Source organism: Triticum dicoccoides, chromosome 6A (genome assembly GCF_002162155.2).
Source record: "Triticum dicoccoides isolate Atlit2015 ecotype Zavitan chromosome 6A, WEW_v2.0, whole genome shotgun sequence".
Lineage (NCBI taxonomy): Eukaryota > Viridiplantae > Streptophyta > Magnoliopsida > Poales > Poaceae > Triticum > Triticum dicoccoides.
The window spans coordinates 111,494,206-111,566,294 of NC_041390.1; positions in this window are offsets into that span (position 1 = coordinate 111,494,206).

Genomic DNA, 72,089 nt, shown 5'->3' on the forward strand with positions numbered 1-72,089 from the left:
AGACAGATGACCAGTCCTATTCCCACACTGAGGTGTATGCTCTAACTTGGCACGGTTATACTGCTCATATCACGCATACGGTGTCTTGAATTGCATAGTTTAGACATCATATACACAATATTCAACACCATGTTCTTAGTTCAGACATCATATCGAATGCCCTCTGTTTAGCATATAAATCATATATGTGAATTAAATGATGCGATCATGATTACTTAGATAACATGTAGGTGAATTATGTTATCCTGTTTAGTTATTCATCATATCTTTGAATTATGTTATGCTATGCTATCCAGTTTAGATAGACATCATATATGTGAAATTATGTCATGCTATCTGTTTTAGTTAAACAATATACATGTCAACTATTTCATGCCCTCTTTTTTCCGCACTATCTATTGCATCTGCCTCTCATACAATGTCTGTACATTCAACTATGTTTCCTGTTTATCAGCCATTTGAATTGGAGCGGGTGATGCCAGTATCTAGCGGACTAAAAACACGGTCTTCAAATAAAACAGTGCTACCTCTTGGTGGAGATAGCACCTCGGTTGTACATGCACAAGAACCAGCCCTACCACACATAACCCAAACTCTCGCAGATTGTACCCCTACTACGATGGACAGAGAACCAGCTTCACCCAATCTAACCTCAACCCCAGCCGATAGTAACCCAGTTCCTGTTGACACAACACCATCTCCACCACAGAGCTCCCAAACAAGAGCAGTTAGTAAGGCAGCTCCTGTGCCCAAAGGGCCAGTACTATCACGGCGAACCCCAACTCCACCAGTTAGTACGCCTATTCCTGTGGAGGAAGCACAACCAACTAGTCGTAGTTTAGCATCTATCACATTTGATGTTGTTAAATCGTATGTGCGTATCTTCCCATCTTGGAAATATTATACTGAAGATGAAGGAAAATGTCAGTTGCAGGTGTTTGTCCAGGAGTTATGTGTAAGTAATGTTATTCATGACAATTACTTTGCTTTGTCCCATACATCCTACCTCCATGATGGTTATATTACAACAAATTTTCCCATTTTTCTCTATAGAGAAGGACCGATTTGGAAACTCATATTGAGGTAACCTGTGCTAATACCTCTGCTATCTTCAAGAATGCTTGGTGGTAGTATTGGAATTACCTGAAGAAAACGTACTTCACCGGCAAAAAAACTCATCAAATTCCCTTACGTTCTCCTGAGACACATTTACTGGACGATGACTGGGAACGCCTTGTTCTGTGTTGGTCCCGAACCAAGAATTTGGTAAGGTCTATGAGCTCATTTTCTATTTTTAAGTATTATATTCTTGCGTCTTACTGTACTGTGTTCATGTAGAACAAGTGCCTAAACCTGAAGAACAACTGTTCTAATTTAAGATTCCATTGCTACCATAGGACATAGATATATGTTTGTTTGATGCTTTTATTATGTACTAGTACTTGGCAATAGAAGACTTGGTAGTTTAATCCTATCCACCTTACTAATGAACCGGTTCACCGAAATGAGTTTCATATACTAATACATGCTAAACTTGTTATGTGTCTGCTTGTTTCTTCTTTTAGAATGCTGACAGAATATTGGGGAAGAGTGCCTTATTAAGCAACGGTAAAGGAAGTAATGCAGATAAGGTTTAGGATAGTGGCACATCCTGTCTTGGTTTAGTGTTGGAGTTACTGGCCATAACCGCTTGCACAAGCTATTCAAACTCACTGTCTGAATCAGTTCGGTTTGTTGAGTCTCAACTATAAGCTGAAAGACATCGATCAGCTGTGCTGCGACAAGAAGCGGAAGGACTGCAGAAGTCCTTGGAGCATTCAGATGCATACTTTCTGGTGCAACAACAACGTTGGAGGATTTTAGCGCCAAACAGGACAAAGCTAATCAGCTTGCTAAGCTTATTGCCAGCATGGTGGATACCCAGGATAACGTTTCTTGAGCTCTTCTGAAGTTGTTTCAGTTATGCTCTTGTTTTGCTGCCGCGTTTATTTGCACCGGTGGCCAATTTTGACGGCCAGTGTATATGATATGCTGCTTTGTTCCCTATATTTGCGCTGGTGGCGAACTTTGATGCCCAGTGGATGTAATATGTGTAATAGCCATGATAGCCTAGCGTTAGTTGCTTGCTTATTTATTTCCTTGTTGTCTTGTTTATTTGTTTGCTTGTAGTCATTGCAGTTCTTTTTCCGCGATTAACTAGTGGCTGCAATAACCTATTTTTTAAAACTAGGCCACAATAACCATGGGCTAATATTTACTATAGTGACACTGGGCCTCCTACGGGCCGTAGAAACAGTGGGCCTTTTACGGGCCGTAGAAATAGTAGGCCTTCTACGGGCCGTAGAAACAATTGGCCTTCTACGGGCCGTATCATCAATGGGCCTTATACGGGCCGTATGATCGATTGGCCAAACATGGGCCAATAACAGGCCGCATTATGGCCATAAACGGTCTAGAGTTGGAATCGTCCGTTCATGGGCCGATCGTAACGAGCCATCGTTAATAGGCCGTATTTGATGACGCTATGAAAACAACCCAACGTATTAACGGACCACAAACGGGACGACTATAACCACGGGCTGAATTTGGCCCACAAGCAGAAAATGACAGTAACGGGCCGTAAGTAAACGAATGCTGGAAATGGTCCCAAGAATAAATGGGCTCTGAGAAGGCCGAAAGATAACATGGGCTGGAAATGGCCCAATGGAATAACGGGCCGTTAATGGGTATAAAGTGATACATTGTTCATTACGGACCAGTTTCACCACGGGTTGTTAATGGGTGTAAAGTGATACACTGTTTATTACGGGCCAGTTTCACCACGGACCGTTAATAGGCCAAGAGTTACATAGGGCCTCATATGGGCCGAAAGACGTCATGGGCCAGAAGTGAAAATGGGCTGGAATCATATTGGATGGCCCAGATGACGCTACTGGGCCTAATTCGGATAGGGTGTAACGGGCCTTGGGTCAGCGTGCTGTAAATGGGCTATATGCGAATAGGCCGTTAACAGGCTTTCCATGGGCCGGCCCGCCAGCTTTTGACCAAGTCAAACGGGCCGGCCTTTTCACAGGAATGGGCCTCTGTTGGGCCGTGCCACGTGTTGATGTATCATAGGCGCCTATCTGACCAACTGACGAGCTGACACGTGTTTCGTCCGGCCAATAAGAATTTTACACATGGAAATTTCCCATTGGTCGGGGCTGTTAACGGGTTATCGGATCCAAAACCCAACCTGATAGCTTAACGGCGTTCCGTTATAGTGGATGCCATGTGTCGATCACCCTTGACGAAAGCACTTCTATGACGCGCGATTTATCATCATGGAAGTGGACACTTCCGTGATGATAATTTTGGTAATGTCATGGAACACTTCTACGACAGCACAGGTATGACTATCTTGGTTCTGTCATAAATTTGTCATGGATGTACATGCATGACAAAAAAAGCAACCTACTGTGACAAACACGTATCATCACAGAAGTGTATTTTTTTGTAGTGATGATTAGACGCTTGGGTGATTATATGGCTGATATTAAAGGTGAACTTAAACTTGTTAGCAAACATGCTTCTATGGTTAGCACTCAAGTAGAACAAGTACTTAAGGCTCAAAAAGAAGTGCTTGATGAAATGAATAGAAAGAAAAATGATTATGCTGTTAGAGTGGCTACTAGAACTGGTAGAATGACTCAGGAACCTTTGTATCCTAAAGGCCACCCTAAGAGAATCGAGCAAGATTCTCAAAGAAATAATACTGATGTTCCTAGTTCTTCTAAAAAGAAGAAAAAGAAAAATGATAGAACTGTGCAAACTTCTAGTGAACCTATTGCTGAACCACCTGATAATCCAAATGATATTTCTATGTCTGATGCTGAAACACAATCTGGTAATGAACATGAACCTAGTAAAAATATTAATGATGATGTTCATGATGATGCTCAACCTAGTAATGATAATGATGTAGAAGTTGAACCTGCTGTTGATCTTTATAACCCACAATCAAAGAATCAACATTATAAAGAGACTTTGTTGCTAGGAAACATTGTAAAGAAAGGGAACCTTGGGTTCAGAAACCCATGCCTTTTCCTCCAAAACCATCCAAGAAAAAGGATGATGAGGATTTAGAGTGTTTTGCTGAAATGATTAGGCCTATCTTTTTGTGTATGCGATTAACTGATGTGCTCAAAACAAATCCTTATGCTAAATATATGAAGGATATCATTACTAATAAAAGAAAGATACCGGAAGCTGAGATTTCCACCATGCTTGCTAATTATACTTTTAAGGGTGGAATACCAAAGAAACTTGGAGACCCCGGAGTACCTACTATACCTTGCTCCATTAAAAGAAATTATATTAGAACTGCTTTATGTGATCTTGGAGCCGGTGTTAGTGGTATGCCTCTCTCTTTATATCGTAGACTTGACTTGAATAAGTTGACACCTACCGAAATATCTTTGCAAATGGCTGATAAATCAATGCTATACCTGTCGGTATTTGCGAGGATGTGCCTGTTGTGGTTGCAAACGTTACTATTTTAATGGACTTTGTTATTCTTGATATTCCCAAGGATGATAGTATGTCTATTATTCTTGGAAAACCTTTTCTTAATACTGCAGGGGCTGTTATTGATTGCAACAAAGGCAATGTCACTTTTCATGTTAATGGTAATGAGCATACGGTACACTTTCCGAGGAAACAACCTCAAGTTCATAGCATCAATTCTATTGGAAAAATTCCATCGGTTATATTTGGAGGTTTTGAATTTCCTCTTCCTACTGTCAAGAAGAAATATGATATTCTTATTATTGGGGATGTGCATATCCCCGTTGAGGTAACTTAGTGTTATTCGAAATTTCTCCAGTTTCATGATTATCGGAATGAGTTTGTTAACAAGACTTGATCAACCTTGTTAGTGGATTCTTTTTGATGAGCATGAGATGGATGAAACTAGAAGCACAAACTCCTGTACCCCACTTTTACTTTTTGTTATTTATATTAAACAAAGTAAAAATAGTATTTTCTGTTTGTTTCCTGACTTATCCGTGCAACATAAAAATATCCCGAAAATAAATGTCCTAAGAATGACATGCCAATTTAATATGATTTTTCGGGAATATTCCAGGATTTACTATGCAAAAATTACTGTGGGAGGAGCTGCCACCTGGTCACGAGGGTGGTGGGCGCCCCCCCTATAGGGCGCGCCCCCCTGCCTCGTGGGCCCACGGTGGCCCTCCTCCACTTATCCCAGCACCCATCTTCTTCCTCTATCTCACACAAACCCGAAAAACCAACTCAAGCACGAGTTCCAGCCACTTTTGCTGTGATTTTCGATCTCCTTGCTCAAAGCACCTCTCGCAAAACTGCTTGGGAGATTGTTCCTTGGTATGTGACTCCTCCATTGGTCCAATTAGTTTTTGTTCTAGTGCTTTATTCTTTGCAAATTTGTGCTGCATAGGTGACCATGTTCTTGAGCTTGCATGTCAAATTTATATGGTTCCAAGTAGTTCTAATGCTTGATATAAGCTCTAGGCACTTGTAGGAGTAGTTGCTATCAGTTTTATTGAGTTTGGTTCACTTTTATTTTGAAGTTACTAAAAATTTCAGAATTTTTCAGAAAATGATGAGGATATTATTGAGGGGCTCATCGAGCCAAAGCCCGGAGGAAAAGGCACCGAAGCCTAAGTATAATTTGCCACACACCACGGAGATTCGGGCGTGTGAATGGCCTTCTGATGATTTCTTGAGAGCAGCTGGTATCTATGAAGATTTTCATGAATTGGCTCACAATGCAGGCCTTACCACTTTCCTCCACGACCAATGCGATCAGTATCTCTTACTCACAAATACCTTTGTGAAAAACTTTCATTTTCATTGTAGGAACTCACCACCTACGGTGGAGTTTCATTTATATGATGAGCATAAGGAGATGTCACTTTATGATTTCTGTCAGATTTGTTTAGTCCCTTTTGAGGGCAAGACAGAAGAACCACATCATGATGATGTGGCTGGGTTTATTGATAATATCACTGTAGGAGAAACCAGGAAGGTTTCCGACGCACGAATCACTAGCATCATTTTCCTGTTTTGCGTTACTTTGCATTATTTGCTGGTCGTTGTTTAATTGGACGTGGAAATTCTGGAAACCTTAGTATCCCTAATTTAATTATTCTGCTCCAAGGTTTATACAGTGATAACACTTTTAGTTTGGGCGGTATTATTGCTAGACGGTTAAATATGAACCGTACTAAGGGCCCCATCTTTGGAGGCATCTATGCCACACGCCTAGCCGCACATTTTAACATACCTATTAGGCATGCTAAGAAGGAAGAAAAGGTGTTGCCCCGTGTTTATCTAGATCATAAAAGTATGGTGGCACATGATTTTATTGTTAAAAATAGGGCAGGGGAGCTTAAATATCAATTGTTCTTTAATAAACATCATACTAAGACTATTACCTTGCCTGCTCCTTCTTTGTTTGATTTGACTGCAGGCACATACCTTGTTCCGTTGACGGCTATTCACGCCTACCAGAACCCTGCACCAGTCGAGGAGCCAGAACAGGAACCACAAGATGAGCCTCCACGACAATCTGTTTATTCTTGGGATCCAGAGATGACTGTCAGCCAGTGGCAGTCAGAGTCTTCTTCCTGATCACAGTACGACCCCAACAACTATTATTATGGATATCCGCCAGGCCAGCCGTGGCCATAGACCAACTTAGGCCAAAAGCCTAAGCTTGGGGGAGTACGTATTTCTCACCGACATTATATTTATGCTCACACACACTCCCTGTTCAAGAATTCATCCGATTAACCAGTTAACTTGCCGATGAATCGCTACTCATAGGGTCACTGAGTAGCCGATAAACTGATAAATTGTCCGATTAATTGATTAAATGGCCGATTAACTTGCCGATTAGCCTATTAATCCCCTACTCGCGAGCCAACCGAGCAGTTACCAGTTAACGATTTCCTCAACAATGCACACACTCATTGCTAGATGTTGGTGCTCATACTTTTTCACTGTAATATCCATGCTAGTTTAATTTCTCTTTCCTGCTTTCTTCTTGTGTGTTTGTTAAACCTTAAGAAAAAACCCAAAAAATCAGTAGTAGTTTATTTTTTTGCTGTAGTAGTAATAATTAAAAAGAAAACCCAAAAATATTTCCCGATCTTCTTTTGCTTGTTGGGAGCTTTCCCGTGTAAATAGTTTTATTTCTTTTCCTTTCTTTGGGGTTCAGTAGGAGAAGACCATAATTAAATTGTTGAAGTGGCTCTTATATGCATTATTGTTGATTTAACCAAGAGCCCATATTGCCTTGTCTCCTGTTTATTGAATGCTCACAGATTCCAGCTTAGTCCAATGCACGTACACTCTTATTATTATTCACACCGTTCGGTCGTGCAAGTGAAAGGCAATTATGATGATATATGATGGACTGACTGAGATGAGAAAAGCTGGTATGAACTCGACCTCTTTTGTTTTTGTAAATATGATGAGCCCGTCGTTCTTGATTCAGCTTATTATGAATAAACATGTTTGCAATAACAATTAGAGATCAGAGTTGCTTGTGCCATGCTTGATTAGCTATGAGTTATAATGATTTACCTTGTGTGCCAACATGCTATTGAGATGATTATGATGTGGTATGATGGGGTGGTATCCTCTTTTGAATGATTTAAGTGACTTGACATGGCACATGTTCACGCATGTAGTTGAAACAAATCAACATGGCCTTCATGATATTTATGTTCATGGTAGATTATATCCTACTCATGCTTGCATCTAATGTTTATTAATTTTAATGCATGTACATGGCTGTTGTCGCTCTCTAGTTGGTCGCTTCCCAGTCTTTTGCTAGCCTTCACTTGTACTAAGCGGGAATACTGCTTGTGCATCCAATCCCTTAAACCCCAAAGTTATTCCAGATGAGTCCACTATACCTTCCTATATGCGGTATCTACCTGCCGTTCCAAGTAAATTTGTATGTGCCAAACTGTAAACCTTCAAATAAACATTCTGTTTTGTATGCTCGAATAGCTCATGTATCAACAAAGGCTGTCCTTATCTTCCGTGTTAGGCGGGTTATTCTCAAGAGGAGTGGACTCCGCTCCTCACTCACGAGAAAATGGCTGGTCACCGGGATGCCCAGTCCCATGCTTTATGCAAACTAAATCAAAATTAATTGCAAACAAAACTCCCCCTGGGACCTGATGTATGTTGGAGGCACTCGTTGTTTCGAGCAAGCCATGGATTGATGCTTGTTGGTGGAGGGGGAGTATAAACTTTACCATTCTGTTTGGGAACCGCATATAATGTGTTTAGCATGGAAGATATCGCCATCTCTTAGTTGTTACATTGACAATGAGAGTATACCGCTCAAAATACAATTTATCTCTATTTCAAAACTGAGCTCTGGCACCTCTACAAATCCCTGCTTCCCTCTGCGAAGGGCCTATCTATTTACTTTTATGTTGAGTCATCACCCTCTTATTAAAAAGCACTAGCTGGAGAGCACATCCGTCATTGCATTCATCACTGTTAATTTATATTGGGTATGACTATGATCGGATCTCTTTTACCATGAATTACAATGTCTAGTCAGCCCTTGATCTTTAAAGGTGCTCTGCATTTATGTTTTGCGGTCTCAGAAAGGGCTAGCGAGATTCCATCTTGTTATATCATATTATGATTGTTTTGAGAAAGTGTTGTCATCCGAGATTTATTATTATGGCTTGCTAGTTGATTATGCTATTGATATGAGTAATGTGAGACCTAAGAATTATTGCAAATGTGGTTAGTTATGATCTATGCTGAAAACTTGAATGCTGGCTTGACATAGTTACAACAACAAGAGCAAACAGAGTTTGTAAAAGTTTTTCTTTCTTTCTTTCAGTTTGTCAACTGAATTTCTTGAGGACAAGCAAGGGTTTAAGCTTGGGGGAGTTGATACGTCTCCATCGTATCTACTTTTCTAAACACTTTTGCCCTTGTTTTGGACTCTAACTTGTATGATTTGAATGGAACTAACCCGGACTGACGCTGTTTTCAGCAGAATTACCATGGTGTTGTTTTATGTGCAGAAAACAAATATTCTCGGAATGACCTGAAACTCCACGGAACATCTTAGAAAAACAATAAAAAAATCCTCGCCAAATATGAAGACCGGGGGGCCCACACCCTTCTCACGAGGGTGGGGGCGCGCCCCCCTACCTCGTGGGCCCCCTGTTGCGTCTCCGACTCCAACTCCACCTCCATATATTGTGTTTCGATGAGAAAAAAATCAAAGAGAAGAAATCATCACGTTTTACGATACGAAGCCGCCGCCAAGCCCTAAAACCTCTCGGGAGGGCTGATCTGGAGTCCGTTTGGGGCTCCAGAGAGGGGGATTCGTCGCCGTCGTCATCATCAACCATCCTCCATCACCAACTTCATGATGCTCACCGCCGTGCGTGAGTAATTCCATCGTAGGCTTGCTGGACGGTGATGGGTTGGATGAGATTTATCATGTAATCGAGTTAGTTTTGTTAGGGTTTGATCCCTAGTATCCATTATGTTCTGAGATTGATGTTGCTATGACTTTGCTATGCTTAATGCTTGTCACTAGGGCCCGAGTGCCATGATTTCAGATCTGAACCTATTATGTTTTCATGAATATATGTGAGTTCTTGATCCTATCTTGCAAGTCTATAGTCACCTACTATGTGTTATGATCCGGCAACCCCGAAGTGACAATAATCGGGACCACTCCCGGTGATGACCATAGTTTGAGGAGTTCATGTATTCACTATGTGCTAATGCTTTGTTCCGGTTCTCTATTAAAAGGAGGCCTTAATATCCCTTAGTTTCCAATAGGACCCCGCTGCCACGGGAGGGTAGGACAAAAGATGTCATGCAAGTTCTTTTCCATAAGCTCATATGACTATATATGGAATACATGCCTACATTACATTGATGAATTGGAGCTAATTCTGTGTCACCCTATGTTATGACTGTTACATGATGAACCGCATCCAGCATAATTATCCATCACTGATCCGGTGCCTACGAGTTTTCCATATACTGGTTTACGCTTATTTACTTTTCCGTTGCTACTGTTACAATCACTACAAAATACAAAAAACATTACTTTTGCTGTCTTTACTTTTGTTGCCGCTACCACCACTATCATATTACTTTGCTACTAAACACTTTGCTGCATATACTAAGTTTCCAGGTGTGGTTGAATTGACAACTCAGCTGCTAATACTTGAGAATATTCTTTGGCTCCCCTTGTGTCGAATCAATAAATTTGGGTTGAATACTCTACCCTCGAAAGCTGTTGCGATCCCCTATACTTGTGGGTTATCACCGAGCTCTTCGCAATGCTAAAGGCTGCGGAGGTAGAAATCAAGAAGGAGCATCAAGTGTTGATGGTCAACAAGACCACCGGTTTCAAGAAAAAGGGTAAAGGGAAGAAGGGGAACTTCAAGAAGAACAGCAAGCCAGTTGCTGCTCAAGTGAAGAAACCCAAGTCTAGACCTAAGCCTAAGACTAAGTGCTTCTACTGCAAAGGAACTGGTCACTCGAAGCGAAACTGCCCCAAGTATTTGGCGGAGAAGAAGGATGGCAAAGTGAAAGGTATATTTGATATACATGTTATTGATGTGTACCTTACTAATGCTCGCAGTAGCGCCTGGGTATTTGATACTAGTTCAGTTGCTAACATTTGCAACTCGAAACAGGGGCTACGGATTAAGCGAAGATTGGTTAAGGACGAGGTGAGGATGTGCATGGAAAATGGTTCCAAAGTCGATGTGATCGCCGTCGGCACGCTACCTCTACATCTACCTTCGGGATTAGTTTTAGACCTAAATAATTGTTATTTGGTGCCAGCGTTGAGCATGAACATTATATCTGGATCTTGTTTGATGCGAGACGATTATTCATTTAAATCAGAGAATAATGGTTGTTCTATTATACGAGTAATATCTTTTATGGTCATGCACCCTTGATGAGTGGTCTATTTTTACTAAATCTTGATAGTAGTGATACACATGTTCATAGTATTGAAGCCAAAAGATGCAGAGTTGATAATGATAGTGCAACTTATTTGCGGCACTGCCGTTTAGGTCATATTGGTGTAAATCACATGAAGAAACTCCATTCTGATGGACTTCTGGAATCACTTGATTATGAATCACTTGGTACTTGCGAACCATGCCTCATGGGCAAGATGACTAAAACTCCATTCTCCGGAACAATGGAGCGAGCAATAGAGTTATTGGAAATCATACATACTGATGTATGTGGTCCAATGAACATTGAAGCTCGCGGTGGATATCGTTATTTTCTCACCTTCACAGATGATTTGAGCAGATATGGGTATATCTACTTAACGAAACATTTGAAAAGTTCAAAGAATTTCAGAGTGAAGTGGAAAATAATCGTAACAAGAAAATCAAGTTTCTACCATCTGATCGTGGAGGTGAATATTTGAATTATGAGTTTGGACTTCATTTGAAACAATGCGGAATAGTTTCGCAACTTACGCCACCTGGAACACCACAACGTAATGGTGTGTCCGGACGTCGTAACCGCACTTTATTAGATATGGTGCAATCTATGATGTCTCTCATTGATTTACCACTATCATTTTGGGGTTATGCTTTAGTGTGACGCCCCGAGACCGATGTGCCAGGTGTCCTCTAGTTATTCGCTGTTATTGCTTTGTCATTTGCTTGTGTGTCGCATCTTGTCATGTCATCATGTGCATTGGATCATCATGTTTTCGAAACTTGCACATGTCCCGGCCTCCCCATTCCTTCCGTTGTCCGTTATGAGTCCAACCACACTTGCACGCGCCCGCGGCACGTCCGGAATAGTATTTTATAAGTGGTCGGGAAATGTTCTCGAAATGGGATGAAGGTTGGCGTGTGGTGTTGTTTTGTTGTCAGTAGACCGCCCGCCAAGTTTCATCGCGTTCGGAGTTCGTTTGATAGCCTAACCGTTAAACTATAGCGGCATTATAGCCGGTCTAACGTTGGACGTTTTTGGTCTCCGGAAACAGTCGCCGGGCCTCCCTCTCTTCTCTTCTCTCAGCTCGAGACCGTCTACACAACTCACTACCTACCGCCAGGCCTAACCTAGGCTCTCTCGTCTGTCTGCTATCAACCACCAGGCCCCGAAACCCTCTCTACATAGTGCATCGAACCTCTCGCGCGAGTCCGAAAATTGTCCTGAACCCGACCCGGACAGTCGTTACCGCTGGGTCCGGAACATCCCCAAACATCTACAAAACATCACCGTTTCCTTATTTGGAATCCCTACCTATTTTATTCTCGTCCGTCGGATTTTGATCCGATGATCCAAATCCCACTCCTTTAATCCTTTTGCTATATATATCAGACAAAACCCTAAAATCTAGGTCTTTTGTCCCCCCTCAGCCGCCGCCACACTCCACCGAATCCACATCGGGATCCTCCCTGATCCCCTTGTCCACCTCCTCCAATCCCGCAGCCTCCTTCCGATCCACCAGCCAGTCACCGCCAAATCCTCCTCCCTGCCTCGATCTGGGCCGAGCGCCCGCGCCCCTGTTTGTTTGCAACTTCTAGTCCCGCACCAGCCTCTGCATCGAGCAGAGACGGACCACGCCGCCCCGATCCCCTTCGGCAGTAGTCGTCGCCGCCGGCCTGCTACCTCGCCACGCCAGACGCCGCTCGCCTTCGACCGCTTTCCCCGCGCCAAGTCCATCACCGCACCCCGCTGCATCACTGCCCACGCCGGCCCTCCTCTGTTTTCCCGTGGACGCCCGAACCGGCTGGAATCACCGTCTTCTACAGCTGCTGCTCTGCTGCCTTGACCGCTGGTGGTCGGCACCCCTACCAGGCCCCTGCCTCTCCTCTTTCCTTCCATGCGCGACTCCCTCTAACTCACCCTCTCTCTCTCTCTCTCTCTCTCTCTCTCTCTCTCTCTCTCTCTCTCTCTCCCGCAGGTACCCAACCTCCGCCATGGCGCTGCCCCGTCCACCTCCAGACGCCGGCCATGTGAGGCCCAGCACCTCGCCCGTCGCCGGATCCGGGGACCCCGCGCCTGGATCCCTCCATCCCCGGCGAGCTCCGCCTTCCTCCATCGCCGGAGCTCCGCCGGATTCCTCGCCGTTGACCCCCGCACTCTGCTTCGATCGCCTGGGTCAGCGCCCAGTCTCTGCTTTGCTCGCATTGAGCGAGCCACTTCATGTTGGAAATATGCCCTAGAAGCAATAATAAATTGATTATTATTATATTTCCTTGTTCATGATAATCGTTTATTATCCATGCTAGAATTGTATTGATAGGAAACTCAGATACATGTGTGGATACATAGACAACATCATGTCCCTAGTAAGCCTCTAGTTAACTAGCTCGTTGATCAACAGATGGTTACGGTTTCCTGACCATGGACATTGGATGTCGTTGATAACGGGATCACATCATTAGGAGAATGATGTGATGGACAAGACCCAATCCTAAGCATAGCACTAGATCGTGTAGTTCGTATGCTAAAGCTTTTCTAATGTCAAGTATCATTTCCTTAGACCATGAGATTGTGCAACTCCCGGATACCGTAGGAGTGCTTTGGGTGTGCCAAACATCACAACGTAACTGGGTGGCTATAAAGGTACACTACAGGTATCTCCGAAAGTGTCTGTTGGGTTGGCACGAATCGAGACTGGGATTTGTCACTCCGTGTAAACGGAGAGGTATCTCTAGGCCCACTCGGTAGAACATCATCATAATGTGCACAATGTGATCAAGGAGTTGATCACGGGATGATGTGTTACGGAATGAGTAAAGAGACTTGCCGGTAACGAGATTGAACAAGGTATCGGGATACCGACGATCGAATCTCGGGCAAGTATCGTACTGCTAGACAAAGGGAATTGTATACGGGATTGATTAAGTCCTTGACATCGTGGTTCATCCGATGAGATCATCGAGGAGCATGTGGGAGCCAACATGGGTATCCAGATCCCGCTGTTGGTTATTGACCGGAGAGTCATCTCGGTCATGTCTGCATGGTTCCCGAACCCGTAGGGTCTACACACTTAAGGTTCAGTGACGCTAGGGTTATACAGATATTAGTATGCGGTAACCAGAAAGTTGTTCGGAGTCCCGGATGAGATCCCGGACGTCACGAGGAGTTCCGGAATGGTCCGGAGGTAAAGAATTATATATAGGAAGTGCTATTTCGGCCATCGGGACAAGTTTCGGGGTCACCGGTATTGTACCGGGACCACCGGAAGGGTCCCGGGGGTCCACCGGGTGGGGCCACCTGCCTCGGGGGCCACATGGGCTGTAGGGGGTGCGCCTTGGCCTATATGGGCCAAGGGCACCAACCCCAAGAAGCTCATGCGCCAAGAGAAGGGGAAAAGGAAGAGTCCTAAAGGGGGAAGGCACTTCCGAGGTGCCTTGGGGAGGAGGGACTCCTCCCTTGGCCGCACCCTTCCTTGGAGGAAGGGCCAAGGCTGCGCCCCCCCTCTCCCTTGGCCCTATATGTAGTGGGGGGGAAGGGAGGGAAACGATACCTAAGCCCTGGCGCCTCCCTCTCCCTCCCATGACACACCTTCCTCCTCCCGCAGCGCTTGGCGAAGCCCTGTTGGAATCCCTCTACTTCCACCACCACACCGTCGTGCTGCTGGATCTCCATCAACCTCTCCTTCCCCCTTGCTGGATCAAGAAGGAGGAGACATCGCTGCTCCGTACGTGTGTTGAACGTGGAGGTGCCGTCCGTTCGGCGCTAGGATCATCGGTGATTTGGATCACGACGAGTACGACTCCATCAACCCCGTTCTCTTGAACGCTTCCGCGCGCGATCTACAAGGGTATGTAGATCCACTCCTCCCTCGTTGCTAGATGACTCCATAGATAGATCTTGGTGACACGTAGGAAAGTTTTGAATTTGTGCTACGTTCCCCAACAGTGGCATCATGAGCTAGGTCTATGCGTAGATTCTATGCACGAGTAGAACACAAAGTTGTTGTGGGCGTTGATTTTGTTCAATATGCTTGCTGTTACTAGTCTTATCTTGATTCGGCGGCATTGTGGGATGAAGCGGCCCGGACCAACCTTACACGTATGCTTACGTGAGACCGGTTCCATCGACAAACATGCACTAGTTGCATAAGGTGGCTGGCGGGTGTCTGTCTCTCCCGCTTTAGTCGGGTCGGATTCGATGAAAAGGGTCCTTATGAAGGGTAAATAGCAATTGGCATATCACGTTGTGGTTTTGCGTAGATAAGAAACGTTCTTGCTAGAAACCCATAGCATCCACGTAAAACATGCAAACAACAATTAGAGGACGTCTAACTTGTTTTTGCAGGGTATGCTATGTGATGTGATATGGCCAAAAGGATGTGATGAATGATATATGTGATGTATGAGATTGATCATGTTCTTGTAATAGGTATCACGACTTGCATGTCGATGAGTATGACAACCGGCAGGAGCCATAGGAGTTGTCTTTATTTATTTATGACCTGCGTGTCAACTTAAACGTCATGTAATTACTTTACTTTATTGCTAAAGCGTTAGCCATAGTAGTAGAAGTAATAGATGACGAGACAACTTCAAGAAGACACGATGATGGAGATCATGATGATGGAGATCATGGTGTCATGCCGGTGACAAGATGATCATGGAGCCCCAAGATGGAGATCAAAGGAGCTATATGATATTGGCCATATCATGTCACTATTATTTGATTGCACGTGATGTTTATCATGTTTATACATCTTATTTGCTTAGAAGACGGTAGTAAATAAGATGATCCCTCATTACAATTTCAAGAATGTGTTCTCCCCTAACTGTGCACTGTTGCTAAAGTTCGTCGTTTCAAAGCACCACGTGATGATCGGGTGTGATAGATCCTTACGTTCACATACAACGGGTGTAGGACAGTTTTACACATGCAAAACACTTAGGGTTAACTTTACGAGCCTAGCATGTACAGACATGGCCTCGGAACACAAGAGACCGAAAGGTCAAGCATGAGTCGTATGGTAGATACGATCAACATGAAGATGTTCACCGATGATGACTAGTCCGTCTCATGTGATGATCGGACACGGCCTAGTTGACTCGGATCATGTAATCACTTAGATGACTAGAGGGATGTCTATCTAAGTGGGAGTTCATAAGATGAACTTAATTATCCTGAACATAGTCAAAAGGTCTTCGCAAATTATGTCGTAGCTCACGCTTCAGTTCTACTGTTTAGATATGTTCCTAGAGAAAATTTAGTTGAAAGTTGATAGTAGCAATTATGCGGACTAGGTCCGTAAACTGAGGATTGTCCTCATTGCTTCATAGAAGGCTTATGTCCTTAATGCACCGCTCAGTGTGCTGAACCTCGAACGTTGTATGTGGATGTTGCGAACATCTGACATACACATTTTGATAACTACGTGATAGTTCAGTTAAACGGTTTAGAGTTGAGGCACCGAAGATGTTTTGAAACGTCGCGAAACATATGAGATGTTTCAAGGGCTGAAATTGGGATTTCAGGCTCGTTCCCACGTCAAGAGGTATAAGACCTCCGACGATTTTCTTAGCCTGCAAACTAAGGAGAAAAGCTCAATTGTTGTGCTTGTGCTCAGATTGTCTGAGTACAACAATCGCTTGAATCGAGTGGGAGTTGATCTTCCAGATGAAATAGTGATGGTTCTCCGAAGTCATTACCACCAAGCTGCTAGAGCTTCGTGATGAACTATGATATATCAGGGACATATATGATGATCCTTGAGATATTCGCGATGTTTGACACCGCGAAAGTAGAAATCAAGAAGGAGCATCAATTGTTGATGGTTGGTGAAACCACTAGTTTCAAGTAGGGCAAGGGCAAGAAGGGATACTTCATGAAACGGCAATTCAGCTGCTGCTCTAGTGAAGAAACCCAAGGTTGAACCCAAACCCGAGACTAAGTGCTTCTGTAATAAGGGGAACAGCCACTGGAGCAGAATTACCCTAGATACTTGGTAGATGAGAGGGCTGGCAAGGTCGATAGAAGTATATTGGATATACATTGTGTTGATGTGTACTTTACTAGTACTCCTAGTAGCACCAGGGTATTAGATACCGGTTCAGTTGCTAAGTGTTAGTAACTCGAAATAAAAGCTACGGAATAAACAGAGACTAGCTAAAGGTGAGATGACGTATGTGTTGGAAGTATTTCCAAGGTTGATCAAATATCGTACGCTCCCTCTACCATCGAGATTGGTATTAAAACCTAAATAATTGTTATTTGGTGTTTGCGTTGAGCATAGACATGACTGGATTATGTCTATCGCAATACGGTTATTCATTTAAGGAGAATAATGGTTACTCTGTTTATTTGAATAATACCTTCAATGGTCTTGCACCTAAAATGAATGGTTCATTGAATCTCGATCGTAGTGATACACATGTTCATGCCAAAAGATAGTAATGATAGTACCACCTACTCGTGGCACTGCCACGTAAGTCATATCGGTATAAAACGCATGAAGAAGCTCCATGTTGATGGATCTTTGGGCTCACTCATTTTTGAAAAGTTTGAGGCATGCAAACCATGTCTATTGGTGTATATGCATGAAGAAACTCCATGCAGATGGATCGTTTGGACTCACTTGATTTTGAATCACTTGAGACATGCAAATCATACCACATGGGCAAGATGACTGAAAAAGCCTCGTTTTCAGTAAAATGGAACTAGAAAGCAACTTGTTGGAAGTAATACATTTTGATGTGTGCAGTCCAATGAGTGCTGAGGCATGTAGTGGATATCGTTATGTTCTTACTTCACAGATGATTTGAGTAGATGTTGAGTATATTTACTTGATGAATCACGAGTCTGAATTATTGAAAGGTTCAAGTAATTTCAGGTGAAGTTGAAAGATCGTCGTGACAAGAGGATAAAATATCTATGATATGATCATAGAGATGAATATCTGAATTACGAGTTTGGCACAGAATTAAGACATTGTGGAAATTGTTTCACAACTAATACAGCCTAGAACACCATAGTGTGATGGTGTGTCCGAACATCATAACTGCACCCTATTGGATATGATGCATACCATGATGTCTCTTATCGAATTACCACGATAGTTTATGGGTTAGGCATTAGAGACAACCACATTCACTTTAAATAGGGCACCACGTAATTCCGATGAGATGACACCGTATGAACTATGGTTTAGAGAAACCTAAGCTGTCATTTCTTAAAAGTTTGGGGCTGCGACGCTTATGTGAAAAAGTTTCAGGCTGATAAGCTCGAACCCAAAGCGGATAAATACATCTTCATAGGACACCCAAAACAGTTGGGTATACCTCCTGTCTCAGATCCGAAAGCAATAAGGGATTGTTTCTAGAATCGGGTCCTTTCTCGAGGAAAAGTTTTCTCGAAAGAATTGAGTGGGAGGATGGTGGAGACTTGATGAGGTTATTAAACCGTCTCTTCAACTAGTGTGTGGCAGGGCACAGGAAGTTGTTCCTATGGCACCTACACCAATTGAAGTGGAAGCTTGTGATAGTGATCATGAAACTTCAGATCAAGTCACTACCAAACCTCGTGGGATGACAAGGATGCATACTACTTCAGAGTGGTACGTAGTCCTGTCTTGGAAGTCATGTTGCTAGACAACAATGAACCTACGAGCTATGGAGAAGCGATGGTGGGCCTAGATTCCGATAAATGGCTCGAGGCCATAAAATCCGAGAGAGGATCCATGTATGAAAACAAAGTGTAGACTTTGGCAGAACAGCTCGATGGTCGTAAGGCTGTTGAGTGCAGATGGATTTTAAAAGGAAGACGGACAATGATGTAAATGTCACCATTAAGAAAGCTCGACTTGTCGTTAAGATGTTTTCCGACAAGTTCAACGAGTTGACTACGATGAGACTTTCTCACTCGTAGCGATGCTAAGAGTCTGTTGGAATTATATTAGCGATTACTGCATTATTTATGAAATCTTGCAGATAGGATGTCAAAACATTGTTTCCTCGACGATTTTCTTGAGGAAAGGTTGTATGTGATACAACCGGAAGGTTTTGTCAATCCTGAAAGATGCTAATAAGTATGCAAAGCTCCAGCAATCCTTCTGAGGACTGGAGTAAGCATCTCGGAGTTGGAATGTATGCTTTGATGATGATCAAATATTTTGGGTTTATACAAAGTTTATGAGAAACTTGTATTTCCAAAGAAGTGAGTGGGAGCACTATAGAATTTCTGATGAATATATGTTGTTGACATATTGTTGATCAGAAATGACGTAGAATTTCTGGAAAGCATATAGGGTTATTTGGAAAGTGTTTTTCAATGGAAAGCCTGGATTAAGCTACTTGAACATTGAGCATCAAGATCTATAAGGATATATCAAAATGCTTAATGGAACTTTCAAATGAGCACATACCTTGACATGATCTTGAAGGTGTTCAAGATGGATCAGTCTAAGAAGGAGTTCTTGCCTGAGTTGTAAGGTACGAAGTTAAGACTTAAAGCTCGACCACGGTAGAAGAAAGAGGAAGGACGAAGGTCGTCCCCTATGCTTTTGTCATAGGCTCTCTACAGTATGCTATGCTGTGTACCGCACCTGAAGTGTGCCTTTCCATGAGTCAGTCAAGGGGTACAAGAGTGATCTAAGAATGGATCACAGGACAGCGGTCAAAGTTATCCTTAGTAACTAGTGGACTAAGGAATTTTCTCGATTATGGAGGTGCTAAAAGAGTTCGACGTAAAGAGTTACGTCGATGCAAGCTTAACACCTATCCGGATAGCTCTGAGTAGAGATACCGGATACGTATAATGGAGCAACAATTTAGAATAGCTCCAAGTAGAACAATTATTTGAAATGGCTCCAAATATAGCATAGTAGCTGCATCTACAAGATGACATAGAGATTTGCGAAGTACATACGGATCTGAATGTTGCAGACCCGTTGACTATAACCTCTCTCAGAAGCATAACATGATCAAACCCAGAACTCTTTGGGTGTTAGTCACATGGGGATGTGACCTTGAGTGTTAATCACATATCGATGTGAACTAGATTATTGACTCTAGTGCAAGTGGGAGACTGTTGGAAATATGCCCTAGAGGCAATAATAAATTGATTATTATTATATTTCCTTGTTCATGATAATCGTTTATTATCCATGCTAGAATTGTATTGATAGGAAACTCAGATACATGTGTGGATGAAGATGGCGACTTGCATTCGTAAGGTGGCCTCGGAGGAGTTTGGAGTGTCCAGGGGAAGGAGAAGCGAAGATAAGGATACCTGGTGGTGGAATGATGATGTCCAGAAGGCGCTTAAAGAGAAGAAAGATTGCTTCAGACGCCTATACCTAGATAGGAGTGCAGACAACATAGAGAAGTACAAGATGGCGAAGAAGGCCGCAAAGCGAGCTGTTGGTGAAGCAAGGGGTCGGGCATATGAGGACCTCTACCAACGGTTAGGCACGAAGGAAGGTGAAAGGGACATCTATAAGATGGCTAAGATCCGGGAGAGGAAGACGAGGGATATTGGCCAAGTCAAATGCATCAAGGACGGAGCAGGCCAACTCTTGGTGAAGGACGAAGAGATTAAGCATAGATGGCGGGAGTACTTCGACAAGCTGTTCAATGGGGAGAATGAGAGTTCTACCATTGAACTGAATGACTCCTTTGATGAGACCAGCATGCGTTTTGTGCGGCGCATCCAGGAGTCTGAGGTGAAGGAGGCTTTAAAAAGGATGAAAGGAGGCAAGGCGATGGGCCCTGATTGTATCCCCATTGAGGTGTGGAAAGGTCTCGGGGACATAGCGATAGTATGGCTAACCAAGCTTTTCAACCTCATTTTTCGGGCAAACAAGATGCCAGAAGAATGGAGACGGAGTATATTAGTACCAATCTTCAAGAACAAGGGGGATGTTCAGAGTTGTACTAATTACCGTGGAATTAAGCTGATGAGACATACAATGAAGCTATGGGAGAGAGTCATTGAGCACCGCTTAAGAAGAATGACAAGCGTGACCAAAAATTAGTTTGGTTTCATGCCTGGGAGGTCGACCATGGAAGCCATTTTCTTGGTACGACAACTTATGGAGAGATATAGGGAGCATAAGAAGGACTTGCATATGGTGTTCATTGACTTGGAGAAGGCCTATGATAAGATACCGCAGAATGTCATGTGGTGGGCCTTGGAGAAACACAAAGTCCCAGCAAAGTACATTACCCTCATCAAGGACATGTACAATAATGTTGTGACAAGTGTTCGAACAAGTGATGTCGACACCGATGACTTCCCGATTAAGCTAGGACTGCATCAGGGGTCAGCTTTGAGCCCTTATCTTTTTGCATTGGTGATGGATGAGGTCACAAGGGGTATACAAGGAGATATCCCATGGTGTATGCTCTTTGCGGATGATGTGGTGCTAGTTGACGATAGTCGGACGGGGGTAAATAGGAAGTTAGAGTTATGGAGACAAACCTTGGAATCGAAAGGGTTTAGGCTTAGTAGAACTAAAACCGAGTACATGATGTGCGGTTTCAGTACTACTAGCTGTGAGGAGGAGGAGGTTAGCCTTGATGGCCAGGTGGTACCTCGGAAGGACACCTTTCGGTATTTGGGGTCAATGTTGCAGGAGGATGGGGGTATTGATGAAGATGTGAACCATCGAATCAAAGCCGGATGGATGAAGTGGCGCCAAGCTTCTGGCATTCTCTGTGACAAGAGAGTGCCACAAAAGCTAAAAGGCAAGTTCTACAGGACGGCGGTTCGACCCGCAATGTTGTATGGTGCGGAGTGTTGGCCGACTAAAAGGCGACATGTTCAATAGTTAGGTGTGGCGGAGATGCGTATGTTGAGATGGATGTGTGGACACACGAGGAAGGATCGAGTCCGGAATGATGATATACGAGATAGAGTTGGGGTAGCACCAATTGAGGAGAAGCTTGTCCAACATCGTTTGAGATGGTTTGGGCATATTCAGCGCAGGCCTCCAGAAGCTCCAGTGCATAGCGGACGGCTAAAGCGTGCGGAGAATGTCAAGAGAGGGCGGGGTCGACCGATTTTGACATGGGAGGAGTCCGTTAAGAGAGATCTGAAGGATTGGAGTATCGACAAAGAGCTAGCTATGGACAGGGGTGCGTGGAAGCTTGCTATCCATGTGCCAGAGCCATGAGTTGGTTGCGAGATCTTATGGGTTTCACCTCTAGCCTACCCCAACTTGTTTGGGACTAAAGGCTTTGTTGTTGTTGTTGTTGTTGTTGTTGTAGGAAACTCAGATACATGTGTGGATACATAGACAACATCATGTCCCTAGTAAGCCTCTAGTTGACTAGCTCGTTGATCAACAGATGGTTACGGTTTCCTGACCATGGACATTGGATGTCGTTGATAACGGGATCACATCATTAGGAGAATGATGTGATGGACAAGATCCAATCCTAAGCATAGCACTAGATCGTGTAGTTCGTATGCTAAAGCTTTTCTAATGTCAAGTATCATTTCCTTAGACCATGAGATTGTGCAACTCCCGGATACTGTAGGAGTGCTTTGGGTGTGCCAAACGTCACAACGTAACTGGGTGGCTATAAAGGTACACTACAGGTATCTCCGAAAGTGTCTGTTGGGTTGGCACGAATCGAGACTGGGATTTGTCACTCCGTGTAAACGGAGAGGTATCTCTGGGCCCACTCGGTAGGACATCATCATAATGTGCACAATGTGATCAAGGAGTTGATCACGGGATGATGTGTTATGGAACGAGTAAAGAGACTTGCCGGTAACGAGATTGAACAAGGTATCGGGATACCGACGATCGAATCTCGGGCAAGTATCGTACCGCTAGACAAAGGGAATTGTATACGGGATTGATTAAGTCCTTGACGTCGTGGTTCATCCGATGAGATCATCGAGGAGCATGTGGGAGCCAACATGGGTATCCAGATCCCGCTGTTGGTTATTGACCGGAGAGTCATCTCGGTCATGTCTGCATGGTTCCCGAACCCGTAGGGTCTACACACTTAAGGTTCAGTGACGCTAGGGTTATAGAGATATTAGTATGCGGTAACCCGAAAGTTGTTCGGAGTCCCGGATGAGATCCCGGACGTCACGAGGAGTTCCGGAATGGTCCGGAGGTAAAGAATTATATATAGGAAGAGTCCTAAAGAGGGAAGGCACTTCCGAGGTTCCTTAGGGAGGAGGGACTCCTCCCTTGGCCGCATCCTTCCTTGGAGGAAGGGCCAAGGCTGCGCCCCCCCCCTCTCCCTTGGTCCTATATATAGTGGGCGGAAGGGAGGGCAACGATACCTAAGCCCTGGCGCCTCCCTCTCCCTCCCATGACACACCTTCCTCCTCCCGCAGCGCTTGGCGAAGCCCTGTTGGAATCCCGCTACTTCCACCACCACACCGTCGTGCTGCTGGATCTCCATCAACCTCTCCTTCCCCCTTGCTGGATCAAGAAGGAGGAGACGTCGCTGCTCCATACGTGTGTTTAACGCGGAGGTGCCGTCCGTTCGGCGCTAGGATTATCGGTGATTTGGATCACGACGAGTACGACTCCATCAACCCCGTTCTCTCGAACGCTTCCGCGCGTGATCTACAAGGGTATGTAGATCCACTCCTCCCTCGTTGCTAGATGACTCCATAGATAGATCTTGGTGACACGTAGAAAAATTTTGAATTTGTGCTACGTTCCCCAACACTTCAGCACCAGGTCGCAACCGCCGCATGCATCAGACCCAGAGGCCTCCCCTCCAAGTCATGGGTAAAGCCCATGGTGAGGCCACCCTAAGCCCCTTTTTTTCCATTGTTGGGCCAGCAAGATTCGGCCCAGCTCTATATTTTTTTTCCTGCCTGAACGTTTTTCCTATTTTCCTGTGAGCGCCAATTTACAGAAAACCCCTTAGCCTTCATGCATTTAATATCTCACAAACGGTGCATCATATGTAAAAACTTTAAATATGAAACTTGCTTAGAATTTCATCTAGTTTAATAATTTGCCACTTTCATCGTTTGAAATGCTTAACATGATGTTTGGTTAAATTTACTCCTATGCCATGTTAAAATGCTTTAATTCATAACTAAATAACCGTAGCTCGGATTTTAATAAACTTTATATGTAAATGGGGTAGAATTTTGCCTAGTTTAACATGGTGGCTTCACTTTGCATGCTTAACAACTCTAAAGTTATGTTTAGGGCAGATCACTACCAAACCTAATATATGCATATGAGGAGTTTCCGGAATTGTTGTTCGTTGTTTCCGGCCTCATTTAAACTTGACTAGATATGTAGTTTTCATTTGCTTCACCCTCTTGCCATGATAACAACATTTAATCTTGAAGGGTACATAAATGAGAGAGAACTAAATAATTTATGTGGTGTTTTCTTCAATATGCAACTCCGTTGCATATTGAGCTCCACTTAATTTGTAGTGTTGTTTGTTGCACTTTGCCATGCCATGCCCTCTTTAAACCGGACATGCATCATACTCGATTGTGCATCATGCCATGTTGATGTGTTGGTTGTTTACTATGTTGTTTGCTTATTTCCGGTGTTGCTTCTTCGGGTTGGTTCCGATAACGTCATGTGTGTGAGGATCCATTCGACTACGTCCATTTATCTTCTTCATGGACTCGTTCTTCTTCCTTGCGGGATTTCAGGCAAGATGATCATACCCTCGAAATCACTTCTATCTTTGCTTGCTAGTTGCTCGCTCTTTTGCTATGCATATGCTACGATGCCTACCACTTGCTTATCATGCCTCCCATATTGTTGAACCAAACCCCTAACCCACCTTGTCCTAGCAAACCGTTGATTGGCCATGTTACCGCTTTGCTCAGCCCCTCTTATAGCGTTGTTAGTTGCAGGTGAAGATTGGAGCTTGTTCCATGTTGGAACATGGATATTTTATTGGGATATCACAATATCTCTTATTTAATTAATGCATCTATATACTTGGTAAAGGGTGGAAGGCTCGGCCTTATGCCTAGTGTTTTGTTCCACTCTTGCCGCCCTAGTTTCCGTCATATCGGTGTTATGTTCCCGGATTTTGTGTTCCTTACGCGGTTGGGTTATAATGGGAACCCCTTGATAGTTCGCCTTGAATAAAACTCCTCCAGCAATCCCAACATCGGTTTTACCATTCGCCACCTAGCCTCTTTTTCCCTTGGGTTTCGCGGACTCAAGGGTCATCTTTATTTTAACCCCCCCCCCCGGGCTAGTGCTCCTGGGAGTGTTGGTCCGAACTAAGCTGCCTGCGGGGCCACCTCGGGGAAACTTGAGGGTTGGTTTTACTCGTAGCTAGTCTCATCTGAGTGTGCCCTAAGAACTAGATATGTGCAGCTCCTATCGGGATTTGTCGGCACATTCGGGCGGTGTTGCTGGACTTGTTTTACCATTGTCGAAATGTCTTGTAACCAGGATTCCGAGTCTTATCGGGTCTTCCCGCTAGAAGGAATATCCTTCGTTGACCGTGAGAGCTTGTGATGGGCTAAGTTGGGACACCCCTGCGGGGATTTGAACTTTCGAAAGCCGTGCCCGCGGTTATGGGCAGATGGGAATTTGTTAATGTCCGGTTGTTGAAAACCTGAAGTTGACCTTAACTAAAATACATCAACCGCGTGTGTAACCATGACGGTCTCTTTCCGGTGGAGTCCGGGAAGTGAACACGGTGTTGGAGTTATGCTTGACGTAGGTTGTTCTAGGATCACTTCTTGATCATAGTTGTTCGACCGTGCTTTTGCCTTCTCTTCTCGCTCTCATTTGCATATGTTAGCCACCATATATGCTAGTCGCTTGCTGCAGCTCCACCTCATACCTTTACCTTACCCATAAGCTTAAATAGTCTTGATCGCGAGGGTGCAAGATTGCTGAGTCCCCGTGACTCACAGATACTTTCAAAACCAGTTTGCAGGTGCCGTTGAACCGAGTAGGTGACGCAACCAAGCTCAGGAGGAGCTCGATGAAGATCTTGTCCTTTGCGTTATTTCATTCTAGTTGATCAGTAGTGGAGCCTAGTTGGGGTCGATCGGGGATCTGTGTAGCATTTGGGGTAGTCTTCTTTTATTTTGGTTCCGTAGTCAGACCTTGATTGTATCTGGATGATGTAATGCTTTATTTATGTATTGTGTGAAGTGGCGATTGTAAGCCAACTATGTATCTCTTTCCCTTATGTATTACATGGGTTGTGTGAAGATTACCTCACTTGCGATATTGCTTTCAATGCGGTTATGCCTCTAAGTCGTGCTTCGACACGTGGCAGATATAGCCGCATCGAGGGCGTTACATTTAGAGACGGCTGCATTCACGTTAAATAGGGCACCATCTAAATCCGTTGAGACGACACCTTATGAATTATGGTTTGGCAAGAAACCCAAGTTGTCATTTCTTAAAGTTTGGGGTTGTGATGCTTATGTGGAAAAGCTTCAACCTGATAAGCTCGAACCCAAATCAAAGAAAAGTGTCTTCATAGGATACCCAAAGGAGATTGTTGGGTACACCTTCTATCACATATCCGAAGGCAAGATATTCGTTGCTAAGAATGGATCCTTCCTAGAGAAGGAGTTTCTATCGAAATAGTGAGTGGGAGGAAAGTAGAACTTGACGAGGTAATTATACCTTCTCCCTTATTGGAAAGTAGTTCATCACTGAAATCAGTTCCAGTGATTCCTACACCAGTAAGTGAGGAAGCTAATGATGATGATCGTGAAACTTCTGATCAAGTTACTACCGAACCTCGTAGGTCAACCAGAGTAAGATCCACACCAGAGTGGTACGGTAATCCTGTTCTGGAAGTCATGTTACTTGACCATGACTAACCTACGAACTATGACGAAGCGATGATGAGCCCAGATTCCGCAAAATGGCTTGAGGCCATGAAATCTGAGATGGCATCATGTATGAGAACAAAGTATGGACTTTGGTTGACTTGCCCAATGATCGGCAGGCCATAGAGAATAAATGGATCTTCAAGAAGAAGACTGACGCTGAAGGTAATATTACTATCTACAAAGCTCGACTTGTTGCAAAAGGTTTTCGACAAGTTGAAGGAGTTGACTACGATGAGACCTTCTCACCCGTAGCGATGCTTAAGTCTGTCCGAATCATGTTAGCAATTGCCGCATTTTATGATTATGAAATATGGCAAATGGATGTCAAAACTGCATTCCTTAATGGATATCTTAAAGAAGAGTTGTATATGATGCAACCAGAAGGTTTTGTCGATCCAAATGGTGCTAACAAAGTGTGCAAGCTCCAGCGATCCATTTATGGACTGGTGGAAGCCTCTCGGAGTTGGAATATACGCTTTGATAGTGTGATAAAATCATATGGTTTTATACAGACTTTTGGAGAAGCCCGTATTTACAAGAAAGTGAGTGCGAGCTCCATAGCATTTCTGATATTATATGTAGATGACATATTGCTGATCAGAAATGATACTAAATTTCTGAATAGCATAGAAGGATACTTGAATAAGAATTTTTCAATGAAAGACCTCGGTGAAGATGCTTATATATTGGGCATGAAAATCTATAGATATAGATCAAGATGCTTGATTGCACTTTCACAAAGCACATACGTTGATAAATTTTTGAAGAAGTTCAAAATGGATTAGGCAAAGAAAGGGTTCTTGCATGTATTACAAGGTGTGAAGTTGAGTCAGACTTAATGCCCGACCACTTTAGAAGATAGAGAGAAAGTGAGAGGTGTTCCCTATGCTTCAGCCATAGGCTCTATCATGTATGCAATGCTGTGTACCAGACGTGATGTGTGCCTTGCTATAAGTTTAGCAGGGAGGTAGCAAAGTAATCCAGGAGTGGATCACTGGACAGCGGTCAAGAACATCCTGAAATACCTAAAAAGGACTGAGGATATGTTTCTCATATATCGAGGTGAAAAAGAGCTCGTCATAAACGTTTACGTCGATGTAAGCTTTGACACTGATCCGGATGACTCTAAGTCACAAACCGGATATGTGTTTTTATTAAATGGAGTAGCTGTCAGTTGGTGCAGTTCCAAGCCGAGCGTCGTGGCGGGATGAACGTGTGAAGCGGAATACATAGCTGCTTCAGAAGCAGCAAATGAAGGAGTCTGGATGAAGGAGTTCATATCCGATCTAGGTGTCATACCTAGTGCATCAGGTCCAATGAAAATCTTTTGTGACAATACTGGTGCAATTGACTTGGCAAAGATATCCAGATTTCACAAGAGAACCAAGCACATCAAGAGACGCTTCAATTCCATCCGCGATCAAGTCATGGAGGGAGACATAGAGATTTGTAAGATACATACGGATCTGAATGTTGCAGACCCATTGACTAATCCTCTCGCACGAGAAAAACATGATCGGCACCAAGACTTCATGGGTGTTAGAATCATTACAACATAATCTAGATTATTGACTCTAGTGAAAGTGGGAGACTGAAGGAAATATGCCCTAGAGGCAATAATAATGTTATTATTTATATTTCCTTATATCATGGTAAATGTTTATTATTCATTCTAGGATTGTATTAACCGGAAACTTAGTACATGTGTAAATACATAGACAAACAGAGTGTCACTAGTTTGGCTCTACTTGACTAGCTCGTTGAATCCATGATGGTCATGTTTCCTAACCATAGACATGAGTTGTCATTTGATTAATGGGATCACATCATTAGACAATGATGTGATTGACTTGACCCATCCGTTAGCTTAGCACGATGATCGTTTAGTTTGTTGCTATTGCTTTCTCCATAACTATACATGTTCCTATGACTATGAGATCATGCAACTCCCGAATACCGGAGGAACACTTTGTGTGCTACCAAACGTCACAACGTAACTGGATGATTATAAAGGTGCTCTACAGGTGTCTCCAATGGTGTTTGTTGAGTTGGCATGGATCAAGATTAGGATTTGTCACTCCGATTGTCGAAGAGGTATCTCTAGGCCCTCTCGGTAATGTACATCACTATAAGCCTTGCAAGCAATGTAGCTAATGAGTTAGTTACGGGATGTAGCATTACGGAACGATTAAAGAGACTTGCCGGTAACGAGATTGAACTAGGTATTGAGATACCAATGATCGAATCTCGGGCAAGTAACATACCAATGACAAAGGGAACAATGTATATCGCTATGCGGTTTGACCGATAAACATCTACGTAGAATATGTAGGAACCAATATGAGAATCCAGGTTCCGCTATTGGTTATTGACCAGGGACATGTCTCGGTCATGTCTACATAGTTCTCAAACCCGTAGGGTCCGCATGCTTAACGTTCGGTGACAATCGGTATTACCATTTTATGTGTTTTGATGTACCGAAGGTAATTCGGAGTCCCAGATTTGATCACGGACATCACGAGGAGTCTCGAAATGGTCGAGACATAAAGATTGATATATTGTAAGCCTATGTTTGGACATCGGAATGGTTTCGGATGAGTTCGGGCATTTTCCGGAGTACCGGGAGGTTACCGGAACCCCCCGGGGAGTATATGGGCCTTATTGGGCCTTAGTGGAAAAGAGGAGAGGGAAGGAAAATGTAGGAGGCGCGCCCCCTAGCCCAATCCGAATTGGGAGGGGTCCCCCCCCTTTCCTTTCTCCTCTCCTCCCCTTCCTTCTCTCCTACTCCTACTACATGGAAGGGGGAATCCTACTCCCGATGGGAGTAGGACTCCCCTAGGGCGCGCCATAGAGAGGGCTGGCCCCTCCCCTCCCCCACTCCTTTATAAACAGGGAGGGGGGCACCCCATAGACATACAAGTTGATCATTGATATTTTAGCCGTGTGCGGTGCCCCCCTCCACCATAATCCACCTCTGTAATATCGTAGCAGTGCTTAGACGAAGCCCTGTTCCGGTAGCAACATCATCACCGTCATCACGCCGTCATGCTGACGAAACTCTCCCACGTAGCTCTACTGGATCTTGAGTTCGCGGGATGTCACCGAGCCGAACGTGTGCAGATCGCGGAGGTGCCGTATCTTTGGTACTAGATCGGTCAATCGTGAAGACGTATGACTACATCAAACGCGTTGTCATAACGCTTCCACTTACGGTCTATGAGGGTATGTAGACAATACTCTCCCCTCTCGTTACTATGCATCACCATGATCTTGCGTGTGCGTAGGATTTTTTTTTGAAATTACTACGTTCCCCAACAGCTTCGCACCCTACAAACAATTCCTACCTTTTGTTCTCCGCTAATAGGAACTCGAGAGTGATTCTTTGTTGTACTTTGAGGGATAATCATATGATCCAACTATGTGAGCATTGTTGAGAGATTGCACTAGCGAAAGTACGGACCCTAGGACACATTTTTAAGCATTGCAACACCATTTGTGTGCCTGTTTACTATTAGTTACCTCGCTTTTTTATAATTTCAGATTACAAAAACCAATATCTACTATCCATATTGCACTTGTATCACCATCTCTTCGCCAAACTGGTGCACCTATACAATTTGCCATTGTATTGGGTGTGTTGGGGACACAAGAGATTTCTTGTATTTGGTTGCAGGGTCATTTGAGAGAGACCATCTTCATCCTACACCTCTCACGGATTGATAAACCTTAGGCCATCCAGTTGAGGGAAAATTTCTACTGTCCTATAAAACTCTGCGCTTGGAGGCCCAACACGTGTCTACAAGAATAAAGTTGCATAGTAGACATCAAGCTCTTTTCTGGCGCCGTTGCCGGGGAGGTGAGTGTTTGAAGGTATATCTTTAGATCTTGCAATTGAATCTTTTAGTTTCTTGTTTTATCACTAGTTTGGTTTATTAAAAGAAAACTACAAAAAATGGAATTTAGGTTGCATCCTATTATTGATCATCTTTATAATATCTTTCTTGAAAATGATGGTTCAAAAAACTGTGCTCAATTGTTAGAAGAAGAAGTCAATAAAATGTTTGGCACAAAATATTTGAATTATGAGCATGATTGAGATGTTTTTAGTATGAATTCTTTGAATATCCATGATGCTAATGATATGCAAAGCCATAAGCTTGGGGATGCTATATTTGATGAATATGATATTTTTAGTCCCCCAAGTTTTGATGAGAAAATTTATTATGATGATTGCATGCCTCCTATTTATGATGATTATATTGATGAAAGTGGATTTGGAGAGGTCGTGACTTTATTTAATGATGAATCCACTATTTTGGAAGAGGTTGCAATTGATTATGATAACAAAGTTGCTACCTATGATGATTATGGTGATGTCATGTATGCTATATTGAATAATGATAACCATGAGACTAGTCATCATGATTCTTATTTTCAATCCCATGATAGTTATTTTGTTCAGTTTGCTCCCATTACTATACATGAGAATAATTTTGCTTATGTGGAGAGTAGTAAGTTTTCTATGCTTTTGTGTCATGAAAAGAATTCTTTATGTGATGATTATATTGTTGATTTTCTTCATGATGCTACTAAAAATTATTATGAGGGAGGAACTTATGCTTGTAGGAATTGCAATAATATCAAGTTTCCTCTCTATGTGTTGAAAGTTTTGAAGTTATGCTTGTTTTGCCTTCCTATGCTAGTTGATTATTGTTCCCATAAATTGTTTGCTCACAAAATCCCTATGCATAGGAAGTGGGTTAGACTTAAATGTGCTTGTCGTGCTTCATAATGCACTCTTGTTATGTTTCAACTCTTATCTTTTATGCGAGCATCATTGAAATCATCATGCCTAGCTAAAAGGCATTAAAGAAAAGCGCTTGTTGGGAGACAACCCAACACTTTTACCTACTGTTTTTGTGTGTTCACATGATTAGGCTACTATAGTAATCATGTTTTATTGCTTTTGTTTCAATAAAGTGCCAAGTAAGACTTTTGGGATGGCTTATGGTGATAGTTGATTTGATCTTGCTGAAAAATAGAAACTTTTGTGCTCAGGAAAACAATTCTCAATTTTAACAGAAGCGTGATAAAATATCGATTCTTTTTGCATAAGATTAATAGACAGATTTATCAGGTTGTCCTAATTTTTCGGAATTTTTGGAGTAGCTGAAGTATGGTTTGAGTACAGATTACTACAGACTGTTCTGTTCTTGACAGATTCTGTTTTCAATGCATAGTTTGCTTGTTTTCTAGTTTCTATGGCTTATATTGCTCGATATAAATTGTAGAAATTATATGATACATTAGGAATTTTATGAGAACAATTATGAATCTTGTCTTTGGCAGTACCAAAAGTGGAACGGTTTGCTCTTTACCATACTAACCTATATCACAAAGTCCCGTTAAGTTTTGTGTGATTGAAGTTTTCAAGTTTTGGGTGAGATATCGATATGAGGAGAATAAGGAGTGACAAGAACCTAATATTGGGGATGACCAAGGCACCCCAAAGGAAATATTCAAGGAATATCCAAGCAACTAAGCTTGGGGATGCCCCGGAAGGCATCCCCTCTTTCGTCTCCGACATTATCGGTAACCTCACTTGGAGCTATGTTTTCATTCGTCACATGATATGTGTTTTGCTTGGAGCATCAATTTATTTGTTAGGATTTGCTTTCTGTTATTTATAATATTGTTTTGCATCTTTTATTTCAATAAAAGTGGCAGTGATAGCCTTTGTCATGCTTATTTTGCAAGTATACATGTTGTTGTTTGAAAATAGAAAGTTTACAGCTGTTGCAAAAATTCCCTAGAAAAGCCAGAATGTGATAAAATGTTGAGTTTTTTTGCAAAATGAGATCTGATAAATTTTCTACAGTGTGGTAAGTTTTTGTAATGTTTGGAGTTGAGTAAGTGTTGATACTCCTGCATTCTTTACAGACTGTACTGTTTTGGCAGATTGCTGTTATGTTTGCATTGTTTGCATATGTTTGCATTGTTTGCATATGTTTGCATTGTTTGCATATGTTTGCTTGTTTAATGATCTTATTTGAGGATAGGAGTATTAAATATGTAGAGGCATTTAGTATGAAATGTTGAATAATAATTTTAGTGATGTGCTACAGTAGATAATGATAAGGTTTTTGCATTGGTTTATACTAACGTATCTCATGAGTTCTTGTTGAGTTTTGTGTGGATGAAGCTTTTGAGATTTAGGAAAACTGTGATATGAGAAGAACTAAGGAGACACAAAATCTCAAGCTTGGGTATTCCCAAGGCATCCCAAAATAATATTCAATAAGTCCCAAGCATCTAAGCTTGGGGATGCCTCGGTAGGCATCCCACCTTTCTTCTGCAACAATTATCGGTTAGTATCGATTGAGTCTAAGTTTTTGCTCCTTCACATGAGTTGTGCTATTCTTAGAATGTCATTTTATTTTCATTTTGCTTGCTGTTTTAATAAGATACAAGTTTTTAAATAAAATAGAGTCCTCAAATAATTGCCAGGGAGGCCAAGTAAGTGGCATTCACATCCCGTCAATGAAGCTCTTTTCTATGTCATTTACTCTTGTGCTTAACTTATATCCTATGAGTAAATTGTTGAATAAATTGAATGTCATGAAGTTGAAATTATAACATGCCTAGTGGTATCTTCACATTTTGTTTAGAAAGTGAAATCTTTTGAGGCTTGACAATCACAATATTGGTCATACAAGCAATTCCCGAATAATTAGTATAAGGAAGAGAACTTTCACATGCAAATACACTATCATGGAAATCTTTTGTGATTGTGAGCCCCCATAAAAATATTATATGCCAAAATTGTTGACGTTGGACAAGGAAGATAACGTAATTATTTATGTTTGTTCATATTCACATAGAAGTTATATTGTCATAGATCCTTCAACATGTGGTGCTTGCCCCCCATATTTGCTAGCCAAAAATTCCACACCAAGTAGAGATACTACTTGTGCATCCAAAAACCCTTAAACCCAAATCTTATTTTCATGAGTCCACTATATCTACCTATATGCGGTATTCTTTTGCCGTTCTAAGCAAATTTGTGTGTGCCATCTCTAATTTTCAAAATAAACTTCTCTTTTGTGTGTTTGTTTCGCTCGTGGAGCGGTGAGGGGTTGCTAATATTTTCCATGCTGGATGTGTTATTCTCAAGATGAGTGTTTATCCACTTGTCATTGCACGAGAGTAAGGCAAAGGTATTAGGGATGCACAGTCCCAAAATGCAAAAAAATGAATTTACTATATGTTGTCAAATAATAAATTCCTTGGAAAGTGTTGGTATGGAGGGCACCCATGGATACATTTAGCCATGGAAAGTGAAAGTATGGTGGAAAAGGAATAAACTTTATTTTCTGTTTGGGAACCGCCTATGGTATATCTAGCATGGAAAGTGTTGGGAACTCTAAGTCGTTTTCGTTGGTGGGATGGATACACCTCCCAAAATGTTTTTATCTCTAAGTTTTTCCTTTGAGCTTTGGCACCTCTACAAATCCCTGCTTCCCTTTGCGAAGGGCCTATCTTTTACTTTTATGTATTTACTTTTATGCAAAGTGTCAAAGTTCTTCTCTCTATTCCTTTTTATTTTTCTCTTTTGGCAAGCATCATGTGGTGAGGAAAGATCTAGGCACATATGTCCAGTTGAATATGGGCAGCATGAGTTATTATTGTTGACATCACCCTTGAGGTGAATACGTTGGGAGGCAAAACAATAAGCCCCTATCTATCTATGTGTCCGGTTGAAACCCTTTGCTCAGGTGTACAAGGTGAGTGTTAGCAATCATAGAAGACTATATGATGATTGAGTATGTGGAGCTCTTACTTAAACTCTGTTGAATAAGTTGAATTGCAATTGCTTGGTGACTGAGAACATAGGTTGTTGGGTTTCAAGAGAATTCGTTGTTTGAACCTTAACATGTGAATTGGTTGCCACTATAACATGAGGAAATTTATGAGAAAGAATTCTTGTTATGATGCTAGGAAAAGTGATTGAAATTATCAAACTTATGCACTTTGCTAGCAATCACACTTCATAAATTATTTATTTTATCATTTACCTACTCGAGGACGAGCAGGAATTAAGCTTGGGGATGCTGATACGTCTCCAACGTATCTATAATTTATGAATTATTCATGTTGTTATTTTATCATTCTTGGGTGTTTTACAAACATTTTATAGCAACTTTATATCATTTTTTGGGACTAACCTATTGACCCAGTGCCCAGTGTCAGTTGCTATTTTTTTTCCTCTTTTTTACATCACAGAAAATCAATATCAAACGGAGTCCAAACACCATGAAACTTTTTGTGGATTTTTTATGGACCGGAAGACTCCCGATGGGCCAAAGTAGCACCTTGGGGGGTGCCCCGAGGGGGGCACAACCCAGCAAGGCGCGCCAGGGGCCCTCCTGGCTCGCCCTGCTGGGTTGTGCCCACCTCGGTGGCCTCCCGCACCCCCTCTTTGCACTAAAAATTCCCAAATATTCCAAAACCCTTCGGGGTTAACCTAGATGAGAAGTTCCGCCGCCGCAGGGCTCCGTAGCCACTGAAAACCAATCTAGACCCATTCCGGCACCCTGCCAGAGGGGGGGAATCATCTTCGGTGGCCATCTTCATCATCCCGGCGGCCACCACGATGAGGAGGGAGTAGTCCACCCTCGGGGCTGAGGGTTTGTACCAGTAGCTATATGTTTTATCTATCTCTCTCTCATGATCTATATCATGGGCTTTGTTAATATAGTCGGATCATATGATGTTTCTCCCCTCTATACTCTCGTTGTGATGAATTGAATCTTTACCCTTTGAAGTTTTGTCTTGTCGGATTGAATATTGAGAGATGAGAACACATGATATATGTCTTGCAGTATGAATACTTGAGGTGACAATTGGGGTATCTTATTGATTCACTTGATATATGTTATGGCATTCAACCCGTGGATTCCCGTGGTGATATTGGGGTAATCTATGCATAGGGGTTGATGCACGTTTTTCTCTGACGGAAACTTCGGGGTCTCTTTATAGTTCTTTGTGTGGATTGAGTATTATGAATATGAATATGCTTTGGTGTTATTCTAGTACGAACTCTAGAATAGATCGAACGGAAACAATAGCTTTGTGTTATTTTAGTATGAACTCTTGAATACATCGATCGGAAAGAATAGCTTTGAGGTAGCTTCGCACCCTACAAACAATTCCTACCTTTTGTTCTCCGCTAATAGGAACTCGGGAGTGATTATTTGTTGTACTTTGAGGGATAATCATATGATCCAACTATGTTAGCATTGTTGAGAGATTGCACTAGCGAAAGTACGGACCCTAGGCCTCATTTTTAAGCATTGCAACACCATTTTTGTGCCCATTTACTATTAGTTACCTTGATGTTTTTATAATTTCAGATTACAAAAACCAATATCTACTATCCATATTGCACTTGTATCACCATCTCTTCGCCAAACTAGTGCACCTATACAATTTGCCATTGTATTGGGTGTGTTGGAGACACAAGAGATTTCTTGTATTTGGTTGCAGGGTCGTTTGAGAGAGACCATATTCATCCTACACCTCTCGTGGATTGATAAACCTTAGATCATCGACTTGAGGGAAAATTGCTACTGTCCTACAAAACTCTGTGCTTGGAGGCCCAACACGTGTCTACAAGAATAAAGTTGCGTAGTAGACATCAGTATGCCATTGCAAATAATTTGCCATAATATTATCAAGTAATTTGGTGGCTTCACCCAAATTAATTTCCATAAAAGTACCACCCACGGTGGAATCTAAAAGATTACGAGAAACAAAACTCAACCCCGCACAAAAAATGTGTATGATCATCCAAAGATTTAACTCGTGAGTTGGGCAATTCCTTACCATCATTTTCATCCTTTCCCAAGATTGTGCAACATGCTCATGTTCAAGTTGCTTGAAATTCATGATCTGAGTTCTAAGAGAAATAATTTTTGCGGGAGGAAAATACTTAGTGATAAAAGCATCCTTGCACTTATTCCAAGAATCGAACTATTGCGAGGCAAAGAAGAGAACCAAATTTTTGCAGAATCACGCAAAGAAAACGGAAATAATTTCATCTTAACCACATCATTGTCCACATCTTTTTTCTTTTGCATATCGCATAATTCCATGAAGGTATTAAGATGGGACGCGACATCCTCATTAAGAGTACCGAAAAATTGGTCTTTCATAACAAGATTCAACAAAGTGGTACTAATATCACAAGTCTCCGCACTAGTGGTGGGAGGAGCAAGCGGAGTGCTGATAAAATCATTGTTGTTGGTATTTGACAAGTCACATAACTTGGTGTTATCTTGAGTCATGATGACCACACAACAAGATTGCACTCAAAAACACATCTGGAAAGAAAACGGCGAACGGAAAAAGAGGGGCAAATAAAACGGCAAATTTTTGTGAAGTGGGGGAGAGGAAAACGAGAGGTAAATGGCAAATAATGTAAATTGCAAGGAGATGAGATTTGTGATTAGGAACCCGGTATATGTTGAAGATTCTCCTCGGCAATGGTGCCAGAAAATTCCTTTTGATGTCGCCTGAAGCTACGTCGGTATTTCCACAAAGAGGAAGGGATGATGCAGCACATCGGCGGTAGGTATTTCCCTCAGATATGAAACCAAGGTTATCGAACCAGTAGGAGAACCAAGCAACACAACGTAAACAGCCCCTGCACATAGATAACAAATGCTCGCAACCCAATGTGTTAAAGGTGTTGTCAATCCCTTTCGGGTAACGGTGCCAGAAATTGGTGTGTGGACAGGAGAAAGTTGTAATAGATTGAATAAATAGATCGCAAATAAAATAAAGTGTAGCAAAGTATTTTTGGGTTTTTGGTTTAGTAGATCTGAAAATAAACACAAATAAAAGTAGATTGCAAAGGCAAATAATATGAGAAAGAGACCCGGGGGCGTAGGTTTCACTAGTGGCTTCTCTCAAGAAAAATAACAAACAGTGGGTGAACAAATTACTGTTGGGAAATTAATAGAACTTCAAATACTCATGAAAATATCCAGGCAATGATCATTACATAGGCATCATGTCCAAGATTAGTAGACTGACTCCTGCCTGCATCTACTACTATTACTCCACACATCGACCGCTATCCAGCATGCATCTAGTGTATTAAGTTCATGGAGAAATGGAGTAATGCAATAAGAACGATGACATGATGTAGACAAGATCTATCTATGTAGAGATGTCCCCATTGTTTTATCCTTAGTAGCAAAGATACATACGTGTTGTTTCCCTTTCTGTCACTTGGATCAAGCACCGTAAGATCGAACCCACTACAAAGCACCTCTTCCCATTGCAAGATAAATAGATCAAGTTGGCCAAACAAAACCCAAATATCGGAGAAGAAATACGAGGCTATAAGAGATCATGCATAAAATAGATCAAAGAAACTCAAATACTTTAATGGATATAAAAAGATAGATCTGATCATAAACTCAAAGTTCATCGATCCCAACAAACACACCGCAAAAGAGTTACATCATATGGATCTCCAAGAGACCATTGTATTGAGAATCAAGAGAGAGAGAGAGAGAGAGAGAGAGAGGAAGCCATCTAGCTACCAACTACGGACCCGAAGGTCTACAAAGAACTACTCACGCATCATCGGAGAGGCACCAATGGAGGTGGTGAACCCCATCCGAGATGGTGTCTAGATTGGATCTGGTGGTTCTGGACTCTGCGGCGGCTCGATGAATATTTTGTCAACTTCCCTAGGTTTTTGGAAATATTGTGCTATTTATAGAGCAAAGAGGCGGTCCAGGGGCACCCGAGGTGTACCCACCATGGCGCGCCCTGGTGGGTTGTGCCTCCCTCGAGGCACCCCCCAGGCGCATCCAGGGCCCGTTGTGTTCCTTTTGGCCCATAAAAATTCTACGTAAAGTTTCGTGGCATTTGGACTCCATTTGATATTGATTTTCTGCGATGTAAAAAACATGGAAAAAATAGCAACTCGCACTTGGCCCTATGTCAATAGGTTAGTACCCAAAAATGATATAAAATGATTATAAAACATCCAAGATTGATAATATAACAGCATGGAAGAATCAGAAAATATAGATATGCTGGAGACGTATTAGGCTAGCCTCTATAGAGGCGCACCAGGTCTAGTGTGTTCCCTCACTTGGCCCATAAGGCCCATATGTTTGTCGGGGGTGCCCGAAACACCTTTTCGGTGACCCGATAAGTACATGGTACCCTCCAGAACACTTTTGGTGTCCGAATACCATCGTCCTATATATCAATCTTTACCTCTCGACCATTTCGAGACTCCTCCTCATGTCCGTGATCTCATCCGGGACTTGATACGTCCATTTTGCATCTTGCTTTTATATCAATATTTATTGCATTATGGACTGTTATTTCACTTTATGTCACAATACTTATGGCTATTCTCTCTTATTTTACAAGGTTTACATAAGGAGGGAGAATGCCAACAGCTGGAATTCTGGGCTGGAAAAGGAGCAAATATTAGAGACCTATTCTGCGCAACTCCAAGAGTCCTGAAACTCCACGGAACATCTTAAAATAAATAAAGAAAAATCATCGCCCAAGATGAAGGCCAGGGGGGCCACACCCTACTCACGAGGGTGGGGGCGCCCCCCCTAGGGCGCGCCCCCTACCTCGTGGGCCCCCTGGTGGCTCTCCGACGTCCATCTTCTCCTATATGAAGTCTTTCGATGAGAAAAAATGAGGGGGAACTTTTCAGGACGAGACTCTGCCGCCATGAGGCGGAACCTTGGCGGAACCAATCTAGAGCTCCGGCAGAGCTGTTCTGCCGGGGATACTTCCCTCCGGGAGGGGGAAATCATCACCATCGTCATCACCAACGCTCCTCTCATCGGGAGAGGGAAATCTCCGTCAACATCTTCACCAGCACCATCTCATCTCCAAACCCTAGTTCATCTCTTGTATCCAATTCTTGTCTCAAAGTCCGGGATTGGTGCTAGTAGGTTGCTAGTAGTGTTGATTACTCCTTGTAGTTGATGCTAGTTGGTTTATTTGGTGGAAGATCATATGTCCAGATCCTATATGCATATTATTACCCCTCTGATTATGAACATGAATATGCTTTGTGAGTAATTACGTTTGTTCCTGAGGACAAGGGAGAAGTCTTGCTATTAGTAGTCATATGAATTTGGTATCCGTTTGATATTTTGATAAGAAGTATGTTGTCTAGCCTCTAATGGTGTTATGTGAACGTCGACTACCTAACACTTCACCATTATTTGGGCCTAGAGGAAGGCATTGGAAAGTAATAAGTAGATGATGGGTTGCTAGAGTGACAGAAGCTTAAACCTAGTTTATGCGTTGCTTCGTAAGGGGCTGATTTGGACCCATATGTTTCATGCTATGGTTAGGTTTACCTTAATACTTTTGTTGTAGTTGCGGATGCTTGCAATAGAGGTTAATCATAAGTGGGATGCTTGTTCAAGTAAGAAAAACACCCAAGCACCGGTCCACCCACATATCAGATTATCAAAGTATCAAACGCGAATCATATGAACGTGATGAAAACTAGCTTGACGATATTCCCATGTGTCCTCGGGAGCGCTTTTCCTATTATAAGAGTTTGTTCTGGCTTGTCCTTTGCTACAAAAAGGATTGGGCCACCTTGCTGCACTTTATTTACTTTTTTTACTTGTTGCTCATTACAATCTATCTTATCACAAAACTATCTTTTACCACTTATTTCAGTACTTGCAGAGAATACCTTGCTGAAAAGCGCTTATCATTTCCTTCCGCTCCTCGTTGGGTTCAACACTCTTACTTATCGAAAGGACTATGATAGATCCCCTATACTTGTGGGTCATCTAGACTCTTTTCTGGCGCCGTTGCTGGGGAGTGTAGCGCCTTTGGTAGGTGGAATTTGGTAAGGAAAAATTTATATAGTGTGCTGAAATTTACTGTCACCTGTTACTATGGAAGGTAATTCTCTGAGGGGCTTGTTCGGGGTATCTTCACGTCGTCCAGTAGAGCAAAGAGTTGCTCCTCAACCGACTGAACCTATTGAAAATGAAACTCCTTTTGAATTTCCTTCGGGTATGATGGAAAAACTGCTAGCTAACTCTTTTACAGGAGATGGAACAAAGCATCCTGATGAGCACTTAATATATGTGGATGAAGTTTGTGGATTATTTAAGCTTGCAGGTATACCCGATGATGTTGCTAAGAAGAAGGTCTTCCCTTTATCTTTGAAGGGAGACGCATTGATATGGTATAGGCTAAGTGATGATATGAGACCATGGGACTATAAAAGATTGAAGTTGGAATTTCATCAAAAGTATTATCCTATGCATCTTGTTCATCATGATCGCAATTATATATATAATTTCTGGCCTCGCAAAGGAGAAAGCATCGCTCAAGCTTGGGGAGGCTTAAATCAATGTTATATTCATGCCCCAATCATGAGCTCTCGAGGGAAATAATTATGCAAAGTTTTTATGCTCGGCTTTCTGAAAACAATCGCACCATGATCGATACTTCTTGTGCTGGCTCTTTTATGATGAAGACCATTGAATTTAACTGGAATTTATTGGATAGAATTAAACGCAACTCTGAAGATTGGGACCTCGACGAAGGTAAGGAGTCAGGTATGACACCTAAGTTTGATTGTGTTAAATCTTTTATGGACACCGATATTTTCCGTAAGTTTAGCACTAAATATGGACTTGACTCTGAGATAGTAGCTTCTTTCTGTGAATCTTTTGCTGCTTATGTTGATCTCCCTAAGGAGAAGTGGTTTAAATATCATCCTCCCATACAAGTAAAAGTAGCTGCACCTATTAAAGTTGAAGAAAAGACTGTCACTTATAATGATCCTATTGTTCCTACTTCTTATGTTGAGAAACCACCTTTCCTTGTTAGAATAAAGGATCATGCTAAAGCTTCAACTGTTGTTCGTAAAAGCAATATTAGAACTTATACACCTCCTGAGCAAGTTAAAGTAGAACCTAATATTGCTATTGTTAAAGATCTCTTGTCTGATAATATTGATGGGCATGTTATTCAGTTCGAAGGTGAAACTGCTAGAATTGCTAAACCTTGTGATAAAGATAAACATAGACCTGTGGTAGGCGTGCCTGTTATTTCTGTTAAAATAGGAGATCATTGTTATCATGGCTTATGTGAAATGGGTGCTAGTGCTAGTGCAATACCTATTGACTTATACAAAGAAATTATGCATGACATTGCACCTATTGAGTTAGAAGAAATTGATGTTACTATTAAACTTGCTAATAGAGATACTATTTCACCAATGGGAATTGTTAGAGATGTTGAAGTCTTGTGTGGGAAAACTAAATATCCTGCTGATTTTCTTGTTCTTGGTTCCCCACAAGATAGCTTTTGTCCCATTATATTTGGTAGACCCTTCTTAAATACTGTCAATGCTACCATAGATTGCACAAAGAATGTTGTTACTGTTGGCTTGGATGATATGGTTCATGAGTTTAATTTCTCTAAATTGAGTAAACAACATCGTGAGGAAGAATTACCTAGTAAGGATGAAATTATTGGTCTTGCTTCTATTGCCGTACCTCCTAGTGATCCTTTAGAACATTATTTGCTAGACCATGAAAATGATATGTTCATGAATGAAAGAAGGGAAATAGATGAAGTATTCTTTAAACAGGAACCTATTCTGCAACATAATTTGCCTGTTGAAATTTTAGGGGATCCTCGTCCACCCAAGGGTGATCCCGTGTATGAGCTTAAACCCTTGCCTGATAATCTTAAATATGCTTATCTTGATGAAAAGAAGATATATCATGTTATTATTAGTGCTAACCTTTCAGAGCATGAAGAAGAAAGATTATTGAAAACTATGAAGAAGCACCGTGCTGCTATTGGATATACTCTTGATGATCTTAAGGGCATTAGTCCCACTCTATGTCAACATAAAATAAATTTGGAAGCAGATGCCAAACCAGTTTGTGATCCTCAACGACGTCTGAATCCTAAAATGAAAGAAGTGGTAAGAAAAGAAATACTAAAGCTTCTGGAGGCAGGTATAATCTATCCCATTGCTGATAGTGAGTGGGTAAGTCCTGTCCATTGTGTCCCTAAGAAGGGAGGTATTACTGTTGTTCCTAATGATAAAGATGAATTGATTCCACAAAGAATTATCACAGGTTATAGGATGGTAATTGATTTCCGCAAATTAAATAAAGCTACTAAGAAAGATCATTACCCCTTACCTTTTATTGATCAAATGCTAGAAAGATTATGCAAACATACACACTATTGTTTTCTAGATGGTTATTCTAGTTTCTCTCAAATACCTGTGTTGGCTAGAGATCAATCAAAGACTACTTTTACATGCCCTTTTGGTACTTTTGCTTATAGGCGTATGCCTTTTGGTTTATGTAATGCACCTGCTACCTTTCAAAGATGCATGATGGCTATATTCTCTGACTTTTGTGAAAAGATTTGTGAGGTTTTCATGGACGACTTTTCCGTCTATGGTTCCTCTTTTGATGATTGCTTGAGCAATCTTGATCGAGTTTTGCAGAGATGTGAAGAAACTAATCTTGTCTTGAATTGGGAAAAGTGCCACTTTATGGTTACTGAAGGTATTGTCTTGGGGCACAAAGTTTTTAAAAGAGGTATTGAAGTTGATAAAGCCAAGGTCGATGCTATTGAAAAGATGCCATGTCCCAAGGACATCAAAGGTATAAGAAGTTTCCTTGGTCACGCCGGGTTTTACAGGAGGTTCATTAAGGACTTCTCAAAAATTTGTCGGCCTCTGACTAATTTATCACAAAAAGAGATACCATTTGTCTTTGATGATGATTGTGTAGAAGCATTTGAAATACTTAAGAAGGCATTAGTCTCTGCACCTATTGTTCAACCACCTGATTGGAATTTACCCTTTGAAATTATGTGTGATGCTAGTGATTATGCTGTAGGTGCTGTTCTAGGGCGAAGAGATGATAAGAAATTAAATGTTATTCATTATGCTAGTAAGACTCTAGACAATGCTCAAAGAAATTATGCTACTACTGAAAAAGATCTTTTAGCAGTTGTATTTGCTTGTGATAAGTTCAGATCTTATATTGTTGATTCTAAAGTAACTATTAGATGGGTTCTCTTGCTACAAGAATTTGATGCTAAACCTAGACTTATTAGATGGGTTCTCTTGCTACAAGAATTTGATTTGAATATTGTTGATAGAAAGGGAGCTGAGAATCCCGTTGCAGACAACTTGTCTAGGTTAGAGAATGTTCTTGATGACCCACTACCTATTAATGATAGCTTTCCTGATGAACAATTAAATGTTATAAGTACTTCTCGTAGTACTCCATGGTATGTTGATTATGCTAATTATATTGTTGCTAAGTTTATACCACCTAGCTTCACATACCAACAAAAGAAAAAGTTTTTCTATGACTTGAGACATTACTTTTGGGATGACCCACATCTTTATAAAGAAGGAGTAGATGGTGTTATTAGACGTTGTGTACCTAAGCATGAACAGGAATAGATCCTACGCAAGTGTCACTCCGAGTCTTATGGAGGACACCACGCTGGAGATAGAACTGCACATAAGGTATTGCAATCTGGTTTTTATTGGCCTACTCTCTTCAAGGATGCCCATAAGTTTGTCCTATCTTGTGATGAATGTCAAAGAATTGGTAATATTAGTAGACGTCAAGAAATGCCCATGAATTATTCTTTTGTTATTGAACCGTTTGATGTTTGGGGCTTTGATTATATGGGACCTTTTCCTGCCTCTAATGGATACACACATATTCTAGTTGCTGTTGATTACGTTACTAAGTGGGTAGAAGCTATTCCAACTAGTAGCGCTGATCATAACACTTCTATTAAAATGCTTAAGGAAGTTATTTTTCCGAGGTTTGGAGTCCCTAGATATTTAATGACTGATGGTGGTTCACACTTTATTCATGGTGCTTTCCGTAAAATGCTTGCTAAATATGATGTTAATCATAGAATTGCATCTCCTTATCACCCTCAGTCTAGTGGTCAAGTAGAGTTGAGCAATAGAGAGCTCAAATTAATTTTGCAAAAGACTGTTAATAGGTCTAGAAAGAATTGGTCTAAGAAACTTGATGATGCATTATGGGCTTATAGAACTGCATATAAAAATCCTATGGGTATGTCTCCGTATAAAATGGTTTATGGAAAAGCATGTCACTTACCTCTCGAACTAGAACATAAAGCATATTGGGCTATTAAAGAGCTCAACTATGATTTTAAACTTGCCGGTGAGAAGAGGTTATTTTGATATTAGCTCACTTGATGAATGGAGAACCCAAGCTTACGAAAATGCCAAGTTGTGTAAACAAAAAGTTAAAAGATGGCATGACAAAAGGATACAAAAGCGTGAGTTTAATGTAGGTGATTATGTATTGCTATACAGCTCTCGTTTAAGATTTTTTGCAGGCAAACTTCTCTCTAAATGGGAAGGCCCCTATGTTATCGAAGAGGTCTATCGTTCTGGTGCCATAAAAATCAACAACTCCGAGGGCACAAATCCGAAGGTGGTAAACGGTCAAAGAATCAAACATTATATCTTAGGTAATCCCATAAATGTTGAAACCAATATTATTGAAACCGTAACCCCGGAGGAATACATAAGGGACACTTTCCGGAACGTTTCAGACTCCGAAAAGGAATAGGTATGTGGTACGGTAAGTAAACCAACTCCAAAACAATTTTTAAGGCAATATTTCTCCGTTTTGGAATATTTAGAAAAATAGAAAAATAAGTAGCAGTCTGGGAAGGACACGAGGGCCCCACGAGGGTGGTGGGCGCGCCCCCCCTACCTCGTGAGCATCTCGTGTGCCTTTTGGACTCCGTTTTCTTGCACGTTATGTATTTTGGTCGGTAAAAATTCATTATATATTCTCCCAAAGGTTTTGACTCCCGTATCATGCAATTATTCTCTGTTCTTGTTTCGAGCTGTTTTTATGACAGATCTAGATTATCATGACGTCCCAAGTGCTTCCAAGGACAAGTTCTTCGAGAAGGTCATCAACCCTTACCTCGCGGAGGTGCTGCGACACCCTCAAGCCATTGAGATGCGTGATGGGTTGTAGCACATCCGCGATGTTGAGGGACCAAAGGGAACTGGAAGCGTGGATACGAGGCTCGAAGCAATGGAGCAACAAGTTTTCAAGTGCCAGGGGATGGTGGAGCGTGGAATCAACGCTAGCCACACGATGCTCGCGGAGTTCACTAACAACTACAAGCCGGATGCCAAGAACACCGAGGAGGCCATCTTCAAGCTATATGAGAAGATCGAGCACCTCCAAGCCCAAATCTATGACCTGCAAAACCAAAACTGTGAGTATGAATATAGATTCAAAAGAATGAGTTTGGCTGCAGATTCGAGGATTCCGGAGACTCGATCATCCTTCTATGATGGTGAACCTATGCCTTGGAAGATGGATGACAAGCCCGCATCATCAACAACACCTCCACCTTCTTCACCAACCAAGGAGATATAATCACATGGGTATGGGCACTCCCCTTCGCAACTGCCAAGCTTGCGGGAGGTGCCCCGGTATTGTATCACCATCACAACTCCTATCTTTATCATTTTTCTTAGTTCGATCCTATTAGTAGTATCTTGATCTAGTGGAATAAATTTTATGGCATGATCTAGTTTTGAGTTTTGCTTTTTGATCCCTCTATGTAATAGAGTCCGTGAGTTATATATAATAAAGATTAGTGTTGAGTCAAGGGCTTGATTATTTTTCCATGATCTTGGGTGAATAAAAGAAAAGAGAAAAAGAATAAAAAGAAACAAAAAGTTCATATTGATCTTATTGAGAGTAATGACTTCACATAGAAAGAGTATGATGATTAAAAGTTGTTGGGAGTTGGCAGACATAGCTTTGGTCATTGTTGCAATTAATAGGAAGTAATAAGGAAAGAGAGGTTTCACATATAGATATGTTATCATTGACATCTTTTATGATTGGGAGCACTCATTAAAATATGACATGCTAAAGAGTTGATGTTGGACAAGGAAGACAACGTAATAAGTTATGTCTTTCTTATATCCGAGATAAAGTATATTGTCATGGATCCTCTAACTTGTTGAGCTTGCCTTTCCCCCTCATGCTAGCCAAATTCTTAGCACCAAGTATAAATACTACTTGTGCTTCCAAATACCCTTAAACTAGTTTTGCCATGAGAGTCCATCATATCTACCTATGGATTGAGTAAGATCCTTCAAGCAAGTTGTCATCGGTGCAAAGCAATAAAAATTGCTCTAAATATGTATGATTGATTGGTGTGCGTGAAATAAGCTTTATACGATCTTGTGATGTGGAAGTAATAAAAGCGACGGACTGCATAATAAAGGTTCATATCACAAGGGGCAATATAAAGTGATGTTCTTTCGCATTGAGATTTTATGCATCCAACCATAAAAGTGCATGGCAACCTCTGCTTCCCTCTGCGAAGGGCCTATCCTTTATTATTATCTTCTACCTATTGCAAGAGTCACGGTGATCTTCACCTTTCCCTTTTCATTTTATCATTTGGCAAGCTCGGCATGTTGGAAAGAACATGGTATATATATCTAATTGGATGTAGGGGAGCATGAACCATTGTTGTTGACATTACCCTTGAGGTAAAAGGTTGTGGGGCAAAACTAAGCCCCTATCTTTCTCTGTGTCCGATTAAAACTCCGTAACCACAAGTATTGCGTGAGTGTTAGCAATTATGGAGGACTAAATGATAGTTGAGTATGTGGACTTGCTTTTTAGCTCTGACATAGACTCTTTTCGTTGTTATGATAAATTGCAATTGCTTCAATGACTGAGATTATAGTTTGTCGGAGCCCAATAAGGTTTATGATTTATACTTTTGCATTGTGAATAGATCATCACTTGAACATAAGTAATCATATGACAAAATCTATATATGTTGCTGTTATGAGAATAATCATGATGCCTTCATGTCCGTATTTTATTTTTATCAACGCCTCTACCTCTAAACATGAGGACATATTTATTGTTATCGGCTTTTCGCTTGAGGACAAGCGAGGTCTAAGCTTGGGGGAGTTGATACGTCCATTTTGCATCATGCTTTTATATCAATATTTATTGCATTATGGACTGTTATTTCACTTTATGTCACAATACTTATGGCTATTCTCTCTTATTTTACAAGGTTTACATAAGGAGGGAGAATGCCGGCAGCTGGAATTCTGGGCTGGAAAAGGAGCAAATATTAGAGACCTATTCTGCGCAACTCCAAAAGTCCTGAAACTCCACGGAACATCTTAAAATAAATAAAGAAAAATCCTCGCCAAAGATGAAGGCCAGGGGGCCCACACCCTGCTCATGAGGGGGGGCTAGGGCGCGCCCCCTACCTCGTGGGCCCCCTGGTGGCTCTCCGACGTCCATCTTCTCCTATATGAAGTCTTTCGATGAGAAAAAAAGAGGGAACTTTTCGGGATGAGACTCCGCCGCCACGAGGCGGAACCTTGGCGGAACCAATCTAGAGCTCCGACAGAGCTGTTCTGCCGGGGATACTTCCCTCCGGGAGGGGGAAATCATCACCATCGTCATCACCAACACTCCTCTCATCGGGAGAGGGGCAATCTCCATCAACATCTTCACCAGCACCATCTCATCTCCAAACCCTAGTTCATCTCTTGTATCCAATTCTTGTCTCAAAGTCCGGGATTGGTGCTAGTAGGTTGCTAGTAGTGTTGATTACTCCTTGTAGTTGATGCTAGTTGGTTTATTTGGTGGAAGATCATATATTCAGATCCTATATGCATATTATTACCCCTTTGATTATGAACATGAATATGCTTTGTGAGTAATTACGTTTGTTCTTGAGGACAAGGGAGAAGTCTTGCTATTAGTAGTCATGTGAATTTTGTATTCGTTTGATATTTTGATAAGATGTATGTTGTCTAGCCTCTAGTGGTGTTATGTGAACGTCGACTACATAACACTTCACCATTATTTGGGCCTAGAGGAAGGCACTGGGAAGTAATAAGTAGATGATGGGTTGCTAGAGTGACATAATCTTAAACCCTAGTTTATGCGTTGCTTCGTAAGGGGCTGATTTGGACCCATATGTTCCATGCTATGGTTAGGTTTACCTTAATACTTTTGTTGTAGTTGCGGATGCTTGCAATAGAGGTTAATCATAAGTGGGATGCTTGTTCAAGTAAGAACAGCACCCAAGCACCGGTCCACCCACATATCAGATTATCAAAGTATCGAACGCGAATCATATGAACGTGATGAAAACTAGCTTGACGATATTCCCATGTGTCCTCGGGAGCACTTTTCCTATTATAAGAGTTTGTTCCGGCTTGTCCTTTGCTACAAAAAGGATTGGGCCACCTTGCTGCACTTTATTTACTTTTGTTACATGTTGCTCGTTACAATCTATCTTATCACAAAACTATCTTTTACCACTTATTTCAGTACTTGCAGAGAATACCTTGCTGAAAAGCGCTTATCATTTCCTTCTGCTCCTCGTTGGGTTCGACACTCTTACTTATCGAAAGGACTACGATAGATCCCCTATACTTGTGGGTCATCAGGACTCCGAACAACATTCGGTCACCAAATCACATAACTCATATAATACTAAATCGTCATCGAATGTTAAGCGTGCGGACCCTACAGGTTTGAGAACTATGTAGACATGACCGAGACACCTTTTGTTGGGCAATGTAGTAATTCAAAAAAAATTCCTATGATCACGCAAGATTTATGTAGGAGATGCATAGCAACAAGACGGGAGAGTGTGTCCACGTACCCTCGTAGGCTGAAAGCGGAAGTGTTTAGTAACGCGGTTGATGTAGTCGAACGTCTTCAAGATCCAAGTACCGAATGTACGGCACCTCCGTGTTCAGCACACGTTTAGAACGATGACGTCCCTCGAGCTCTTGATCCAGTAGAGGGTCGAGGGAGAGTTTCGTCAGCAGGGAGGTGTGGTGACGGTGTTGATGATGTGATCCACGTAGGGCTTCGCCTAAGCACTACGACGATATGAACGAGGTGGTAAACTGTGGAGGGGGGCACCCCACATGGCTAAGACAATTGATGTTGTGCCTTTGGGGTGCCCTCTGCCCACGTATATAAAGGAGGGGGGAGGAGGAGGCCGGCCAGGGGGACGCACACCAAGGGGGGTCCTACTAGGACTCCAAACCTAGTAGGATTCGGCCCCCCTTTCCTTCCAACGGAGAGGGGGAAGGGGAAAGGAGGGAGAGGGAGAAGGAAAGAGGGGGCCCGCGCCGCCTCCCCTTGTCTAATTCAGATTGGGGCAAGGGGGCGCGCCCCACCTCTTGTGGTCTGCCTCCTCTCCTCCACTATGGCCCATTAGGCCCAGTAACTTTCCCGGGGGGTCCGGTAACCTCCCGGTACTCCGAAAAATCCTCGATCTTCTTCAAAACCATTCCTATGTCCGTATATAACCTTACAATATATCAATCTTTACCTCTCGGCCATTTTGAGACTCCTCGTCATGTCCGTGATCTCATTCGGGACTCATAACAAACTTCGGTCATCAAAAACACATAACTCATAATACAAATTGTCATCAAACGTTAAGCGTGCGGACCCTACGGGTTCGAGAACTATGTAGACATGACCGAGACACATGTCCGGTCAATAACCAATAGCGGAACCTGGATGCTCATATTGGCTCCTACATATTCTACGAATAGCTTTATCGGTCAAACCGCATAACAACATACGTCATTCCCTTTGTCATCGGTATGTTACTTGCCTGAGATTCAATCGTCGGTATCATCATACCTAGTTCAATCTCGTTACTGGAAAATCTCTTTACTCATTCCGTAATGCATCATCCTGCAACTAACTCATTAGTCACATTGCTTGCAAGGCTTATAGTGATGTGCATTACCGAGAGGGCCTAGATATACCTCTCCGATACACGGAGTGACAAATCCTAATCTTGATCTATGCCAACTCAACAAACACCTTCCGAGACACCTGTAGAGCATCTTTATAATCACCTAGTTACGTTGTGACGTTTCAAAGCACACAAGGTGTTCCTCCAGTATTCGGGAGTTGCATAATCTCATAGTCAGAGTAATATGTATAAGTGATACGTCTCTAACGTATCTATAATTTTTTTGACAGAAAGACTGTAAGGGAACCCCCTACAGTATAATTGGTGCAACAAACCCAAATTGCAAGTACCATGCCTTGAACCTGGGTGGGTGGGAAGGCATCAGCCCGTTCACACCACTAGGCTATGCCTTAGTCTGCACGTATCTATAATTTTTGATTGTATTATATTATTTGTTTTGGATGATAACGGACTTTATTTTACACTTTTATATTATTTTTGGGACTAACTTATTAACCGGAGGCCCAGCCCAAATTGCTGTTTTTTTGCCTATTTCAGTGTTTCACAGAAAAGGAATATCAAGCGGAGTCCAAACGGAATGAAACCTTTGGGAGCGTGATTTTTGGAACAAACGTGATCCAGAGGACTTGGAGTGGACGTCAAGCAATCAACGAGGAGGCCACGAGGCAGGGGGCGCGCCTACCCCCCTGGGCACGCCCTCCAACCTCGTGGGCCCCTTGTTGCTCCACCGACCTACTTCTTCCTCCTATATATATTCATATACCCCGCAAACATCCAGGAGCACCACGAAACCTTATTTCCACCGCCGCAACCTTCTGTACCTAAGAGATCCCATCTTGGAGCCTTTTCCGGAGCTCCGCCAGAGGGGGAATTGATCACGGAGGGCCTCTACACCAACTCCATGGCCCCTCCGATGATGTGTGAGTAGTTTACCTCAGACCTTTGGGTCCATAGCTAGTAGCTAGATGGCTTCTTCTCTCTCTTTGGATCTCAATACAAAGTTCTCCTTGATTTTCTTGGAGATCTATTTGATGTAATCTTCTTTTGCGGTGTGTTTGTCGAGATCCGATGATTGGTTTATCTTTGCAAGTCTCTTCGAATTATCAGTTTGGTTTGTCCTACTAGATTGATCTTTCTCGCAATGGGAGAAGTGCTTAGCTTTGGGTTCAATCTTGCGATGCTCGATCCCAGTGACAGAAAGGGAAACAACACGTATTGTATTGTTGCCATCGAGGATAAAAAGATGGGGTTTATATCATATTGCATGAGTTTATCCCTCTACATCATGTCATCCTGCTTAAGGCGTTACTCTGTTCTTATGAACTTAATACTCTAGATGCATGCTGGATAGCGGTCGATGTGTGGAGTAATAGTAGTAGATGCAGGCAGGAGTCGGTCTACTTGTCATGGACGTGATGCCTATATACATTATCATGCCTAGATAATCTCATAATTATTCACTTTTCTATCAATTGCTCGATGGTAATTTGTTCACCAACCATAATCCTTATGCTATCTTGAGAGAAGCCACTAGTGAAACCTATGCCCCCTGGGTCTATTTTCCATCATACAAGTTTCCAATCTATTTTATTTTGCAATCTTTACTTTCAATCTATATCATAAAAATACCAAAAATATTTATCTTATTATTATTATTATCTCTATCAGATCTCACTCTTGCAAGTGGCCGTGAAGGGATTGACAACCCCTTTATCGCGTTGATTGCGAGGTTCTTATTTGTTTGTGTAGGTATGAGGTGACTTGCGCGTGGTCTCCTACTGGATTGATACCTTGGTTCTCAAAAACTGAGGGAAATACTTACGCTACTTTGCTGCATCACCCTTTCCTCTTCAAGGGAAAACCAACAGAGTGCTCAAGAGGTAGCAATAAGTCATGAAGAAAGCAATCGCAATAAAAGTAGACGATCATAATGCTAAGCTAACGATGGGTCTTGTCCGTCACATCATTCCCTAATGATGTGATCCCATTCATCAAATGACAACACATGTCTATGGTCAGGAAACTTAACCATCTTTGATTAACGAGCTAGTCAAGTAGAGGCTTACTAGGGACACTCTGTTTGTCTATGTATTCACACATGTACTAAGTTTCCGGTTAATACAATTCTAGCATGAATAATAAACATGTATCATGATATAAGGAAATATAAATAACAACTTTATTATTGCCACTAGGGCATATTTCCTTCACCTCTCAAGTCAATAACCAATAGCGGAACCTGGATGCTCATATTGGCTCCTGCATATTCTACAAAGATCTTTATTGATCGAACCGTTATGACAACATACGTAATTCCCTTTGTCAATCGGTATGTTACTTGCCCGAGATTCGATTGTCGGTATCTTCATACCTAGTTGAATCTCGTTACTGGCAAGTCTCTTTACTCATTTTGTAATACATCATCCTGCAACTAACTCATTAATCACTTTGCAATTTGAGGGCCCAGAGATACCTCTCCGATACTCGGAGTGACAAATCCTAATCTTGATCTATGCCAACACAACAAACACCTTTGGGGATACCTATAGAGCATCTTTATAATCACCCGTTACGTTGTGACGTTTGATAGCACACAAGGTATTCCTCCGGTATCCGGGATTTGCATAATCTCATAGTCAAAGGAATATGTACATGACATGAAGAAAGCAATAGCAATAGAACCTAACGATCATGATGATAAGCTAATGGATGGGTCTTGTCCATCACATCATTCTCCTAATGATGTGATCCCGTTCATCAAATGACAACACATGTCTATGGTTAGGAAACTTAACCATCTTTGATTAACGACCTAGTCTAGTAGAGGCTTACTAGGGACAGGGTGTTTTGTCTATGTATCCACACATGTATCAAGTTTCCAGTTAATACAATTCTAGCATGAATAATAAACATTTATCATGATATAAGAAAATATAAATAACAACTTTATTATTGCCTTTAGGGCATATTTCCTTCAATATAGGCATCACGTCCGTGTCGAGTAGACCGTCTCCTGCCTGCATCTACTACTATTACTCCACAAATCGACCGCTATCTAGCAAGCATCTAGAGTATTGATACGTCTCCAACCTATCTATAATTTATGAAGTATTCATGCTATTATATTATCTGTTTCTGATGTTTATGGGCTTTACTAAACACTTTTAAATTATTTTTGGGACTAACCTATTAACCGGAGGCCCAGCCCAAATTGTTGTTTTCTTGCCTATTTCAGTGTTTCGAAGAAAAGGAATATCAAACGAAGTCCAAATGGAATGAAACCTTTGGGAGAGTTATTTTTGGAACGGAAGCAATCCAGGAGACTTGGGGTAGACGTCAGGGAAGCTTTGAGGAAGCCACGAGGCAGGGAGAAGCGCCCTACCCCACTGGGTGTGCCCCCACCCTCGTGGGCCCCTCGTGGCACCCCTGACCGACTTATTTCGCCTATATATATCCATATACCCTAAAAACATCGGGGAACAGAATAGATCGGGAGTTCCGCTGCCAGAAGCATCTGTAGCCACCGAAAACCAATCTAGACCTGTTCCAGCACCCTGCCAGAGGGGGAATCCCTCTCCGGTGGCCCTCTTCATCATCCTGACGCTCTCCATGACAAGGAGGGAGTAGTTCACCCTCGGGGCTGAGGGTATGTACCAGTAGCTATGTGTTTGATCTCTCTCTCTCTCTCATGTTCTTGAGATGGTACGATCTTCATGTATCGCGAGCTTTGCTATTATAGTTGGATCTTATGATGTTTCTCCTCCTCTACTCTCTTGTAATGGATGGAGTTTTCCCTTTGAAGTGATCTTATTGGATTGAGTCTTTAAGGATTTGAAACAATTGATGTATGTCTTGCATGTGCTTATTTGTGGTGACATTGGGATATTCACGTGATCCACTTGATGTATGTTTTGGTGATCAACTTGCGGGTTCCGCTCGTGAACTTATGCATAGGGGTTGGCACACGTTTTCGTCTTGACTCTCCAGTAGGAACTTTGGGGCACTCTTTGAAGTACTTTGTGTTGGTTGAATAGATGAATCTGAGATTGTTTGATGCATATCGTATAATCATACCCACGGATACTTGAGGTGACATTAGGGTTTTGGTTGACATGTGTCTTAAGGTGTTATTCTAGTATGAACTCTTGAATAGATCGATCCGAAAGAATAACTTTGAGGTGGTTTCGTACCCTACAATAATCTCTTCATTTGTTCTCCGCTATTAGTGACTTTGGCGTGACTCTTTGTTGCATGTTGAGGGATAGTTATATGATCCAATTATGTTATTATTGTTGAGAGAACTTGCACTAGTGAAAGTATGAACCCTAGGCCTTGTTTCCTAGCATTGCAATACCGTTTACGCTCACTTTTATTACTTGTTTCCTTGCTGTTTTTATATTTTCAGATTATAAAAACCATTATCTACTATCCATATTGCACTTATATCACCATCTCTTTACCGAACTAGTGCACCTATAGAATTTACCATTGTATTGGTTGTGTTGGGACACAAGAGACTCTTTGTTATTTGGTTGCAGGGTTGTTTGAGAGAGACCATCTTCATCCTACGCCTCCCATGGATTGATAAACCTTAGGTCATCCACTTGAGGGAAATTTGCTACTGTCCTACAAACCTCTGCACTTGGAGGCCCAACAACGTCTACAAGAAGAAGGTTGTGTAGTAGACATCAAGCTCTTTTCTGGCGCCGTTGCCGGGGAGGTTAGCGCTTGAAGGTATATCTTTAGATATTGCAATCGAATCTTTTTGTTTCTTGTTTTATCACTAGTTTAGTTTATAAAAGAAAACTACAAAAAATGGAATTGAGGGTACCTCATATGTTTCATCTTTTTAATATCTTTCATGAAAATTAGGATTCTGATAATTGTGCCAAAGTGTTAGAAGAAGAATGCATTAGAGTGTTTGGCACTAAATCTTTGAATGATGTGCATGATTGCAATGTTATTAGTATGAACTCTTTGAATATCCATAGTACTAATGATGATTGCACTAGTCATGATGAAAATGTCTCTTATAAGCATGTCAACTTTTATGGAATACATAGAGCTTGCAAGCACACACCAAATAGGGAAGATAGATTTTGCAAGAGGCATAAGTATTTGGAAACTAAATGGTTGCAAGAAAGGCTAGATGATTGTGCTTAAAGATTCAATATTTATCGCCATCCTTGTGAACTTTGCAATGAACATGGTCATTTAAAGCTCCAATGCTATTTGTTTCATGATCAAATCGTGTCCAAAAATTGTGATAACTTGATTACACTTGAGCATCATAAAGATCTTAGTCTTCTTTTGGGGTATGAAGAAATGAAACGTATAACTGAGGGTATTCCAAAATTTAATCTTGATAGATTTCTTGATTTTGATCTAGAAGAAATTTTTATGTATTGTGCGGTGAATTGCATTGAGAATCCTTATATTGCCAATTACATAAAGTATAGAAAACAAATAGAAGATGAAGAGAATACTAATGAAAGGGAAGAGACTTCCCAATACCCTCCTATTATTTCTTATGATGAATTAGGTAACGAAGAGGAGCCTTCTATTCAACCAATCTCATTAATAAGGAGCTCCAAAAAGAGGGTTAAACCCATACTTAATGTGAAAAAGAAAAGGAAAAGACAGAAAAGTAAAGGTAAAAATGTATCTCTCCCAAATGATGTTGCTCCTATTACTCATCGTTATGATGATAATTGTTACACTATTGGTGCTATCCAAACTATTAATGATGAGAATGATTATGCTTATGATATGAAAAGGCCCAAGCTTGGGGATGCTATGTTTGATGAGAATGCCATGTTTGAAAATGTATTTGCTACAATTAATGTTTGTCCCAAGCTTGGGGATGCTATGATTAATGAAGATGATATTTTTAATCTCCCAAGTTTTAATGAGCAAATTTACTATGATGATAGCATGCCTCCAATTTATGATGCTCATATTGATGAAAGTGGGCTTGGAAGAGTGTCAACTTTAGGAAGTAATGATCCCACTATTTTGGAGGGTGTTGAATCTTATTGTGACAATTATAAAAGTGGATTTGGAGAGATCATGACTTTATTTAGTAATGATTCCACTATCTTGGAAGAGGTTTCAATCGATTATGATGAGAACAAAGTTGCTACTTATGATAATTATTGTGATGATACGTATGCTATAAAAAGTAGTGATGATTATATTAAAACTTTTCAAGATTATGATTACCCTTTTTCTGAACATTACTCTTTTAATGTGGAAACAATTTATAGTATTCGAGTTTCTTATGATACTCCCACTATTCCGAATGAGAAGAATCTTGCTGTGACGCCCCCGATTTGACCGTACACTAATCATACACGCAAACGTGTACGACCAAGATCAGGGACTCATGGGAAGATATCACAACACAACTCTACAAATAAAATAAGTCATACAAGCATCATATTACAAGCCATGGGCCTTGAGGGCTCGAATACAAGAGCTCGATCATAGACGAGTCAGCAGAAGCAACAATATCTGAGTACAGACATAAGTTAAACAAGTTTGCCTTAAGAAGGCTAGCACAAACTGGGATACAGATCAAAAGAGGCGCAGGCCTCCTGCCTGGGATCCTCCTAAACTACTCATGGTCATCGTCAGCGGGCTACACGTAGTAGTAGGCACCTCCCGAGTAGTAGTAGTCGTCGTCGATGGTGGCGTCTGGCTCCTGGGCTCCAACGTCTGGTCGCAGCAATCGAGTATATAAAGGGGGAAAAGAGGGAGCAAAGCAACTGTGAGTACTCATCCAAAGTACTCGCAAGCAAGGAGCTACACTACATATGTATGCATTGGTATCAAAATGGAATAAGGGTATCATATGTGGACTGAACTATAGAAAGTCGGAATAAGAGGGGGATAACTAGTCCTGTCGAAGACTACACTTCTGGTAACCTCCATCTTGCAGTAGGAGAAGAGAGTAGATGGTAAGTTCACCAAGTAGCATCGTGTAGCATAATCCTAACCGATGATCCTCCCCTCGTCGCCCTGTGAGAGAGCGATCACCGATTGTACCTAGCACTTGGAAGGGTGTGTTTTATTAAGTATCCGGTTCTAGTTGTCATAAGGTCAAGGTACAACTCCAAGTCGTCCTGTTACCGAAGATCACGACTATTCGAATAGATTAACTTCCCTGTAGGGGTGCACCACATTTCCCAACACGCTCGATCCCCTATGTTCGGACACACTTTTCTAGGTCATGCCCGGCCTCGGAAGATCAACACGTCGCAACCCTACCTAGGCACAACAGAAAGGTCAGCATGCCGGTCTAAATCCTATGGCGCAGGGGTCTGGGCCCATCGCCCATTGCACACCTGCATGTTGCGAGGGTGGCCGGAAGCATACCTAGCCTAGCAGGCATTCCAGTCCAATCCGGTGCGCGCTGCTCAGTCATTGATGTCACGAAGGCTTTGGCTGATACCACAACGTCGAGTGCCCATAACTGTCCCTGCATAGATGGTTAGTGTGTATAGGCCAGTGGCCAGACTCAGATCAAATACCAAGATCTCGTTAAACATGTTAAGTATCTGCGAACGCCAACCAGGGCTAGGCCCACCTCTCTCCTAGGTGGTCTCAACCTGCCCTGTCGCTCCGCCTCAAAGTAACAGTCGGGGGCCGTCGGGAACTCAGGCCCACCACTACCTGGATGGAGCCACCTTCCCCTTCAGCCCCCATCTCCAAACAGTATCACCGGTAATGTAACAGTGTAAAGTATATAGTATATGTCTGTGATCACCTCCTGAAGTGATCACGGCCCAGTAGTATAGCATGGCAAACGGACAAGAGTGTAGGGCCACTGATGATAATCTAGCATCCTATACTAAGCATTTAGGATTGCAGGTAAGGTATCAATAGTTGTAGCAACAATGACAAGCTATGCATCAGAATAGGATTAACGGAAAGCAGTAACATGCTACACTACTCTAATGCAAGCAGTATAGAGGAGAGTAGGCGATATCTGGTGATCAAGGGGGGGGGGCTTGCCTGGTTGCTCTGGCAAGAGAGAGGGGTCGTCAACACCGTAGTCATACTGGGTAGCAGCGTCGTCAGTCTTGTGTCTAGTGAGAGAAGAGGGGGGAAGAAACAATAAATATTAAGCAAAAAGATGCATAGAGATGCATGACATGACAAGCAGCGGTTCTAGGGGTGCCCTAACGCGGTAAGAGGTGGTACCGGTGAAGGGGGGAAACATGCGGAAAAATATCCCCGGTGTTTCGCATTTTTGGACAAATGAACCAGAAGGAGAAAGTTGCATGTTTGCTATGCTAGGGATGCGTGGCAGACGAACGGGTTGTGTATCCGGATTCGTCTCGTCGTTCTGAGCAACTTTCATGTACAAAGTTTTTTCATCTAAGCTACGGTTTATTTTATATTAATTTTAAAAGAATTAAATCATTTTTAGGATTTATTTAATTATTTTAATTCAACATTATCCAGAATAGAGTTTGCTAGCGTCAGCATGACATCAGCATGACATTAGCAGTTGACCTGGTCAACCTGACATGTGGGGTCATTCTGCCATAGACTTGGTCAACCCAGTCAACAGTTTGACTAGTCAAACTGGACAGGGGACCCACATGTAAGTGTCTGTTAGTGTAAACTAACTATGTAATCAGCTAATTAAACTAATTAAGTTTAAGTTAATTTAATCAATTAATTAATTAATTAAAGTTTTTTTAACAGATTGATTTAAAGGGGGAAATAGTAGATGGGGCCCATGCATCATACACTAATTAGGAGAGGGGGGATTTTAGCACTAACTGATACGTCTTCGTCGTATCTATAATTTTTTATTGTTCCATGCCAATATTCTACAACTTTCATATACTTTTGGCAAGTTTTTATACTATTTTTGGGACTAACATATTGATCCAGTGCCCAGTGCCAGTTCCTGTTTGTTGCATGTTTTTTGTTTCGCAGAATATCCATATCAAACGGAGTCCAAATGGAATAAAAACTTATGGAGATTTTTTTTGGAATATATATGATATTTGGCAAGAAGAATTCACGCGAGACGATGCTCGAGGGGCTCACGAGGTAGGGGGCGCGCCCCAGGGTGTCAGGCGCGCCCCTGACCCTCGTGGCCACCCTGTAAGGCAATTGGAGCCCTTCTTTCGCTGCAAGAAAGCTAATATCCGGATAGAGATCTGTTAAAATTTCATCCCAATCGGAGTTAGGGATACCCAGGAATATAAGAAACGGTGAAAGGGAAGAATGTGGGAACGCAGAAATAGAGAGAGACAGAGAGACAGATCCAATCTCGGAGGGGCTCTCGCCCCTCTCGTGCCATGGAGGCCATGGACCAGAGGGGAAACCCTTCTCCCATCTAGGGAGAAGGTCAAGGAAGAAGAATAAGGAGGGGGGCTCTCTCCCCTCGCTTCTGGTGGCGCCGGAACGCCACCGGCGGCCATCATCATCACCGTGATCTACACCAACACCTTCGCCATCTTCACCAACATCTCCATCACCTTCCCCCCTCTATCTACAGCGGTCCACTCTCCCGCAACCCGCTGTACCCTCTACTTGAACATGGTGCTTTATGCTTCATATTATTATCCAATGATGTGTTGCCATCCTATGATGTCTGAGTAGATTTTCATTGTCCTATCGGTGGTTGATAAATTTCTATGATTGATTTAATTTGCTTATGGTTATGTTGCTGTCCTTTGGTACCCATCATATGATTGCGCGCGTGGATCACACCATAGGGTTAGTTGTATGTTGATAGGACTATGTATTGGAGGGCAAGAGTGACAGAAGTTTCAACCTAGCATAGAAATTGATGCATACGGGATTGAAGGGGGACGAATATATCTTAATACTATGGTTGGGTTTTACCTTAATGAACGTTAGTAGTTGCGTATGCTTGCTAATAGTTCAATCATAAGTGCATAGAATTCCAAGTCAGGGATGACATGCTAGCAGTGGCCTCTCCCACATAATACTTGCTATCGGTCTAGTAAAGTAGTCAATTGCTTAAGGGATAATTTCACAACTCCTACCACCACTTTTCCACACTCGCTATATTTACTTTATTGCTTCTTTACTTACAACAGCCCCTACGTTTTACTTACGTGCTCTTTATTATCTTGCAAACCTATCCAACAACACCTACAAAGTACTTCTAGTTTCATACTTGTTCTAGGTAAAGTGAACGTCAAGCGTGCGTAGAGTTGTATCGGTGGTCGATAGAACTTGAGGGAATATTTGTTCTACCTTTAGCTCCTCGTTGGGTTCGACACTCTTACTTATCGAAAACTGTTGCGATCCCCTATACTTGTGGGTTATCAAGACCTTTTTCTGGCGCCGTTGCTGGGGAGCAATAGCGTGGGGTGAATATTCTCGTGTGTGCTTGTTTGCTTTATCACTAAGTAATTTTTATTTGCTGTTCTTAGTTGTTTCCTATCTTTAGTTATGGGTAGGAAACGCGAAATACCAAAAAACTAGTTGTACCTACTGAACCAATGGTTGAAGAACCAATCAAAATCTATCACACTGCTGAAGCTTATTACTTGGATCATCTTCGATCCCTATGTGCTCGCGCTGAAACCCCAACTAGCTTAGTTGAGGGCAAATCTTTAGATGAGCATGCTTGTTTTGTGTGACACAGAATATCTAAAAAAGGGAAAACTTTACTGGATCAAATTCATCGTTTGCAATGCTATGCTTGGAATTTATGTGAAATATATGATTATACTTGTTATTCTGAAGACCCTAAGAAACACCTTCCCTACCAATGTTTGTTTAGTGATAATGGAATCATATCCTCTTATGCTAAGGGTGTTTATAATTACTATGATGTTCAACAAATTAAAGAATTTGTTACTTTTAAGGGTGCTTACGAAATTGCTTCTTTGATTGAAAAGTATGATGCTACTCTTTACAAATCTGTAATTTTTGCCATACTTAAATATTGCTATGATAATTATGCTTCTAATGCCTATGTTGAACCATATATTGAGTACCACTCTGCTGTCCAAGAAGAGACTAATATTTAGCAGGAAGAAGAAATTGATGAAACTGTGAGCTCATTGGATGAAAAAGATGAGGAGGAGAGCGAAGAACAAGAGGAGGAAGAGCGGATTAGCTACCCGTTCCCACCTTCTAATGAGAGTAACTCTTCAACTCATACATTGTTTAATTTCCCTTCGTGCTTACCAGAGGATGATTGCTATGATGACTGTTATGATCCCATTGATTCTTTTGAAATATCCCTTTTTGATGATGCTTGCTATGCTTGTGGCCAAGATGCCAATATGAATTATGATTATGAAGATGAACTTGCTATGGTTCCTTATGTTAACATGAAATTGTTGCTATTGCACCCACACATGATAGTCTTATTATCTTTTTGAATTCTCCAAACTACACTATATCGAAGAAGTTTGCACTTATTAAGGATTATATTGATGGGTTTCCTTTTACCGTTACACATGATGATTTTGATGAATATAATATGCATGTGCTTGCTGCTCCTACTTGCAATTATTATGAGAGGGGAACTATATCTCCACCTCTCTATGTTTCCAATATGATAAAATTGCAAGAAACTATTTATACTATGCATTGGCCTTTACTATGTGTGCATGAATTGTTCTTTTATGACATGCCGATGCATAGGAAGAGAGTTAGACTTCGTTGTTACATGATACTAGATGATACCCCGCACGTTGTTGCGGAAATATTTGCAGTACATTTCGATGATATGTGATTTCTATGGAACGTGAATAGTGATACTACGAAAACTAAAATTGCAAATCCATATGCTTTATTGTGTTTGATTAATGTATTGTAAAATATCTATATATGTTTTGCATGTTGAGGTGGACATTTTCATGTGCATGAATGCATGTTGTGGTGGGCCTTTTGCTATGTATGTTGCTTGATGATGTGGCATGCTTGCATGTTGAGAAAAATATGTTAGTGGGGGCTAGCTATTTAGATATAGAAGATATGTTACTTTGTGCTCACTACTAAATTACAAATCATTGTTAATTAAAATTGGCTTTGATATACCTTGGGATCCGGGTGGATTCACTACTTGAGCACTATATGCCTAGCTTAATGGCTTTAAAGAAAGCGCTGCCAGGGAGACAACCCGGAAGTTTTAGCGAGTCGTTTATTTCTGTTGAGTGCTTTCATATAGTTTAAAAACAACAAAAATAAAGAGGGGAACCCAAAACTTTTTCTAAAAGAAAAGTGAAAGTGAGAGAGACGAGCATTGTGAAAGTGGGGGACGTCCTTGAACTTTGTTCATGCCCATGGGAACTTTGTGAATCTTGATTACAAAAACTTTTCAACAAAAATAATTATCCCCTTGTACAATTCCATTGTATTATAAAAATAATGTGCCAAGGTTTGCCTTTAGGATGTTTACATTTTCTTGATGGTTTGTACGGTGCAGAACAGAAACTTTGGCTGTAGTGCGCGATTTTAAATTTTTAGCTGGAACGTCAAATGGTTCTGATTCTTTTTGAAATGTCTACCTATACAAAATTTTTATTTTTCCTAATTTTGGTAGAATTTTTCAAGTATCATAAGTATGGTGAATGTTCAGATTATTACAGACTGTTCTGTTTTAGACACATTCTGTTTTTGATGCATAGTTTGCTTGTTTTGATGAAACTATCAATTTATATTAGTGGATTAAGCCATGAAAAAGTTATATTACAGTAGACAAAATGAAAAAACAAAATATTAATTGGTTTGCAACAGTACTTATAGTAGTAATTTGCTTTATTATACTAACGGATCTTACCGAGTTTTCTGTTGAAGTTTTGTGTGGATGAAGTCTTCGATGATTGAGAAGGTCTCGATGTGAGAAGAAGGAAGAGAGGCAAGAGCTCAAGCTTGGGGATTCCCGAGGCACCCCAAGTAAATATTCAAGGAGACTCAAGCGTCTATGCTTGGGGATGCTGGGGAGGCATCCCCTCTTTCTTCAACAAATTTCGGTATGTTTTCGGATTCGTTTCGTTCATGCGATATGTGCAAGTCTTGGAGCGTCTTTTGCATTTAGGTTTTTCTTTTTCTTTTTATGCACCATGCTGGTATGAGATAGTCCTTGGTTGATTTATAGAATGCTCATTGCACTTCACTTATATCTTTTGAGTATGGCTTTATATAATGCTTCATGTGCTTCACTTATATCATTTGAAGTTTGGATTGCCTGTTTCTCTTTACATAGACAACCACCATTTGTAGAATGCTCTTTTGCTTAACTTATATTTGTTAGAGCATGGGCATATCTTTTGTGGAAAGAATTAAACTCTCTTGCTTCACTTATATCTATTTAGAGAGATGATAGGAACTGGTCATTCACATGGTTAGTCATAAAATCCTACATAAACTTGTAGATCGTTGAATATGATATGTTTGATTCCTTGCAATAGTTTTGTGATATAAAGGTGGTTATATTAGAGTCATGCTACTCGAGTAATTGTGAAATTGAGAAATACTTGTGTTGAGGTTTGCAAGTCCCGTAGCATGCACGTATGGTGAACCGTTATGTAACGAAGTCGGAGCATGAGGTGTTTATTGATTGTCTTCCTTATGAGTGACGGTCGGGGACGAGCAATGGTCTTTTCCTACCAATCTATCCCCTAGGAGCATGCGCGTAGTACTTTGTTTCGATGACTAATATTTTTGCAATAAGTATGTGAGTTCTTTATGACTAATGTTGAGTCCATGGATTATACGCACTCTCACCCTTCCACCATTGCTAGCCTCTCTAGTATTGCGCAACTTTCGCCGGTACCATAAACCCACCATTACCTTCCTCAAAACAGCCACCATACCTACCTATAATGGCATTTCCATAGCCATTCCGAGATATATTGCCATGCAACTTCCATCATCATCATATACATGACTTGAGCATTCATTGTCATATTGCTTTGCATGATCGTAAGATAGCTAGCATGATGTTTTCATGGCTTGTCCGTTTTTTGATGTCATTGCTACGCTAGATCATTGCACACCCCGGTACACCGCCGGAGGCATTCATATAGAGTCATATCTTTGTTCTAGTATCGAGTTGTAATATTGAGTTGTAAGTAAATAAAAGTGTGATGATCATCATTATTAGAGCATTGCCCAAAAAAGGGGGAGAGGCCAAAGAAGCCTAAATAAAAAAAAGGGGGCGAAAGAAGCCCGCAAAAAAAGGGCAATGTTACTATCCTTTTACCACACTTGTGCTTCAAAGTAGCACCATGTTCTTCCTATAGAGAGTCTCTTGAATTATCACTTTCATATACTAGTGGGAATTTTCATTATAGAACTTGGCTTGTATATTCCGATGATGGGCTTCCTCAAACGCCCGAGGTCTTCATGAGCAAGCAAGTTGGATGCACACCCACTTAGTTTCAGTTTGAGCTTTCATATACTTATAGCTCTAGTGCATCCGTTGCATGGCAATCCCTACTCACTCACATTGATATCTATTAATGGGCATCTCCATAGCCCGTTGATACGCCTAGTTGATGTGAGACCATCTTCTCCTTTTTGTCTCCTCCACCATCATATTCTATTCCACCTATAGTGCTATGTCCATGGCTCACGCTCATGTATTGCGTGAAAGTTGAAAAGGTTTGATAACATCAAAAGTATGAAACAATTGCTTGGCTTGTCATCGGGGTTGTGCATGATGTGAATATTTTGTGTGGTGAAGATGGAGCATAGCCAGACTATATGATTTTGTAGGGATGAGCTTTCTTTGGCTATGTTATTTCAATAAGACATAATTGCTTGGTTGGTATGCTTGAAGTATTATTATTCTTATGTCAAAGGATAGATTATTGCTTTGAATCACTCGTGTCTTAATATTCATGCCATGATTAGAACTATGATCAAGATTATGCTAAGTAGCATTCCACATCAAAAATTATCTTTTTTATCATTTACCTACTCGAGGATGAGCAGGAATTAAGCTTGGGGATGCTGATACGTCTCTGTTGTATCTATAATTTTTTATTGTTCCATGCCAATATTCTACAACTTACATATACTTTTGGCAACTTTTTATACTATTTTTCGGACTAACATATTGATCTGTCGTATCTCGAACGTATCTATAATTTATGAAGTATTCATGCTATTATATTATCTGTTTTGGATGTTTATGGGCTTTACTAAACACTTCCATATTATTTTTGGGACTAACCTATTAACCGGAGGCCCAGCCCAAATTGGTGTTTTCTTGCCTATTTCAGTGTTTCGAAGAAAAGGAATATCAAACGGAGTTCAAAGGGAATGAAACCTTCGGGAGAGTTATTTTTGGAACGGAAGGAATCCAGGAGACTTGGAGTAGACGTCAGGGAAGCTTCGAGGCAGCCACGAGGCAGGAAGGGGCGCCCTACACCCTGGGCGCGCCCCCACCCTCGTGGGCCCCTTGTGGATCCCCTCACCGACTTCTTTCGCCTATATATATATCCATATACGCTAAAAATATCGGCGAACAGAATAGATCGGGAGTTCCGCCGCCAGAAGCCTCAGTAGCCACCGAAAACCAATCTAGACCCTTTCCGGCACCCTGCCGGAGGGGGAATCCCTCTCCGGTGGCCCTCTTCATCACCCCAGTGCTCTCCATGATGAGGAGGGAGTAGTTCACCCTTGGGGCTGAGGGTATGTACCAGTAGCTATGTGTTTGATCTCTATCTCTCTCTCTCGTGTTCTTGAGATGGTACGATCTTGATGTATCGCGAGCTTTGCTATTATAATTGGATCTTATGATGTTTCTCCCCCTCTACTCTCTTGTAATGGATTGTGTTTTCCCTTTGTAGTGATCTTATCGGATTGAGTCTTTAAGGATTTGAGAACACTTGATGTATGTTTTGCATGTGCTTATCTATGGTGACATTGGGATATTCATGTGATGCACTTGATGTATGTTTTGGTGATCAACTTGCGGGTTCCGCTCATGAACTTATGCATAGGGGTTAGCACACATTTTCGTCTGGACTCTCCGGTATAAACTTTGGGGCACTCTTTGAAGTACTTTGTGTTGGTTGAATAGATGAATCTGAGATTGTTTGATGCATATCGTATAATCATACCCACGGATACTTGAGGTGACATTGGAGTATCTAGGTGACATTAGGGTTTTGGTTGATATGTGTCTTAAGGTGTTATTCTAGTACGAACTCTTGAATAGATTGATCCGAAAGAATAACTTTGAGGTGGTTTCGTGCCCTACAATAATCTATTCGTTTGTTCTCCGCTATTAGTGACATTGGAGTGACTCTTTGTTGCATGTTGAGGGATAGTTATATGATCCAATTATGTTATTATTGTTGAGAGAACCTACACTAGTGAAAGTATGAACCCTAGGCCTTGTTTCCTAGCATTGCAATACCGTTTACGCTCACTTTTATTAATTGTTACCTTGCTGTTTTTATATTTTCATATTATAAAAACCATTATCTACTATCCATATTGCACTTGTATCACCATCTCTTCGCCGAACTAGTGCACCTATACAATTTACCATTGTATTGGGTGTGTTGGGGACACAAGAGACTCTTTGTTATTTGGTTGCAAGGTTGTTTGAGAGAGACCATCTTCATCCTACGCCTCCCACAGATTGATAAACCTTAGGTCATCCACTTGAGGGAAATTTGCTACTGTCCTACAAACCTCTGCACTTGGAGGCCCAACAACATCTACAAGAAGAAGGTTGTGTAGTAAACATCAAGTATTAAGTTCATAAGAATAGAGTAACACCTTAAGTAAGATGACATGATGTAGAGGGACAAACTCAAGCAATATGATGAAAACCCCATCTTTTTACCCTTGATGGAAACAATACAATACGTGCCTCGCTACCCCTACTTTGTCACTGGCTGAGGACACCACAAGACTGAACCCAAAACTAAGCACCTCTCCCATTCAAGAAGAACCAATCTAGTTGGCCAAACCAAACCGATAATTCAAAGAGAAATACAAATACATATAATCATGCATAAAAGAGTTCAGAAAAGACTCAAATAATATTCATAGATAATCTGATGATAAATCCACAATTCATCGGATCTCGACAAACGCACCTGTTGGGGATATTACTACTGGACGTAAACCGGCCAGGAGTGGCCGGGTTAACTCTATAAGAACTAGATGATACCCCGCGCGTTGCTGCGGAACTTCTTGCCCTCAATAAGCGGCACAAAGGAAAGTGTGGCCGAATAAAATATTGATATTTATGTTGAATGAATACAATTTGGAATAAGTTTATAAAGACTTAGCACTATCATGGCATGACTGTCCTCAATATTCTGGTTAGCAATTAAAACGATTGAAATAATTTTGGTATGCTTAGTTGGCTCGTAGTAGTGGATTAAAAAGAGACATTTATTCACCTATACAGGAAATGTTAAAATTCGTCTAGCCAAGTCGTAATCACTGAAAAATGAAATTCAGGGATATGCCCATATGATAAGAGAGGTAACGCATACCAAGTAAGAACTGAGCAACCATCTAATATCTTATTTATTTGCAGCACCAAGATTTCCTACAGTTTCTGGTGAGTTAAATCAAGTTCAATCATCCATGTACCCTAGCAATTTGTGCTTTATTGTTCTGATATAAGAAATATGATAGAACAATTTGACAACAATCTAAGAGACCAACGAATAAACATGCATTGTGAAATTGCAAATAATACAAACACGTTCACTATCTATGAACATAATAATTACAAAAAGGCAGTGGATAATCAACAATCCTATATGATAACGTCATAGTGAAGCAAGATGGTAGAGGAATTTGGAATGGAGCCATGGAGAAATGAGGAACGTAGTGCCAGCGGAAGGGCGTGATGGCATGTAGTAGAAGGAAAAAGGGATTCCTCATTTGTCGTGCCCAGCATCACTTGTAGGAGGAACATAGTCAGACCATGCGGGGTGTGAGACCAACAAAGGTGATTAAGGGTTTATCTACCTGATCATGGACAAAGTCCTCAGCATCGTCAATGTATTGCAGACTTGTTCATGAAGTCACTGCGAGTGGAAACGCCACAGGCAGTACGCAACATCGTCCGTAGAGCGCATCTGACTTGAGGTCACACTGTCATTCATGCATGAGGTCCAGCTTGTGCCCCAACACGATTTCTAGTGCCTTGATATTATTCTACAATTAAACACATCAGCAAAAAAATTGATGTCCTATTCTATCTATAGCACTACGAACCTGAGCATGGGAGGCTGTAGGTAGCATCATCACCTAGGAGCGCCGGATCTTGGGGAGCCTTTAGGAGCTGATTCGTTCCAACCTATTGGTCATGTTGCAGGCATACACTGCGTCTGCTACTTGTCCTTCAGTAACCAACTCTGTTGTGCAATCAATGCCGCAAAATTCAAAGAGAAATTATATCAAAATTACCTCAAGTACAATCAAACTAACAAAGAAGGCCATGACAGTGAGATCTGGGGAATCAGGACCTGGATGAGGTGTTGGTGGCAGTGAGGGAAACATGGTCCGAGAAGAGACCTTGGAGAGGCGGAGAAGAGATCATTGGGGAGGCGTGGTGCGATGGCGACGATGGTGCTCGGGGAGGTTGATGTTGACGCAGACTTCAACTTCTATGCACGTTGGTGGTAAATCCAGGGGTACCAGCGCTCCGAGCAATTGATTCCAACACGAGACTTAGTACTATAGATCTTTTAAAGGGAAGTGGATACCCAACTTTCGTGTGGGCGGCTTAATAGGGAGGCCCGTCAGGGAGAAGATGAAGAGAGAAACAAAGGTCTATCAGTTGCAAAATGGAGGAGATGAAAAGGAAGGACGTTTGGAATGCCTTGTGTGGAGGAAGAAGTAATGAAAAGATGTAAATGGGGGTGATTATCACCAGAAACTTAAATGTTTTCTACAGGTGGAGCGAGAGAGGGGATTACTGGCCTTCCACTCTTGGGGAAACGATGATGTTTTTTCTTAGGAAGAGACACATTGGCTTTTTTCTTCGTGGATGTGCTCCGATCAGTTGTTACGTGTGGAAATTAGCTACTGGTCAGACCAGGGCTGCTGACATGGCACATGTGATGTGGTGGTACGGTTGCATGTCAAGGAAAATGAACTAATGGACCTACTTGATGATGTGGATAGCTTGCATGTCAAGAGAAATAGGATAGTGGGGATGAACTATTTAGGTATTATAGATTAGAAGCCCAGAAGATAAAGGATGATGGTGCTTTATGAAGGCCCAAGGCCCTAAGGCGGGTTAAGGCATGTAGACATAAACTGATATTGTCATGTCACTTGTATTGCAAGATAGGAGGAATAGAGACCGAGTTGGACACAATGATGATCCGGCCTCGGGACTCTGTAAACCGGCGGGCGTCGACCTGTGTATATAAAGGGACAACCTGGCGGCGGTTTAGGGACAACACACAACAACTCGAGAGCTAGGCAAAGCGGATTCGCTCCCTGGTCATCGAAACCCTAGCAATTCCATCACAACTGGAGTAGGCTTTACCTTCATCATAAGGGGCCAAACCAGTATAAACTCTTGCGTCCCTTGTCCGCTTTAACCCCTTTAAGATAACCCGTAGCGATGGCTCCACGACTAAGTCCTTTCACAAGGACATCTGCCGTGACAAAACCACGATAGTTGGCACCCACCGTGGGGCTATCGCACAATAGTTTCGAGTTCTTGAAGGGCAGCTTCGAAGGACTCAAGGGATACGTTGTGGTCTGGATGACTAAAAGTCGTCGCGGCAAGCTCTACATTAACGACGCGGGATGGGGTCCCGAGGCCGGTTCAATTGAATACGGGTACCGGGTCCCCTTTGGTGGAATTCACGTCTTCATCGGCAAGATCGGCGAACCGGGCCTTGAGCCGGACATCTGCACCGACACCATTGAGATGGCTCAGCATGCAAGCTCTGCCCCGGTCTAGCCCGCCGTAAAGCATGTCTTCGTAGGTGTCATCCATGGAGTAGAATATGAGGATGGATCGGCATCTGGCGGCAAAATTGTTGTCTGCTCCGATGGTGAGTCTTCAACCGGAGAGACCGAGTCTCTATACCAGCTGCAGGATGGCCGGGTTAGTGGAGGTTCCGATGGCAACAGTATTTCGGACCCCCTTGATCTGCCAAACCGGGTCGCGGTCTTCATGGCCGGTACACAGCCAGCACAACACTCTTCTACCGTTGCGGCAATGATCTCCGGTTCAGCAATAGCAACGCCAGCAGGGGCAGGGGGCTCTGCGCCGGCTCCGGTCAGGTTTTGTTCGATTTATTCGACACTTTAGCAACATTGCTGGCAGCGGAAGTGGATGTGGCAAACCGGGATCAACACAATGCGGAGATTGTAAAGGTGAAGGATCATATAACTCAGGCTAAGGTGGACCTGGCAGCAGAGAACGCTAGGATAGCTACAGAACAGGCCGAGTTAGAGGCTCAGGCCTACCGGCTTAGGATGGATCAGAGTGCCTCAGATGAGGTCATGAGGAGGAGATACCGGTCGCACCTCCCGCCGAGTTATGAGCCAAGAAATCTCTTCAACACGCCAGGAGCAGGAACCAATAACCAGCCAGTGGTAAACCGGACGGAGGCATCGGTAACAGGAGCGTCGGTTCAGCCACGCACGATGGACCCGCCTCGTCAGAACAACATTTTGCCACAGCACGTTCCGACGCCCCCGGGGCATTACTCCAACCCGTTGGATAACATTATGGCCGCCGCTTCGTGATTGGCAGCTCTCCCAATCGAAGGTGAGTCACCGGTGGCAGTTGAGACACGACGGGCTAGAGAACTCCTCCAAATGGCTTTAACCCAATAGCAAGCTTACTCGCATAGTCGTAAGAGGATCCATTCCACCCCCCATACAAGTCGGAGCTACATCAGGCATATCGATGAACCGACTGTATCAAGCAGTGCGCGGCACTGTAACCCGACGGGTGGTGGAGCTAATGCACAAGATGTGGTGGATCATGGCCGAGCATGTCGAGAGGCCGAGATAGCAGCTCAGCACGCAGCTCGTCAGCCTACTCTGGTTCGTCCAACCACCTCAGTGGAGCCAGGTGTGGTCTTTAGTTCTTTGGGGGTACCATGCCTCACCCCGGCCTTGCGTAATGTGCGACTGCCCAAGGATTTTAAGGGCCCTTGTAAGGTGCCCAATTACACCGCCGATTTGCCCCCTGAGTCATGGGTTGAGAGTTATGAGATGGCAATGGAGATGCTGGATGTGGATGAAGCGGCGTGTGCTAAGTATTTCACCATGATGTTGGAAGGAACAGCCCGTACCTAGTTAAAGGGTTTACCAGCTAATTCCATTGCGTCATGGGCCGAGTTAAAGAGCCGGTTTATCCAGAATTTTAAGGATACATGTAAGCAGCCCATGTCAATTTTGGACCTAGCCGCTTG